The 58,677-nt window shown below is 41.9% G+C and overlaps 3 protein-coding genes across 11 annotated transcripts; 1 reads left to right on the top strand and 2 right to left on the bottom strand.

Annotated features, from left to right (window-relative positions):
* Window positions 1-6,557: 6,557 nt before the first annotated feature.
* Window positions 6,558-13,699, bottom strand: nol9 (nucleolar protein 9). 6 transcript variants are annotated; one of them, XM_046365917.1, is made up of 13 exons: window positions 13,629-13,699; window positions 11,974-12,528; window positions 11,557-11,779; window positions 11,228-11,358; window positions 10,912-11,053; window positions 9,783-9,879; window positions 9,586-9,683; window positions 9,253-9,414; window positions 8,804-9,059; window positions 8,476-8,590; window positions 8,106-8,280; window positions 7,778-7,911; window positions 6,558-7,492 (listed from the first exon to the last, which is right to left on the bottom strand). In XM_046365917.1, exons 2-13 carry the CDS (start codon window positions 12,478-12,480, stop codon window positions 7,370-7,372), a joined length of 2,163 nt encoding a protein of 720 aa, XP_046221873.1. In that variant the 5' UTR covers window positions 12,481-12,528; window positions 13,629-13,699; the 3' UTR covers window positions 6,558-7,369. The 6 variants fall into 6 exon arrangements, with proteins under 6 accessions (XP_046221873.1, XP_046221871.1, XP_046221869.1 ...); XM_046365915.1 differs by having other exon boundaries at window positions 13,284-13,636; XM_046365913.1 differs by lacking the exon at window positions 13,629-13,699 and adding an exon at window positions 13,134-13,258.
* On the top strand, window positions 13,296-20,618 carry LOC124046011 (telomere zinc finger-associated protein-like). 3 transcript variants are annotated; one of them, XM_046365912.1, is made up of 11 exons: window positions 13,296-13,676; window positions 14,095-14,907; window positions 15,586-15,836; window positions 16,029-16,146; window positions 16,361-16,453; window positions 17,297-17,383; window positions 17,525-17,679; window positions 17,833-17,969; window positions 18,234-18,398; window positions 18,606-18,694; window positions 18,834-20,618. In XM_046365912.1, exons 2-11 carry the CDS (start codon window positions 14,158-14,160, stop codon window positions 19,473-19,475), a joined length of 2,487 nt encoding a protein of 828 aa, XP_046221868.1. In that variant the 5' UTR covers window positions 13,296-13,676; window positions 14,095-14,157; the 3' UTR covers window positions 19,476-20,618. The 3 variants fall into 3 exon arrangements, with proteins under 3 accessions (XP_046221868.1, XP_046221866.1, XP_046221867.1); XM_046365910.1 differs by having other exon boundaries at window positions 13,297-13,676; window positions 15,523-15,836; XM_046365911.1 differs by having other exon boundaries at window positions 13,297-13,793; window positions 15,523-15,836.
* A 1,820-nt stretch (window positions 20,619-22,438) lies between these two features.
* Window positions 22,439-39,281, bottom strand: klhl21 (kelch-like family member 21). 2 transcript variants are annotated; one of them, XM_046365908.1, is made up of 5 exons: window positions 39,095-39,281; window positions 30,267-31,391; window positions 25,223-25,634; window positions 24,904-24,976; window positions 22,439-24,730 (listed from the first exon to the last, which is right to left on the bottom strand). In XM_046365908.1, the coding sequence occupies exons 2-5, from the start codon at window positions 31,339-31,341 to the stop codon at window positions 24,404-24,406; spliced, it is 1,887 nt and encodes a 628-aa protein (XP_046221864.1). In that variant the 5' UTR covers window positions 31,342-31,391; window positions 39,095-39,281; the 3' UTR covers window positions 22,439-24,403. The 2 variants fall into 2 exon arrangements, with proteins under 2 accessions (XP_046221864.1, XP_046221865.1); XM_046365909.1 differs by lacking the exon at window positions 39,095-39,281 and adding an exon at window positions 31,573-31,745.
* Between the last annotated feature and the right edge of the window lie 19,396 nt (window positions 39,282-58,677).

Below are 58,677 nucleotides of genomic sequence, written 5' to 3'. Positions count from 1 at the left end.
TATTGACATAACCTGAAAGGCCGCTCAGCAATGAATAAGCCACTGCTTCAAAACCACCATAAAAAAGCTAGACTACAGTTTCCAACTGTATATGGGGACAAAGATCATACTTTTGGGAGAAATGTCCTCTGTTCTGATGAAACAAAAAATATAACTGTTTGGCCATAATGACCATCATTACGTTTGGAGGAAAAGGGGGAAGCCAAAGAACAACATCCCAACCGTGAAGCACGGGGTGGCAGCATCATGTTGTGGGGCTGCTTTGCTGCAGGAGGGACTGGTACACTTCACAAAATAGATGGCAGCATGAGGAAGGAAAATTATGTGGATATATTGAAGCAACATCTCAAGACATCAGTCAGGAAGTTAAAGCTTGGTCGCAAATGGGTCTTCCAAATGGACAATGACCCCAAGCATACTTCCAAAGTTGTGGCAAAATGGCTTAAGGACAACAAAGTCAAGGTATTGGAGTGGCCATCACAAAGCCCTGACCTCAATCCTATAGAAAATTGGTGGGCAGAACTGAAAAAGCGATTGCGAGCAAGGAGGCCTACAAACCTGACTTAGTTGCACCAGCTCTGTCAGGAGTAATGGGCCAAAATTCACCAAACTTATTGTGGGAAGCTTGTGGAAGGCTTTCCAAAACATTTGACCAAAGTTAAACAGTTTAAAGGCAATGCTACCAAATACTAATTGAGTGTATGTAAAATTTTGACCCACTGGGAAAGTGATGAAAGAAATAAAAGCTGAAATGTATCATTCTCTCTACTGTTATTCTGACATTTCACACTCTTAAAATAAAGTGGTGATCCTAATTGACCTAAAACAGGGAATTTTTAACAGGAATTGTGTTTAAATTAATTGAGTTTAAATGTATTTGGCTAAGGTGTATGTAAGCTTCCAACTTCAACTGTATGTAATATATATATATATATATATATATATATATATATATATATATATATATATATATATATATATATATGACATCATGGTTAAATGTTCAAATATATATACACACATACATATGTGTGTATATATATATATATATAATGGTGTGTATAGACAGTATGGACAGTTATATGAATAGGAAAGGTGTGTACAGCAGTAGTTATGTAAGATGAGCCTTGACTAGAATATAGTATATACATATGAAGTGGGTAAAACCGTATGTAAACATTAATAAAGTGACCAGTGTTCAATGACTATGTACAGTACATAGGGCAGCAGTCTCTAGGGTTCAGGGTAGAGCAGGGTTTCCCAAAGTTGGTCCTGGGCCCCCCACCCTGGGTGCACATTTGTTTTTTGCCCTAACATTACACTGCGGATTGAAATCATCAAAGCTTAATGATGAGTCGGGGGGGGGGGCGGCGGCAGGACCGAGTTTGGGAAATGCTGGGATAGAGTACAGGGTGGTAGCCGGCTAGTAACAGTGACTAAGTTCAGGGCAAGGTACTGACTGGGCGGAGGCCGGCTAGTGGTGACTATGTAACAGTCTGATGGCCTGGAGATATAAGTTGTTTTTCAGTCTCTCGGTCCTAGCTTTGATGCACCTGTACTGTCTGCGCCTTCTGGATGGTAGCGGGGTGTCTCGGAAACATTCCATAGCTCAGGGAAATTTAACAGAGCTTCTGTGTAGGTACTGCAGGGGGTCCATGAATAAAAAAATATTAAAACAATTTATTTAGATATATATACAGTGGGGCAAAAAAGTATTTAGTCAGCCACCAATTGTGCAAGTTATCCCACTTAACAAGATGAGAGAGGCCTGTAATTTTCATCAAATGTACACTTCAACTATGACAGACAAAATGAGAAAACAAATCCAGAAAATCACATTGTATGATTTTTAATGAATTTATTAGCAAATTATGGTGGAAAAAAAGTATTTGGTCACCTACAAACAAACAAGCAAGATTTCTGGCTCTTACAGACCTGTAACTTCTTCTTTAAGAGGCTCCTCTGTCCTCCACTCGTTACCTGTATTAATGGCACCTGTTTGAACTTGTTATCAGTATAAAAGACACCTGTCCACAACCTCAAACAGTCACACTCCAAACTCCACTATGGCCAAGACCAAAGAGCTGTCAAAGGACACCAGAAACAAAATTGTAGACCTGCACCAGGCTGGGAAGACTGAATCTGCAATAGGTAAGCAGCTTGGTTTGAAGAAATCAACTGTGGGAGCAATTATTAGGAAATGGAAGACATACAAGACCACTGATAATCTCCCTCAAAATCTTGCTTGTTTGTTTGTAGGTGACCAAATACTTATTTTCCACCATAATTTGCAAATAAATTCATTCAAAATCCTACAATGTGATTTTCTGGATTTTTTTTCCCTGATTTTTTTTCTGTCATAGTTGAAGTGTACCTATGATGAAAATTACAGGCCTCTCATCTTTTTAAGTGGGAGAACTTGCACAATTGGTGGCTGAGTTAATACTTTTTTGCCCCACTGTATATGTGTGTGAAAGGAAGAAAGTGGAACTTTTCCCCCCAAAATGTTTTTGAATATTGCTAGTGTAGCGGATGTGAAATGGCTAGCTTAGTTAGCGGTGTGCGCTAAATAGCGTTTCAATCGGTTACGTCACTTGCTCTGAGACCTTGAAGTAGTAGTTCCCCTTGCTCTGCAAGGGCCGCGGCTTTTGTGGAGCGATGGGTAACGATGCTTCGTGGGTGACTGTTGTTGATGTGTGCAGAAGGTCCCTGGTTCGCGCCCGGGTATGGGCGAGGGGACGGTTTAAAATTATACTGTTACACTAGCAACAACAGAATAAATCCTTTTGAATTACATAAGAGATGAGAATATCTCCCTTCTTTCTTAGCTAATAGACTATGTTAGAGTTTACACTTCCTCTTCCAATTATAACGTGGGGAGGTCAAACTAATGACAATATATTTACCTTATCTATAGATGCTGATTACTTATCCTTTCCATTATCATTCACCTGATGATAAGACAAGACAAAATATTTTGCTAGTGTATGATGGGGGTCGCCGGTTTGCCTGAAAGGGGGTCCGTGGCAAGAAAATGTTTGAAGGCCCCTGCTTTAGCGAACAATGGATACATTTTATGCATGAAATTGTCTCTTGATTGATTGGCCTCAGAAATTACATTGAACAAAATGCCTCATTTAGTTTTAGCTAAATATTATATTTGATTCCCATGGACTCTTGTTACTTTTGGGGCAGAAGTTGCCATTGTGGGCTATGCCATCCCCCCTTTACAAACCCATTGTCTCTATGTTTATTATGCACACTTTGAAACTAACAAAAATGTCTTGTTGTGCTTGGATGTTTGTATTGAAAGCCAGTAGTTCACACAGTCACAAGCCATTCTGATTTAGGCAGATTGGTTTAGGGAAAGGTTATTCCCAAGATTGACCAATAGTTCACCAGCAAAACAAATCCTAGAAACTGCACGATCTAACCTGTAATGTCTTTACACTTCTCTTAGATGACATTCGAGACGCAATAAGCCCTTTCAGTCCTCAGCATTTTATTCATATTAGTGGTTGTACAGGGATTCCACGCAGAAGGATTGGTCAGTTGTTTCAATTATAGCAAAGGCAGTCCGTGTCCCTTTGTGGGTGGTGGGAAATGATAGAATCAGATGACAAATCTCCCAGCTTACTGTAAACCGTTGACTTCCAACAGTGCCAATCCTACCAGCATTACAAGACAAGAAGGATAAAACATACTTTGGCTGAACTGTGATGGATTGACCACTGGGCAAGAAGAACATGCCCTCATAGTAAATGCATTCCTCTATTTCTACATTAACACCAATCTCCATTGTGCATGACTCATGAAAAATGGCCCAATGGTTTAGTCTACTACAGTGTGAGCAGGGGATTTCATCAGATAAATCCTATGTGTTTATTCCCAGGCTTTAGGCTCTATTTGGACTATCTTGAGTGGGACCTCCAATTTGCGAGATTTCTCATTGGGTTGCATGGGTACTCTCAGGAAAGATGTCTGCCCTGACAAAGCTAAAAGAATTACGTTACCACAATGCAGCTCCAGTTGTTTGTATGCTCCCCTCCCCAACAAAGGGGAGGGAAATGGTAAACAAAGCCAGCTGGGAAATAGGGAGATTATATAAATGGCCCACAACAAATTAGCAAGTCTCCACAGTTGTTTGTGAATGTAGAGTATGCTCACAATGAGTCCTTGTTCTCTCTTCCAAGTCAAAACAATCAATGACCACAAAACCATATCAGACAAGAGCCTTCCTTGTAAAGAGACATGCTTGCATAAGTGTAGTGGGTGAGAGACTAATTTAGAGTCCCACCTGTCAAATCACTTGAAATGATTGGGTTCACTCAATCTGTGTGTTTGTCATTAGGCTCCTAAACTGTGTCCATATACACTCATAACACTCTCGTGTGGCTTCCCATAAAATCTACTAGGACTGTGGGTTTAAGGTTGATACATTCGAAAAATAAACCTGAACAACACTTCCCTCTTCAGGACACAAAGACAACACCTTGTAATACTTGTGTGACTTCTTATCCCCTTATACTGTATGATCCACTCTGGTACGAATGTATGAGAATGTAACCCCCCCCCCCCCCCAAATAAAAGTTTGATGAAAAAAAACATGAACCTGTAAATCACTGTCCTTTTCAGGACACAAAAAATCCTACACACCCAAGTAACAAAGAACTTAAAGGAAGTTTTACTTAGGCCTACTATGACCAACTTCTGTCAAACAAAACTCCTGATGGAACAGGAGGGATAAAAGAGAAAGAGAAACAAATTGGGGAAAAAAGAAGAGGACCGGTAACAGTTCATGCCTGTAGTTTTTCATATCGCACCATCAATGCCATAGTTAATATTTTGTCCCAAGGTCAGATGAATAAATAGATCAATCAATGTTCAGTAATCCAGTACTCTCAGAAATGCAACAGAGATGTTACTTGAAGCATTTACATCCATTACTAAGGTAATAAAAATATAAAACATGGACGGAAAACTGTAACAATTCGTAGTGAACTACTATTCAGGTACAATGTGTGTACAGGTTTCTACTTTTTTTTGTTGCTCTGGAATATTTTTGACAGGTGTTATCCAATAGCTGTATAGATGGATTGTTGAGCAAGTGACAGTTTTTTTTTTAATGGGTTTCATTGTCAGAGAAGACCCCTGCAAGCACTTTCATGTCCTACTCTATCCAGGCTTTTCATGAATATCACTTGTAGAGTGAATCTTAAGCTGTCACATGGCCCAAATGTACAACCTCTTTTTAAGACAATGTACATTCCACAGTGTGAAAAAATAGTGAAGACATTAACACTATGAAATAACACACATGGAATCATGTAGTAACCGAAAAAGTGTTCTACGTGAGATTCTTCAAAGTAGCCACCCTTTGCCTCGATGACAACTTTATCACAATCTTGGCATTCTCTCAACCAGCTTCATGAGGTGGTCACCTGGAATGCATTTCAATTAACAGGTGTGCCTTGTTAAAAGTTCATGCATGTGAGACAATCAGTTGTGTTGTGACAAGTTAGGGATGGTATACAGAAGATAGCCCTATATGGTAAAATACCAAGTTTATATTATTACAAGAACAGCTCAAAGCAAAGAGCAGTCCATCATTAATTAGACATGGAGGTCAGTCAATTCCCAAAACTTCCAAGAAGTTCGAAAGTTTCTAAGTACCGTCGCAAAAACCATCAAGCACTATGATGAAACTGGCTCTCATGAGGACCACCACAGGAAAGGAAGACCCAGAGTTACCTCTGCCGCAGAGGATAAGTTCATTAGGGTTACCAGCCTCAGAAATCAGCAGCTAACTGCACCTCAGATTGCAGCCAAATAAATGCTTTACGGAGTTCAAGTAACAGACATCTCAACATCCACTATTCATGGTCAAATTGCTGGAAAGAAACCACTACTAAAGAACACCAATAATAAGAAGAGACTTGCTTGGGCCAAGAAACACAAACAATGGACATTAGACTGGTGGAAATCTGCCCTTTGGTCTGATGAGTCCAAATTTGAGATTTTTGGTTCCAGCTGCAGTGTCTTTGTGAGACGCAGAGCAGGTGAGCAAGACAATGATCTCTGCATGTGTGGTTCCCACTGAGACGCATGGAGGTGGTGGTGTGATGGTGTTTTCCTGGTGACACCATCTGTGATTTATTTATAATTCAAGGCACACTTAACCAGCATGGCTACCTCAGCATTCTGCAGTGATACGCCATAACATCTGGTTTGCTCTTAGTGGGACTATCATTTGTATTTCAACAGGACAATGACCCAACACACCTCCAGGCTGTGTAAGGGCTATTTGACCAAGGAGAGTGATGGAATACTGCATCAGATGACTTGGCCTCCACAATCACCCGACTTCAACCCAATTGAGATGGTTTGGGATGAGTTGGACCGCAGAGGGAAGGAAAAGCAGCCATATGTAGGAACTCCTTCAAAACTGTTGGAAAAGCATTTCAGGCAAAGCTGGTTGAGAATGCAAAGAGTGCGCAAAGCTGTCATCAAGGCAAAGGGTGGCTACTTGTATTTTGATTTGTTTTAACACTTTTTTTTGGTTATGTGTGTCATTTCATAGTTTGTCTTCACTATTATTTTACAATGTAGAAAATAGTAAACAAAGATAAACCCTTGAATGAGTAGGTGTGTCCAAACTTTTGACTGGTACTGTATATTATGACATGGAACTTTGAACATTTAACCATGATATCACATCTGCTAGGGACATGTCATGATGGGCCACTTAAAAAGACCAAAGGTCAACAGATTTAGAAAGTCCTGACAGTGACAAGAAAAGCTCACATTTTCAACAACAAAAAGTATATCAATTTGTTTACAATTGATAATGTGTACAATCTTGGCTTTGGAATGTGACCCATGAGGAATAGACATCAAACCCAGAATGTGTCCCAAACGGCACCCTCTTCCTTATATAGTGCACTACTTTTGACCAGTGCCCCATGGAATACGGTGCCATTTCAGATGCAGACAGAGGTTTAACTGCATGTCTAGATATTGTCCATGTGATAGAAATACGTTCAAACATCCTAAACTATTTAATACAGCAACCCCCCCCCCCCCCAAAAAAAAAATGATCTCATGATTGTAGACCAAGGTAAACCCAATTGACGCCAACAAGAGGGAGTTGACCTCCACAGCCTGGGCCGTCTTCAGCACTGATCTGGAGTGAGAGTACGCCCTCGAGTCACTCACACCAACTCTACGGTACACCCTCTCCTGAACCTTCACTTCTGTACATTCAACGACCTTCACTCTGGCCTTGGTGTTTAGTCAATAAACAAGGCGGGGGAGAAAGAAAAAAAAAAAAAAAGGATTTCTTGCTGTGAAACCATAAAAACAAAAACAATCACTTTGCGTTTTTCATCTGGCCAGGTCTTACAAGCCCCTTGAAGACGTGAAGCTTGCCGGCCCCGGTTAGCTCAAAGCTGTAGTCCATTGTGACGTAGGGAGGATCTCCCAGAATTCCTGTCTGTAACAGAAAGAGGATATGGGCTAAGATGACGCAAGCATGAGTGACTGAACCAAAACACTTTGAAAGGTAAAAGCTTACACCGATGGAGAGGAACAGGACAACAAATCAGTCCGAAAGAAACATTTAATAGTTTGGGGCAGTTGTGATTTTTCACATTTTATTACAGCCGATATTCAAGTGTGAAAGTCAAATAAAGACATTGAACAGAGGTTTGAGGAGCAGAGAGTACATTGGTGAAGTGTTTAGAGTGCTTAGTGTGTGGGAGGTATCATCTCGTCTTACCTGGCCTGTGAGGAGGGTGTTGGGCAGTGTGACAGCCCCCAGCAGAAGACAGTTGACCTGACGGAGGATAGAGGGAGCTACAGGTGTAACAAGGAAGTACAGGCCCCGTGCCATGTCCACACCTCGAAGGACACCTGCGGAAGAGAGAAACACTACTTAATAGATTACGCTTACCACCTTGTCATCCATCCAAGAGGTAGTCATCCATGTGGAGATGCCAAACTTTGTTATTGTTCTAGGCTTGATATACATGTATTACTGTTATTACCACACATCAGAAGACTGAAAGATGATGTGTTTATGGTTAATATAGTGTATATACACGTACCAAAGCCCACACAGGGGCAGACAGGGGTTTGGGAGAGCAGTACTGGGCTTCCCCTGCCTGATACCTTCTCATTCAGACAGCACAGCCCCACCAGACTGGCATTGGCAGTGTAGAGTACATGAGTTGGTGCCACCTCGCAGTGTGTCACACCCACAGCCACTGCCGAATGGGGAACCTGCAGGGAGAGGACAAGAGATGGGCGTAGTGAAATTAGCATTTAACAATAAAAACAGACTTGAATCCTATGCTTATCATAAATAAACATGATTTGGTGCAAGCAGGCTTGGCAGAACAGGACACTTCAGAATGGGTCGCGTCAAATCTTCAGATTGTGGCAACATTCTTCTTTCAGAAAGTGGTGATTTCTTACCTGGTAGGGGGTGAAGCAGTGTAGGGGTCTGACAGGGCCTGGTTCAGGGGACTGCAGCTGGCTGAAGTAGCCCAGCAGAGCCAGGTCACGCTGCTCGTTGCTGCGCTGGTGTCTCCTTTGGAAGAATAATACACACACCGCAGAGGAGAGAGAGGTGAAGTCAGAGAAGTAGGGCAGACGAAGGCTGATACGTCAGCTTAATGGACAAGTGTTCCTGGCAAGAAGTCTGTCTTTTCTCTAAAAGTAAAGGGAAAGTATCTTCCATCAGCAAAAACAAATGTATATCCCATGGCAACCAAGAAAGCTGTTGTGTTGTTAGGACTCTTACATTTCTCCCGGGCGGCCTGCTCCTTCAAACTCTGAGTGAATACGGAATAGAGTGTAACTCCGCTGGGCAGGATGAGTTCCAGAGTTGTCCTCACCCAAAGCTGACTGGACAGGAGGGTGTGTCTGCCAGCCATGGGATGACCTCAGGAACTCAGGGGTGAGTTGGGGGCACATGACTTTATCCCCACTACTGAGCTGCACCACGTGAGAAATGGAGAAGAGGCGAATGATGTCCACCAACAACTGAAAGCCAAAACCTGAAGAAGCAGGCACATGTTAAAATGGCAGTATGAAAAACATTTGTAAATAATACAAGTATGAATTACTATGCATTACTTCTGTTCAAATGTGTGCTTGCTTTCCCCTTCTTTTTAAAGATTGGGCTATACACGAACATGGCATTTGAGACTAATTTTGCCCCCGGGTTGCTAAGAATACAGTGTTACTGACCTTTGACCCAGCCCATGGTGTTGATGACAATGGGCGTCTCTCGGTTGTACAAGCGCCACAGGGACTTGAGGGACTCCAGATAGCGGTCCAGGTCCGTTTCACAGGACGACTGGCCATAGAAGATCATGTGCTCTGGGGCCCACTGGTGTGTAAAGGGGGGACCTGGAAACAACATGAGACAGACAGACCAGGGTTAGTTTGGATTAGTTAAGACCTCCAAACATTTATAGGAAATACAGGTAGTTACAGTGTATTTGGCATGTGTAATGAAAACTCACTCACTGCACTATAATGTATTGTACACATGATAAAGGAAACAGTTACGATACATACCCAGCAGTGGCTCTCTGACAGTAGACAGGGAGAGACAACCTGAGGGAGTGAACTCTGTCTGGCCCAGGTCACACTCCAGGTATTCTACACTTGCAGTGCTGCACACACAGACACACAGGGAGGGTTATTGCTGTAAGCATTGTATCACTGAAGAACCTTCCAAACAAACAAACATAAATCAAAAACACATTACTCACTGGTTAAGTAAGGTATTGATGAGGTGACGGTTGAAGGTGGACTTTCCAACATTCTTAGCACCACATACAAGAATAACTGGACAGCCATCTAGCTCCTCTGTAGACAAAGAACAAAAACAGTCCATAGGTCATCAGGTTGAAATATCTCCATCATGTGGAATACAACAGAAACATGACATGCTTGTCTGTAGAAAAGAACCGAAGGGGACCCGTTTGCCATTTTAAAAAGAGGGGCTGAACTCACTCATGTCACCTCACTTCCCACATCCTCATTAAGAAATGCCAGCAGCAACGAGAGTTTGAAGTGGGTGTGTTACGTTCTCTACCGTTATGTGTCGAAATAACCCAAACAGCCACCGTACACGTGACGAATAGGCTTAGCAACCTGGGCCGCGTTGATGATTGCTTGGTCTACATGTCAGAGGTATGTTTTGTTCTAGACATATTTCTATTTGAACGTTCCCAAAGACTGTGTCCTGCTGAAAGCAGCCTGGTGACACAGCATGTGAAGGTGATTGGTCAAGAATACCAAGCTCAGAGGATTTCCTGTTTTCTGTACCATCACTGGTATCAGTGTCTTTGATGACAGTTGTGTTTGTGATGCTAACGTTAGCGCACAAATGTGAGGATGTTTGAGTTAGAAAAAAACCCAAGACCTTGATAAACAACAAGTCTCGTTCTTTCAACATAACATTGGCAAAGATTTATGTATTGTTGTCTCGTGTAAACAAGTCCGAGGCGCTGCATGCTAACGGGTTTACTTTAGGTCGATTGCGCTGCTATGATTGGATAGAGCGCACTTGGCGCAACCGGTTCGCCGTGCATGACAATACTCCCTAGGCATTACTATCCCATGTTCGTGGGCAAGACTGGGCGTGATTGAAATCAAAACACAACCCTCCAATATCCAAGGATTTAGGCGTGTAATAGTTTTCCCCAAGTGTCACAAATCTCCCGTTTGGAAGATACTGACTTTATAACCAAAAGTATACAATTTCCACTTTGTAGTCAATGTTGGCACTAGAAAAAGTGTTTCTAAATAACACTGCTGCCACGTAGATCTTTTTCGACGAAATAAGTCATTTTTTGGGGTTCCTCTTTGAGACAGCAGGGCTGTGTGTGTGTTTACCTGCACAGGCGTTAACCAGGCCGTTGAGAGCCTCCCTGTAGGTCTGTGACATAACCATGCCTCTGGCTGTTTTCCGCAGTGGGGTTATGCCAAGGCCAGAGAGCGGAGTGTCCAGCATAGCTGAACTCTCTCGGATGTCCCTCTATCATTCAAATAAATCAAATGTATTTATAAAGCCATTTTTACATCAGTAGTTGTCAAAACGTGCTTTACAGTAACTCTACAAAGAAGAGGTCGGTACAATCAAAGTCTGTATGAAAAGGCCAGTAGTAATATGCTGTAGATAGACAACATCGGATTATCAGAGTCAACCCACCGAACTGAGTCCAAACACCTCTTTGAGGTCTGGGAAACTGGTGAGGAACCGCGTCAGAGGGGTGTCCAGGGGCTCCAGCAGGATCACACAGGAGTCTGAATCTACTTCACTCAACAACCTTTTACGTGTCTCTAAACAGAACACAGAAAATAAAGATTAAATACTGCTCGTTTGGAAGGTTGCTTCAAACTCAAACCAACAATTTACTCCCTCAAGGGTGATCTAACTCGGCCTATAACTGGAAACAAATCACAAAAAGAAGGCAGCTGAGGATAGTGTCATGCAAATTATTTAAAGGGTGGACGGTCTCATTCAAAGGCTCTCCTTACCTGTAGAGAGGTACTTGCGGACAATGGCTTTGGCCTCTAGACGGCCTGCTTTCTTGGTCTTGCTGGGGTTAGGGGAATCCCCCAGTGCTGTGACGGTGAGGGGGCAATGTGAGGAAGGGGAAAAAAGTGGGTAGGACTGCTGACCCTCCTCAAGGGTGAAACCATGCACCTCCACCCGACCGTACAGACATGACAGAAGGCACTTCCCCCTAAAACACAGGGTCTGCAGGAAAAAGAGATTAGGGTGACTTAGAATAACTTTAATCCACACAGCATGGACAAAATTAATAATACAATTTATAAGAGACAAAACACTAGCAGGAGGCATTAGTGAAAGCACACAGGAAGTAGCTTATAGCAGGGAGTGTAGTTGCGACTGAAAAGTAAAAAGTGTAGCTGAAAATACTGCGTAAGTACCTGACCCTGTTGCATGACCAGCACTGTGCGATTATGGATGTAGTCTCGCTCTGCACAGTGAACAAAAGCCTCCTCCTCTATCCTGCCAGGCGCAGCTTTGGCTGAGACACAATTCTCCTGGCCCTCCATACTCTCTCCACCACCATTTTGATGTAAAACAGACTTGGCAAAGGAGCTCCAGTCCTGGGACTCGTCTGAGTCACTGCCCTGCTCTGGTCCACCTGCTCCACCGTTGGTCAGGGGACGAGAGGGGGTCCTCTCCAAGGCAGCCGGAGTCTTGACCGGTCTGAAGGACACAGCCTTGGCGCCTTTCTTCAGTCTCTTCAGGTTAGGCTTGTCCTTTCTAAGGTTAGATGCGCGGTGCTCTAGCTTGGCCATGGCTGTGCTTGGGCTGAGGTTTGAAGAGTCTGAGTTTTTGGCAATTCTGTTGGACTTGAACCACTTGTCATTACATTGTTGCCTCTTGGACGTCTGCTTGGTTTTGGGGAGAGATTTCTGCACTTTCATGGTTTCTTATGGCTTTCCCTTTGCAAGTAAGATGTAAGGTGGGGAACCCTGGAGAGAGAATAGTACAAAATGAACACAACTAATGCAATGGGCAAGCATCGATTTAGCTATCTGTACATACTATACTAGCAGGCAAGTTAAGATCGATTGTTGTTAGCTAGCTAGCTAACGTTGGTGTAAATAGATAACACGTTAGGTAAATTATATGTAGCTAACTATCTAACTCAGCTCACCTAACTACTAGTAGTAACAAATTGAACGTATGAACACAGTTGCTGCCCAATACTACAGTGATGTCAATGAATCTATGGTTAGCTAGCTAAGATAGCTTTTGTTACATTAGTTAGCTAGCCAACAAACGTTACTGGTGTTCTATTGGAGAGCATATACCACGATCGGCAAGACGAAGGTTGGATACCAAGCAGTACCTCTCCGTAGCTTCTCAAAAATATGCTTGGAGGACCTTTATAGCGAACGAATAATAATCGAGTTGGCACATTGCTACAGTATAACGTTACTGTTAGCTAGATAGCGTAGTGGTTTCACCATGTGAGCCAGACAGACGCCATTCTGAGTAATAATTGGCCAACCAGTATCCCACAGCGACGGTTACAGCGTTTAGCAGTTAGCAAGCTCGTTTTGCAGTTACCTACCTTATATTAGTTACATATACCTAAAATAAGCATTTATTAAATTAACGCAACCTGGATACAAAATATTAACTATAGGTCAGGCTAGACTGCCCAATTATTTTGGGTGGGGGGGGGTAGGGTTATCGATAAAATAGGATGGACAGTAAATACCTTCACGGGGTTCACGCATGCTCAGTTGTTCGCGTAACTAGCTGATAGCGTAGACAGCTAACCATGCATCCACCAAAGAGAACATCAGCTCGAAATATCATTAGTTAGTCGATCCCCAAATAATGCAATTATATAACTACACGATCGTGTAATTTGAACGTGATGTTAACATGCTACCCATCATTCAATTGCAAAGCGTGTATTTACGGTTAGCTAGCTCGCTTGCAATATGCTAGCCTAACCGTCACATCCGGTCCCTACCGCCTGGACGAGACATAACGCAATACATGTTCCTGATACGTTAGTCAAAATTACTGTTTATAAATTATATTAAATGCAACGCACCATTCCAACAACCGATAGCAGTGACACGATTGTCAGCATCCTGCAAAGGTAAATCGCGTCTCTGTTGTTTCTACTGGACAGATGAAAGCTTAGGGAGCGTCTGTATAATGTCGAAAACGTCGAGGTGCGTAGCTAGTTAGGGGCCTACCTACTAATCATTTCTGGGTAATACATTTGTCTAATCTTAAACAAATTCTATTTATTTCAGTTTTATTATCTCATATGTGTTGGCATATTTAGTACTACTCAACCCATTGTGCAAATGTCCCATACCAGGTTTAAGTGAATATCTAGCTAATAATGCATCTGAAGTCTGGACTATGCATGACAAATGACTGATGATGGTGTAGTTAAGACTTAGGATTGCAAGAATACTAATAGCCTAATGATATTAATAGAAGTTACAGACAGTAGCCCATTTTCTATTAATTTCTTCAATTGTCATCTGTTTTCTGACTCTTTCAAGCAACTCCATGACACTGAATCCAGTGTACCTTGAGAAGCAGCAATCTACTGTCAAGGGTGAGAGATGCTTACACAGGTGAGCAGCACCCATGCCCAACGGGTGTTGTCTTTTCTGAATGAGCAGAGGGGTCTTGGCTGGTTCTGTGATGCCAAGCTGACTGTAGGAGGAGATGGGAGGGCATACAATGCCCATCGCAACATCCTGGCCTGTTTTAGTAAGATTTTCCAGGAATCTGAGCCAACCACTACCATGGTTAAGAAGGTCTCCCTCCCAAAGGAGTGCCCCACTGATGGCCTGGAACTACTTCTAGACTTTTTCTACACAGGGAATTTGAAGCTTGACTCTCTGAATCTGGACAATGTGCAACAGGCTGCAGACAGCCTATGTGTACCAGATGCGCTCGCCCTCTGTCAGCAGTTCACCACAGAAGGGACCATCTCTCCAGAAGAACCTCCGTCTGCAGATCTTCTGGGTGAAGATGATGGCCTAATCCCACATGTAACGTCTACGGAAACCAAGGTCCCCCTAAAAAGGGGGAGGCCACCCCAAAAAAGAGGGAGGCCCAAAAAATCCCAAACCCCTAGTAGCGGCTCAAGTAAGAAGGATTCTCCAGAAGCAACCGCCACCACAACTCGCTCTGGGCGTAAGGTGAAGATCTCCAGAAGGCTGCTTGGAGAGGGCTCCAGGCCACAGCTCCTGCCCCAGGGAACCACCAGCAGGGGAACACCACAACTAGTTATCAGCCTAATGGATAGAAGTGATGGGGCTGAGGACGAGGGACAAAGCCTCCATCAGCCTACAGATACAACAGAGGTAGGCAAGAATACATAACCTTATCCTAAAGTGTTAACGTAAGAATAGATTAGGAGGGTATGTTCCTACAGATTTGTAGATTTTATACTAGAACTATAAAGTAGGCCAGGGATAGGCCTACTTTGTCAGAGCAAATGGTCGAGGGGCCGGAACATATTTATAAGAATTTGTACACTGCAAATTGGCCACAACTATGCCCAAAAAGAGATTGTATTTGAAAATAATTTCATACCTTATTTCTGTTAAGACACGATCACGTCTCTTTTTTATTTATTCGTGGGAATACTTGGGAACAGATTTCCTAAATTAGATATTGCTGAACTCCTGGTGTTTTCCCCCCAAAACCTTTTTAGAATAATAATTTACAAAAAACTTTGGGGGGGCCAAAGAAAATCACTCATGAGCCGGTTTTGGCCCGCGTGCTGCCTGTTGCCGACCCCTGCAGTAGGCCTATACCTGCCAGTGCTTAGACTATAACTACCCGTGCTTAGGCTATAACTACAATATGATGGATAATGCATGAAATATTGTGTCTCCCAGTTACAGGTGGATGGGCCAGAAGATGTGATGAATGACAATAGAGATGATGATTCATTATGTTTGTTTATTTCGCAGGTAACAGACATGGTCACTGGCAATGTACCAGATGTTAGCTATAAAGCAAATTCTCATTTGCAGCCTCACGATGATGATGATGACGATGATGATGGTTTGATGGAGGGGGTGGATGAGGACACTGATGAAGAGTATGTGCCCCATGCCCTACCAACTACCACCTCCAGCCCCAAAGGCAGACGTAAAGGACCAGGCAAAGCTGTCAATAAAGAGAACAGTGAGGAGGCGGCCAAGGGCTCCAAAAAGGGCTCTGTTCAGTGCCCCACCTGCAATAAGACCTTCCTCAGCAAATACTATCTCAAAGTACACAACAGGTATGCAACTCATTGCTATCACATTGCATTGACTTTGCATTGATTCTGTCTTTATTATACAATCTTTGTTTTTAAAGGTTGGTCCTGTTGAGATAAAAATATCTGGCAAGAGAGACCTGAATAATGACAAAGACTGCTATTATCGAGTGACTAGTGTTGGTGTGTTAGTTATGTTCTTCCACTGTTCACCAGGCGTCATACGGGTGAGAAGCCCTTTGCATGCTCTAAGTGTGGGAAGAGGTACTACAGGAAGGAGAATCTGATGGACCACCAGGCCCGGAACTGCAAATGTGGTGAAAAAGTAAAAGCGGTGAGTGATCAGCAGGACTAAAGTCATGTCCGCTTAGTCATCAAAAGGAAGAAAAGTGAGCATAAAGGGGAGGGATTACCATGACTTGTCCAATAAGAAATGCTTATTTTTGTTTTCGTTTGTAAAACATTTTGACACTTGTGTGCCCTAAATTATGCAATACCTTACATTTTCCCTCATGCACTGTATGTGTGTATTCTTGTTGTTACTACAGGTGCACAACTGTCTTCAATGCCCCATGTCATTTGACAGAGTGGTGGATCTACGTCTGCACACTGTCTCCCATACAGGGGAAATGCCCAATAAGGTCCAGCACCTACCAGCTCACACCCTTTGAACACGCCCACAGGACAGTGAACATCAGGGTTGGGGTCAAGTCTGAATTGAGTTGCGAATTGCTCTTTAACTCCAACCCAATTCTTGAATTTGAATTGGCCACACACCACAGGAAGCATCATTTGAATTGAATTTGAATTAAAGGAAGTATAATTTTATTCAATGAAATTCTAATGATTTATTCTAGACGTCACCATAGTAATGATTATTTTGACATCATGTACTGTATGTTTACCAAAACCATGTAGCATAAGGTTGAAACATTTCCATTTGTAAAACTCATTCTCCTAAAACAATTGGAAATCATAACAGTGATTTGGAAATATTCTAAGATCAGGTTGTCTATAATAATTCATGAATTTGTTTTTCAATATATGAACAAAAATACATTTCCCAGATTACGTTAGATCAAATACTACAATATGGAAGGGAACAATCTAACAACTCATGCCAAAGAAAAATAATCAAACTAATATTTTAAATGGTAGGTGTATTCTTTGCATTAATTAAGTGGCATATCCTTTTGATAAAACATTTCTCAAATTAATTAGACTCATTTTTCACATCTCAGTTGAATTAGTTTGAATTGCTTTGTATAAAATTAGACTTCCCCCAATTCAAATTCAATTCAAATTGCACTTCCTTTGAGGTGTGGCCAGCTTAAAATGAATTGTTTGAATTGAATTAATATATTCCAAATTGACCCCAACCCTGGTGAACACGTCATTAATTTACATTTTAGACTTCTCTCTCTGGTGTGCTTTGTATCAAACTCATATTGACATATTATCGCTTGATCTTGTATCTATTTCAGTGTACGTCATGCTCGGAACAGTTTATGCGTAAAAAAGATTTGAGAAACCACGAAATCAAAATCCACGGCGCACCCAAACCACATGCAGTAAGTCTTGTCTCTTTACTTTGTGTTAATTGGTCGGCCTTTTCCTGTATTCAAACCTTTTTTTGCTTCTGAATTATTGTCAAGATGTATGACTGCTTGCTTGCTGATCACCAACTAACCTGTGATGAATATTTCCCACAGTGCTCTCTGTGCAGCAAAGCCTACCTGTCTAAAACGGAGGTGCGTCTGCATGAGGCGTCCAAGCATCGAGGCGAGAAGCTCTTTGTGTGTGAAGAGTGTGGCCATCGAGCCTCCAGCCGAAACGGCCTGCAGATGCACATCAAAGCCATTCACAGGTGGGGCTGCGTCTGGGCATGGTAGTGGGTGAGGAGTTTGTTACCGTGGGGGAGCTAGACTGTTTGACTGAACCGATATAGCCTACTGTCGTATAATGTGACGTAATGTATCAAATAATGTGATGTCCCTGTTTGTTTGTCTCACTTTCTCAGAAACGAGCGTCCATTTGTCTGCGAGTACTGCAACCATGCGTTTACCCAGAAGGCCAACCTCAACATGCACCTGCGCGTTCACACTGGAGAGAAGCCCTATCAGTGCCACCTCTGTGGGAAGACTTTCCGGACACAGGGTAAGAACCGCCATCCTCTCTCTAGGTCCTGCAGATACCATAGCAGGACACACTCATTACTAACAATGAACATAGTTGCACAGGTCCTACAGTATGATTTAGTCTCATAGTTATCATTAAGCTAGACTAAAACACACTCTCTGTCTCTCAGACTAACGCATACACTCTCACATGAACATCCAGTGAGCTCTCACACGGCCTATTCCGACGCTTAAACATTGTGCTTGTGCCGATGCTTATGTGTGTGTTTGTATGTCATTCCAGCCAGTCTTGACAAGCACCATCGCACCCACACGGGAGAGCGGCCTTACAGCTGTGAGTTCTGTCACCAGCGCTTCACAGAAAAGGGCCCGATGCTCCGCCATGTCGCCAGCAAGCACCAGGACGACCGCCCTCACTGCTGTAAGATATGTGGCAAGACCTTCAAGGGTGAGAGAGGAACTGTCATGGTTGACAAGAGATTGTGGCATCACTGTTGATACTACCTTTTCTGTTGAAATAATATTTTCTGTCATGTTTTAATCTAATCAGTAGATTTCGTCCTGAAAAGATTAAATCCCGACTTTAGTTGAACAAAATGCAGAAAAGCACGTTGACTGTATGTTTTCTTATGGCCTTGTTTGTTAAATCCTCCAGCCATCGAGCAGCTCCGTGTCCATGTGCGTCGCCATCAGGGCATGAGGAAGTTTGAGTGTGAAAAGTGTGGCTACAAGTTCACCAGACAGGTAAGCCATGCATTTCCAATGTGCTAGCTTGGTTCCTCAAATGTCCATGCATGTTTAATGCTCACCCAGCCACTGAGGGGATAAATGAAGCTGTATAAAATTTGAACTGAATACTGAAGTCTCTCCTCTTTTCCTCCAGGCCCACTTACGACGTCATATTCAGGTCCACAACCGCACCGAGAACTACAACCCGCGGGAGAGGAAGCTACGGAACCTGATAGTAAAGGATGAGGGGTCGCAGGAGGAGGATGAGACTAGCCCCTCACCAACACCACCCACTGAGAAGGGGACACCCGAGGGGCTGGCACCTGTCTCTGGACCCAGTGTCCCTCTTCCTGTCTTTGGACCTGGACTCAGTGTGTCTGGACCTGGAACTGTACCAGGAGCCAGTGACATCCTCAGGGTGGTTATCCAGCCCCTGGTGGAGGAGGTGGTGTCAAGCCAAGGGCAGGTGGTGGTGGGCTTTAACCAGGCTGTGTTGGGGCATGGGCCTGGCCAGTTGGAGGTAGGCTTAACCCAGAGCCAAGGTGTGGTAGGCCAAGGCCAGGTAGAGGTGGGCCTTACTCATGGCCAGGTCGGCTTTCCCCAGGTTGGGGTGGGACAGGGACATGGCCAGGTGGAGGTGCTCTCCTCCCAGGGTTTGGGTGTGGTGGGGCATGGTTTCATTGTGACAGATGTGATGGACCAGACTCTCCTGGTGGCAGGAGACTACCCAATCCCTGAGACCACGGTGGATCTGAAGGACATACGGGAGGATCTTCCTGCTAAGAGCAAGGCCTGAGGACGGGACAAGCAACGTATTGTGATGTGGAATCTACTTGGAAAAATACATGGGATTTGAAAAAAAGTAATTAACTGTTGTTTTGAGGGTGACATTTCAACCACAGGATTATGTCATCATAATAACCCAATTTCAACATAGACAAACCCTTGTATAAAATATGTTGAATTTGTACCTTTAAAACAATGTCAGATCTTCAACGTTCTGTTCACTATCAGGAAAAAGAACACAACAGGCTGGGGCAGCACCTAGTGGAGAATCTATCTACAGCAGAGCTGACTGGGGCTTGTTTTTTTGTTGTTGTGTGGAATTTATTTATTTATTTTTTACGAAGTCAGTCGGGGTCTCAACCTACTGTTTAGAGATAGCATAGTAGAATACAAAATGTGCAATTTCAATAGTTTTCCTCTTGTTATGTCAGTCACTGACAGTCAATCAATTAGCCCATGTCAGCTAACATTTTATAGATTGCTAGGTAAGTTAGTCTAGCCAGCTATCTAAATCTTATTGTAATCATGGCCGAGTTACTGACCGGACACCCAAGGCACGTGCCCTGACCTCCAAGGGACCCCCCATTGATCTTGTTAGTCATTCTCACACAGATATCATAAGAACATGCAGGGAATTCACATAAAATGGCTACATTTTCTCTCCTTCCCATGGCAAAATGAGTAGAATTCCATTCAATTAGTTTTGCATTCAATTCCTTTTAAAACTGCAAACTGTTCTTTCTGCCCCATGGAAAATGTGTAGAATTGCAGAAAGTCTGATTTAAAACTGCAACATTTTCTCCACGCCCCAAGGAAAATGTGTCGAATTGCAGGACATTAACTTTAAAGTAGCACATTTTTCTCTCTGCCCACCAAGAGGGGGGCCACTAAAATGTTTTGCCTTTTGAGATGGGTAAAAATATTTCTTGGGGCCCCCAAAATGCTAGGGCCCTGCACATTTGCAAGTTATTAGCGTTATGAACATAGAAAGTAATACATCTGGCAAACAATGCTGGCAATCAGAATGTGTTGTTTGGTGTCAAGTTATATGGCTACAATTTGGTTAATGTTTGAAATGTATTTATATGATTACAAAAAAACGATTGTTTAAATTGTTATATTTTTAAATAAATGCCTATTTGTTCAGCCCACAGCCCACCATTCACAGCCCAGATTATACTTTGGCACACCAAGCCCAAAAGTTTGAGGACCCCTGAACTACAGCTACCCTTTAGTCTCCCATCCAGGGTTTTAACCAAGCCTAGTGCTGCTAAGCTATGATATGTCACTGTCTATTACCAATGCGCTATCCAGAGAATGATTGTTGAGAGATCGAAATAGATTCACTGTTGCTATCGAAGTCATTCATTCATTTGTAGACAAACTGGAATTAAAGCCAGACTAATTCAGCACAGATGGAACTATCCAAGCAGAAGACACGTCTCCTTCAAATGTTGACATTTTGTTGCGTTTTCAACCAAACACAATTCAATATTACTTTTCTCATACAGTAAATAGCCTAAAGTTAAGGCCATTTTACAAACTAATGTAACATTCAAATTAGTAACACATCCATGGCCACATTTTGAGGTTACTGTAACTTTACATGACTTCTTATGTAATCATATAAAGCATGCATTTTCAAGATACAGATAACTGCCAAACTAATGGAAACACTTGAGTAAATGAAGGTGCGTGTGTTTCCTGAGTTAAGCACTTAACATGTCATCATGCTTAGAGTCATGTATCAAAATGCTGGGCAGGTTATTATTTTGGCTCCCATGGCTACGCCCCCACAGCATGACAAGGGCACCATCCACAGGACGCGAGTGGTCACTGAACGGTTTGATGTAACCATGTACCATGAGGTGTCTCAGTCACCAGATCTCAACCCAATTGAACAATTTTGGGTGATTCTGAATTGGCGCCTGAGAAAGTGTTTTCCACCACCATGAACAAAACACCAAATTACGGAATTTTCATGGAAGAATGGTGTCGCTTCCCTCCAATAGAGTTCCAGACACTTGACGAATCTCTGCCAAGGTGCATTGAAGCCGTTCTGGCTCGTGTAGGCCCAACGCCCCATTAAGACACTTTGTTGGTGTTTATTTTGGCAGTTACCAGTAGCATGCTTAGGCCAGTCACAGGTCTGTGGGGATCACTTGCGCCATGTACTTTTAATGTAATCTCAACCACAATCTAGGTCATTTGGTTCTGCTATTCGATGAGAACCCAATCTGTTGTATAAATAAACAGAACATCTGACATGTGCTTTTAAATGGTCGAAAGCGTAGTGATGGACATTTGGGTGACAACTAAACCAAAAATCAGACATTGTTTTTCCATTGGAATTTGGTGGTGCTTGTAGATGGTTGAAAGCATAGTAATAACACGTTGGAAATTCCAATAAAACTTTTCCACCAGTCTTTTAGACTGGGTGAATATAGGTTGTAATGTCATCGATCAACGTTATCAACCAATTATACAATTATCTGCGTTGAAATGACGTGGTGTGCCCGGCCCGGTGGGTATTGCAGTAGCCATGTTTGTCTAAATGAATGGCACACTTGGAGAGTTGCGCTGTGCAGAAGAACCTCACCCAGTGGAAGCCCCTACTCAGCCCAGTAGACTATGAAACCCCTCAAGACATTTCCCTACTCCATGGACTTCATATTCATTTTGCCTGTGCATTGGGGTCTGACAATGAGCTTCAACTTGTCTTAAGCTGCTTCCAGTCGTCACTGGCCAGGACATCATTGTAAATTAGAATTTGTTCTGGTCCTCACCTTGATAAATAAAAGGTTACATGTAATACTTAAAATACATAACCTTAAATGACTTAAGGTTATTAAGTTTGCGTTTTTACACTGTACATCACTGATGAGACAAATCGAGCCAATAGGTCAGTTTGTGAGAAGTGAATGTAAATGAATGCGATTGTCTTGCATCAATCAAGTCAAACAGTAAACAGAATTAAGTAACAGTCCTGCCTGCAGTTTTATTGTGATAACACTCACTGTAAGGACATCACCACAACACAAAAATGTTTGAACACAAACAACTTGTATGAAAACTAAGAAAACACAATAAACATAATAGCATTAATGTAAGTACACAATACTAAAAATGACTTTGTTTGACTAATGTTACAGAAATAAGCTGAGAATGTGTTATTACTTCCAGTTGACAGTGGTTGTTTTACCACAATCTATTTTCATATGTACCTGTGCCTCCTGTTGCAATGGAAAAAATAACATTATCAGAAATAACACTATAAAAACATGTACATTTTCATAAATAAAATTCAACCATTCTAACAAAATAAAGCATCTATAATGAAGGCAATCTTCAAAGAAAATATATGACCAGTAATTCATGCAGGCTAGATTGGTAATCATGCCAACAAAGTCTGAAACACATGAGCGAGAGGAAAATGGTGATCAGCATCTGATAGAATATTGTCATTAGCCCCATTTATACCTGAATCCTTTGTCCTAATCTTGTCCACATTCTGATTGTGACCACATTTTTAGACAGGTGTAGATAATTAAAAAGACACATTGTGATCTGATCATCCTGCCCACTTCCAGATGTAAGGTATCCAGACACAATGCGCATCTGACTAGAAGTCTAGACAGATCTGGACAGAGAAACCATTTATATAATAATTATTCTGCCCTCTAAAATAATTGACAGGTGGGACCATTAACTGATTAGATCAACATGTCTTACAATAAATCTATATTATTTTGAAAGAATAGCTATGAAATCATTTGTATAAATTGGAAGGGACCAGGAAATCTGGTCACAATGCCGACAGTGGGGAAGGGGACACCTAGACATTCACACAACTGAATGAATTCAACCGAGATGTGTCGTACGCATTTATCTGAATCAGAGAGGTGTGGGGGGCTGCCTTAACGTTCAAGGTGCCAGGGGAGCAGTTGTTATTGTTGGTGCCTTGCTCAAGGGCAGAAAAGCAGATTTTCCCACTTTGCCAGCTCAGGGATTTGAAAAAGTGACCTTTCAGTTACTGGCCCAATACTCTTAACCTCTAGGCTACCTGCTGCCCTGGACAAATAACAGACATTTTAAAACCATGTGTAGACACGTTTCTTGAAATGTTTGCACAATCAGAATGTAGACAAGATTAGGACAAAGGACCCATGTTAGCACCAGGTATAAAACAGGGATATAGAAATAGAATGAGAACTCATCTAGGGAATCGAACAGCCCAGTCCCAGTTGCATCATATGCAACCATGTTCTGATTCCACCCTATGGTTCCATAACAGGTTCCTAGCAGTATAGCTCTGGACAAATCTCCAGATACATCTCTCAACGATGATCAAATCTGGTTTAGTGCTCAAAAACCTTTTTGTGGTGGTGTTGGCTTTTGGAATGTATGGGCTCATGCCATTGATTCTGAAGGATGATGTTGGCTCTCACTCTAAACAACCGAAAAGTGGAAAACAGCTCCATAGTTACTTGATTATGTAAAAAATAAAAATGACACAAGCATAATCAAGACGAAACACTACTACTGCCTGCCCATGTATGGGCAGCTTGTGCTTTCCCCAACATGAGACCTTCATACCCAGCCAGTCTATTAGTCCAGTCAATAATAGGCAAACTGATCGTGAGCTATGACAGAGTGGCAGGCAAGTAAATAACAAGGGGATGACACAACTGCACACAAGCTCTGTCACAGAAGTGACACAGTGTAATGTAATGACAGTCCTATAGTGATCTCATCCATGCAGGACAATTTGATCATTATAAGCAGTTAATCACTATAAGCAGAGTGCACTATAACATTTTTCTACTGTCTATCTGTAGTATCATAATGAGGTGTATGTTTTCACAGTAAACCTAAAATGGCACTAATGGCTGAAACAGTCAGGATGATATCCCCTGAACCATTAGTCCATGTAGTGTGTTACACTGGGTTGACGTCGTGGTTCTGGTTGAGATTGAGGTTGTGGTTGTGCAGGGCCTGGTTGCGGTGGTGTCGGTGCAGGTGGATGGAGTTGGCCTCAGGCAGGTCAATGGGTTCGAAAGTGTTGGATACGGCGGGCATGAACTGGCGGAAGATACTGACACTGCCATGCCAGAAGGTGGGCTGGGGCAGGCGTCCCGTGGGGGTCCAGGTACGGGTTGAGGGGTCATAAGCCTCCACCACATCAGACAGCTCAAACGTGTTGTCATAGCCACCAGACACAAAGAGACGACCGCCCAGGGCTGCCACACTGCCTCCTACATGGACCTGAAGGAAAAAATGTGATTATCAGTTGAGATTATCATCTTAAAACTAAACTTGTGTCGTCTGCAATTACAGATATACATGCATTACATTTTTTGATAAGAAATACTATTGTCAAGGCTGATGGAAAAAGTGTGTCAAGCCATAAGACTTAACACCTTGGGTGTGTCACATACCTGTGTCATGGGGCTAATCTTGTCCCATCCATTCTTCTGAGGGTTATAGACGTCGACCTCTGCCGAGTCATCCCTAGAACGCAAGAATCTATAGTGAGAAATGTCACGCCTATCCAAAATCATATAGCATTCATCCTCCTTTTGTCTGTTTGCTGATGGGCAGTTTTTTAAACATTAGAACAGAATAATTGACCTGTATGTAATACCACATTATGTAGAGTTATTTAAAAAAATCTCATCCAACTGTTATAAAGTTGATCCCATTGAGATTAAAAATGTTTTTTATAAAGTTGCACATTCCTGTCCATATTCTCCTCACCTGACAAAGTATATGAGCCCATTGAGAGTGACCGTTTTGGGAGCGAAGGACCACGGCGGCAGCTCGCCACAGTTGACTAGGGTCCATCGATTGGCTTCCGAATCATAGCACTGGATGGCCATGTTATCCTCCCCAGTGGTGGTCATGGAGCCAATGGCGTAAAGGCGCCCCCTGCAGGTGGTGGTGGAACAGTTGTCCATGGCGTGCAGCATGGGGGGCAGGGCCTCCCAGCAGTCCAGCGCATGGTCGTAGCGCTCCGTGCTGTCTGGCGCCACCACATACAGCTGGCCCTTGAGGACACAGGAACTGTGGTACTCCCGGGCTTTCAGCATGGGCGACACCTCGGTCCACTCATTCACGCTGGAGTTGTAGCGCCACACGCCGTCGTAGAGTCGCGAACCGTCAGATCCTCCTAAGGACAGGAGAGAAAGGTGTCAGAGATGGAAGAGATCCACAAAAATACAAGTAGCTACAGTGCATTTGGAAAGTAATAAGACCCATTCATTTTTTCCATATTTTGTACAGCCTTGTGCTAAAATTAATTAAATAAAACATCTACACACAATACCACATGTCTTTAAGTCTTTAGAAAGTCTTGCAAAAATTAATTAATTAATAACTTATTTACATAAGTATTCAGACACTTTGCTATGAGACTCGAAATTGAGCTCAGGTGCATCCAGTTTCGATTGATCATCCTTGAGATGTTTCTACAACTAGGAGTCCACCTGTGGTAAATTGAATTGATTGGACATGATTTGGAAAGGCAGACACCTGTATATATAAAGAAGGTCCAACAGTTGACAGTGCATGTCAGAACAAAAACTAAGCCATGAGGTCGACGGAATTGTCCGTAGAGCTCATAGACAGGATAGTGTCTGGGTCTGGGGAAGGGTACAAAAATAATTCTGCAGCATTGAAGGTTCCCAAGAACACAGTGGCATCCATCATTCTTAAATGGAAGAAGTTTGGAACCATCAAGACTTTTCCTAGAGTCAGGGAGGTGAACAAGTCAGGGAGGTGAACAAGAACCCGATAGACACTGACAGACACTGACAGAGCTCCAGAGTTCCTCTGTGGAGATGAGAGAACCTTCCAGAAGGACAACCATCTCTGCAGCACTCTATCAGTCAGGCCTTTATGGAAGCCACTCCATAGTAAAAAGGCACATGACAGCCCGCTTGGAGTTTGCCAAAAGGCACCTAAAGACTCTCAGACTATGAGAAACAAGATTCTCTGGTCTGATGAAACCAAGATTGACCCTGTGGCCTGAATGCCAAACGTCATATCACTACGTGACACCATCACTACAGTGAAGCATGGTGGTGGTAGCATCATGCTGTGTGGATGTTTTTCAGCGGTAGGGACTGGGAGACTAGGGGAAAGATGAACGGAGCAAAGTACAGAGAGAGATCCTTGAAGAAAACCTGCTCTAGTGCACTCAGGACCTCAGACTGGGGCGAAGGTTCACCTTCCAACAGGACAATGACCCTAAGCACACAGCCAAGACAACACATGAATGGCTTCGGGACAAGTCTCTGAATGTCCTTGAGTGGCCCAGCCAGAGCCCGGACTTGAACCCGATCAAACATCTCTGGAGAGACCTGAAAATAGCTGTGCAGCGACGCTCCCCATCCAACCTGACAAAGTTGAGAGAATCCGCAGAGAAGAATTTGAGAAACTCCCCAAATACAGGTATGCCAAGCTTGTAGCATCATACCCAAAAAGACTTGTAATTGCTGCCAAAGGCACTTTAACAAAATACTGAGTAGAGGGTCTGCAAAAATGTCAAGTCTGTTTTTGCATCGTCATTATGGAGTAGTGTGTGTAGATTGATGAGAAAAACAATTTCATCAATTTTAGAACAAGGTTGTAACGTAACAAAATGTGGAAAAAGTAGTGGGGCCGGAATACTTTCCAAATGCACTGTGGTGCTTATTGAAAACCCTTTGCTGTTCGTGCAGAAATTCCCAAGAGGTCAACCTGACATGAGATCTGGGTATCTGTCACGATCGTGTGTAGACGGACCAAGGCGCAGTGTGATTGGAGTTCCACACCTTTATTATGCGAAACTTTAAAAAAGAAACCAACAACGACCGTGCAGTACTGAGGTGCAACATGCACCGACTCAAAACAAGATCCCACAAAACACAGTGGGGAAATGGCTGCCTAAATATGATCCCTAATCAGATACAATGAGAAACAGCTGCCTCTGATTGGGAACCATACCAGGCCAACATAGAAATAAACAAACTAAATTTACCCACCTTAGTCACACCCTGACCTAACCAAAATAGAGAATAAAAAGGCTCTCTATGGTCAGGGCGTGACAGTATCAGCTTTATGTGGAAGTGGCCCTCCACAATATTTGCAGTTTTTTTTACATGATGATTAACTTGGAAACTGATGCTATGAGTCCACCAGACATCCCACCAGGGGTCTTTTCACAAATCCAGAACAAATTCAAAAAGCGTGCAGTATTATACAGAGCCATTATTGCATGAAACTCCGTTCCATCTCATATTTTTCAAATGACAGCAAACCTGGTTTCAAAAAACAGATAAAGCAACGCCTCATGGCACAACAATTCGACCATGATGTATACACACTACATGTACGTATTGATATATAGGCTACATGTGACTTACTAAAAATGTATGTAGTTCTGTCCTTGAGCTGTTCTTGTCTATTAAAGTTCTGTATTATGTCATGTTTCATGTTTTGTGTGAACCCCAGGAAGAGCAGCTGCTGCTTTCGCAACAGCTAAATGGGGATATGCAATTTCAATAGTTTAATCAAATGCAATATCTTCTTTCAGTTTCCTGGCCATGTGCTCTACTCACATTCTGTGTCCTTATGTAGTTTCACCTTGTAGATGTAATGACAATATTGCCACAAGGGCATTGAATCAAAGGTACCCTACTAAATCAACCTGAAGACACCTTTCATAAAACCAGCCTATTTCCCAACCATGTGTTCTGTGCTACAGCCATTTGCTCCTTCTGATCCTGCTGCCAGCGATGTTACGTATGAGACCACTGCTAATGATTTATGACCCCTATCACTGACCAGCATTACAGGCAGCGTTAGAGGGCTTGGGATGTTTTCTCAGTGGAAACACAGTCTTTTCCTGAACCTGAAGGCCACTCGGTAATGATGATTGCCCCTCATTTAGACCTGGGTTCAAGTAGCCTACTATTTAAAATCACTTCCAATATGTTATCTGTGCTTGATTGAGCTTGTCTGGCTTAACAAAACAATAGTCCCAAAATAGCAAACCCTGCATGTCTAGCACTACAGGCAGCTTCAAATACATACTCAAAGTATAATACAGATTTCAAATACCGTGTACATCAAACTACCGTGTACATCATAAAATAACATCAAATTGATCAGAAATACAGTGTAGACATTGTTAATGTTGTAAATGACTATTGTAGCAGGACACAGCTGATTTTTAAATGGAATATCTACATAGGCGTACATAGGCCCATTATCAGAAACCATCACTCCTGTGTTCCAAATGGCACGTTGTGTTAGCTAATCCAAGCTCATAATTTAAAAAACACTAATTGATCATTAGAAAACACTTTTGCAATTATTTTAGCACAGCTGAAAACTGTTGTCCTGATTTAAAGCAATATAACTGGCCTTCTTAGACTAGTTGAGTATCTGGAACATCAGCATTCGTGGGTTCGATTACAGGCTCAAAAAATGGCCAGAAACAAAGAACTTTCTTCTGAAACTCGTCAGTCTATTCTTGTTCTGATGAATGAAGGCTATTCCATGCGAGAAATTGCCAAGAAACAGAAGACCTTTTACAACACTGTGTACTACTCCCTTCACAGAACAGAGCAAACTGGCTCTAACTAGAATAGAAAGAGGAGTGGGAGGCCCCAGTGCCCACTGAGCAAGAGGACAAGAGTGTCTAGTTTGAAAAACAGACTCCTCTCACAAGTCCTCAACTGCCAGCTTCATTAAATAGTACCCGCAAAACACCAGTCTCAACGTCAAAAGTGAAGAAGCGACACCAGGATGCTGTGTTATTTTGCCCATCTTATTTATATTGGCCAGTCTGAGATATTGCTTTTTCTTTGCAACTCTGCCTAGAAGGCCAGCATCCTGGAGTCACCTCTTCACTGTTGACGTTGAGACTGGTGTTTTGCAGAGGAGTATTTCTGTCTAATAAAGCTCTTTTGTGGGGAAAAAAACTAATTCCAATAGGCTGGGCCTGGCTCCCCACTTGAGAGCCAGGTATACCCATGGCTGCACCCCTGCCCAGTCATGTGAAATCCATAGACTATGGCCTAATGTATTTATTTCAATTAACGGTTTTCCTTTTATTGAAAATGTTGCATGTTGCGTTTATATTTCAGTTCAGTATAATTTCAAATCTATGCATTAAGGTAATAATAGTATAAATGTGGAAAAACAAATGTAGACATTAATAACTGCATTTCTATATCTTCCAAAATACTTTTTACAATAGTGGGGGAGTGCCAAGATGGAGGAACAGTGGCTCTAAAGAGTGTCAGTCATGTTGTGTATATATAAATATTTGATGTGAATCCAGGTCTGTCTATCAGTGATGAGCCCATGGACCACTGCTGCAGGCTTAGCAGGACACAATACCCCTCCCGCCTAGCTAACTCACCTTAACTCTCTTCTCTCTCAAATATAGCAAGAGTAGCCGGCTGCTGTGTTTTATTTATACTCACACTGCCTGCCTGCTATTTCATAAGATGCAAAATGGCTGGAAAGCTGCAGAGCATTCTGGTAACAGAGTGAGTAAGACACCACACAGCAACTATAACCACTTATGTACACTGCAGTCCATTGTAAAGTTAAACTCAATGTAGATTATAGCTGGATACAATAATGTGTTTGAACATATAGCCTGTGTTAAATCTTAAAAGAAAGATGTTATGCTGCTATATCCAGTAAAATCAATACCTTTTATACTTTCTCACATGTAAAACTACTTATTACCTTTCATAAATCCATTATAAAGTATACCTGAATGATCAGGGCATTGTCAACTTACCTGTGACATACATATCGTTGCCCAGGGCAGCTATACTGTAGCCCCCTCCCAGGTGATCAGGGAACTCAGCCAGATAGCGCCACTGTCCAGTCTGAGGGTTGTAACAGTCCACAGTGACCAGCTCATCGCAGTCCTGGTCACAGCCTCCCACCACAACCAGGATCTCAGCCAGTCCGGTTGAGGGCCGTGGCCGCATGCGCTGGCAGGGTCTGTCGTGGCGGTCGTACTCACACGACTGGAAGCTCCGGGCCTCACTCACCATTCTCAGGCAGGAGGGGGAGAGGTAGACCAGTGGGTCACTCTCCACGTGGGCGAGTAGATAAAACCGGCGCACGAAGGGTAGTCTCACCTGCTGCAGCAGCTCGGGCCAGTAGTGGAGCCGCCTCTGTAGGTCTGCTTTGATCCAGCGCACCGCAATCTGATAGGCAGTCTCCTCCTTGTCCACACACAGCGCGTCGTCCGACACAAACTCCAGCAAACGTTTCCAGGGCAACCGCTCAAAGTCCTTGCCTTTGGCCAGATCCACAATGTTCTTGAGGACAAAGCGGCGTGCGCTGACGGCTAGATCGCGACAAGCGTAGGCCTCGGCAAAGTCCTGGATCTCCAGGCAGTTGGAGACGTCTAACCTCTGCTCAAGGAAGGCACAGCAGGCCTCTTTGACCGAGGGGAACTGGAACAGGTCGGCAGTCTTCAGCAGAAGGTCTACATTATCCTGGGTGACTGTGACTCGGCCTGTATAACAGAAGTCCACCAGCAGGCCCAGCAGTTCAGCAGACACCTCGTGAAGGACCACACGGTCCATGGCGCTCTCTCTCAATGTCCCGGCGAACATGGCCCTGAAGTAGGTGCTGGCTGCGGCCAACACGGTGCGGTGGCAGTGGAACTCCTGGCCCTCGGCGCACAGAGTGATGTCGAAGAACTTGCGCTCGGCACGGAGCTCGTGGATCCCCCGGAGAAGGTTGAAGGCGTGGGCCGTGTCGAAGAAGGGCAGCGTGGACGGCTGCGTCTGGATCACTGGCTTCTCAGATATCACTCCTCCCTCTAACCCCCCTCTGTTCATCACTCCTCCCTCCATCTCTTTGTTTGGATATCTCAAAGAGTTTGTACTCAGAAGATTAACCCAATCTGAAAAACAGAAACAGCATTAGCATTTCTCTTACAATCACTTCTAAACGGGTTCAGATTCACAGATTCACTCACTGTACCATACTCTTAATATATATCCTACAAACCAAAAACACACTAAATAAATAATCAACACTGTAAAAATTCAACAGAGTTAGTGTTAGCAAGGCAAGCTACTTACAGAAGCCGGTGGTATTTAACACAAATAAGAACCAGCTAAATTACAGTAAATTAAATTATGATGAGCCCCTGCCTGATGAGACCTACTGGGCAAATTAAAACAGGAAAACAACACTGTGAAAAAAGCAGTTGCCTGTGTTCTAGAAGGTACCACTGCAATTTGGACAGCTCCAGTGACTATGAGCAGCTCCCTGTCCGTGTTTAAGAAAGAGAGCTCTGGGTCTATAAATACACCAACAGGCAGTGTCCATTTCCACTGTGTGGGGAGGGGTGTGCGTGTGTGTGTGTGTGTGAGTACACCTAATACGTTGTGGATTACCTCAACTCCCATATCTCTGTCTGCCTAACGTACATCCTCCTATCAGCCCCCCCCGAAGTTAGTTGTCAAACTAGAGCCAGCCAGCCCGCCACTAGCTTGCTGACAGTCACCCTCAGACTCAAACATTGCACTTCCTGTCATAATACCCACAAATCAGCTTGTTAAAAAACACAGGACAGACTAAAGCCAGGCCAAACACAAGAAATGCCTACTTGACAAAAAATAAAGTCTCACAGTTCTCTGAAAACTGTTGTAAAACTATTAAATCACCTAGCGTGCCACAGCATAAGGAGAGCTCCCTGGTTTCGCACTGAAAAGTTATAACAAGTTTGCTCTAATAAGGAGAACATCCATGACAAGGAGGGAGTCTCAAAAGAAAATGTTACAACGTTTTAGGAGCTGGTTTAAAACTGTGAGTCACTGTGTCGGTAGTGTCACACGATTCACACATCTAAATAGAAGCCCCTGGTTTCTTACTGGAAGGTTATTTCTCGCTAATGTTGCCTTTAAATCTGTAATCTTCTAGACGTAGCCTATTTGTAAGACGATTATCAGGTCAAATTGTATAATTCATATTGAACATCGATACGGAAGTCGACTCGCCATCAAATGCTATTCTACATGTTATGTCATTGGGGAGCTTCAACAGCAACCAGTCATCTGAAGGCTCAGTAAAAACTTTGGGATGGATTCATGGTTATTAGTATCCAACATGATTCCAGGTGGGATTACAGGAAAACCATTGCCTACTTAAATAAAATACACAGGTCTTTACAGAGATGAGCTTCATAAAGGCCTTCCGTGGCCAGAAAAAAAAGAAGACGCAGTGCGTAGACCCTCAGCGAAGCACACAGCTCACATTCCACACCAGGATTCAACAATGCAGCCAGCAGCCCCCCCCCCCCCCACCAAGGACAGAGTGGGCCCCCTAAAGGTTAGCCTACTCTACAGAGGTCTGAAACCTGCTCTAAACCTGCTCTCTTCCTAGCTCTGCTCTTTAAAACTTCTGGGTAAGTGATTGTTTCAGGTTGAAAGGGATAATTGCATTTCCTTGTACTGTGCGAGGGTCTGGTTCACCAATTCCACATACGTCTATGAAGTCAATGTGTTAGGCTATAACTCCTATAGTACAGCATTATACAAGCCAGCTACTGCCTTTCTGGTCATATATTAAATTGGATATTATAGTACATTCAATTGGACAATATAAATCCACACTACTATTCCTTCTCGCCCCCATCTTGGTGTGCAAGTAAGTATGATAGCCTACCCAGCTAGCACATTTGGTTCCTTGGAAGATGTGGGAACATACATTTTTGGTTTCCTATTGGTTCTGGGAACGAAGCCATACGTTTCCAGACCGGTAAAACTATTTTTTTTGTATATTCTGAGAACAGAAGTAAACATTTTGCTAGTTCTGAGAACGTACATTTTTAGTTTGCAGGGAGGTTCTGAGAACATTTTACTGGAAGATTTTTGAATATTCTAAGAACAGAAATTATAGGTTATTTGAAGGTAATTCAATAATGTTCTGAGAACATGTTTCAATAAGACTTTTAATAACACTGCTAGCTAAGTTTGGGTTCACTGTTTTGAACTCCAAACACAGATACTGTAGGACACATGGAAATGAATTTGCTTAGACAATCATGTGAATAGTTTTTTTGTGATTGTGACACGGTATCAGTGAGATTTAAACCTATGATTTTCTGTTCTCTATCCCTGGAATTAGTCTGGTAAAGTAATGAAATGTCAAGAAAATAAAGTTGTTTTGTTTACGTTCTTAAAATGTGCTGAGAATGTTCAAAAGTCAAGCAACTATCCTGCACCATTCCCAGAAAGTTGAGGGAAGGTTGAATGCAAAATAAACATAGGACAACCACGCTCTCACCAAGCTCTAAGAAAGATATGGTTCTCAGAACATTATGTGCTAGCTGGGCACTCTGCAAATGTTCATGAACAACACTGTTTTTTGACAAACATACATGTTAGAACTATATCTGTGGGACACAGAGAGTAAGGTTAAGTGATTTCCAAAGTCCCGAGAGGGGTATTAAGCAATTTACGAGTAGTGTTTACCAACCTAGAATAGCAGAGTGAAAGCGATAGCCTTCACTCAGACCGAGGGAGAGAGCAGAGGTGGGTGGAAGGAAAGAGCAGAGGTCGGTGGACTAACTGGCTGGTATGTCAGGACCAGGAGAGGAATACAGAGAAAGTATTGTGACCAACAGGCACCATGTGACTAGAACCTACCCACCAACCCACACAGGAAGCATTTTATGTTTATTGGCAAACGTGGAGGATACATGCCACCACCCTCACCACGTTTCATAACAGTAGTGGCCTGTGTGGCCAGGAACTAGGAACTTGAATCATGCTCTATAGTTAGGAAGTATGACCTCCTTGGTGAAACCCCCTAAGATAGAGTCAACACAGTCAGTCATAGTTCTCAATAAAAAGCCAGTCGTCATCTAATAAGTTGCTGGACTATTTTTCTTGGGTGGAAATGGGGAATGGCTGATGAGCTAAGCTTGGTAATATAGTGGTAATAGATGAATCTATAGGTGTCATTTTCTTCTAAATACACTTGTTCACACCAATGACTGTAGGGTTGACAGTTCAAAATACCAAGAGGTAAATGTCAGACCACATGGTCACAAACATTAGAAGAACAAGGCCTCAGTTTCAGCCTGAAAGTCTTCTTTGTGTTATTTTTCTAGAAACATAATATGGCACACATCCTGAAGCCACAGAGTGAAACCGTAAACAAAATGTTTTTTTAAAAAAATCCTCCCCAGTGATCCTGGAATGAAGTACATTGATCACCATGAATGTGTGCCTACAGCCAAAAGAGTCATTATGTTATGAAGTGTGGTTTCAGAAAGTCTTCGAATCCAGCTATGAAATGTTTATTTGGAAGCTTGGCCTATTCTGTGTACACGGTTGGGGTAAATCAAAACCAGACTTATCAGTTTTCCTTCCAGTGGGTCCGACTTTACTATGCAGCCAATACAACAACATATTCTGTTGGCCCCCTGCTGGTAGGCCCTGGTAAACACCAAAGAAGCAAAATCCAAAACCTAATTACTCTCAGTTCAAAACCAAAAAGAAAGAACAGTGATTAGAAACCCAGGATACATTTGAAAAAGTACTAGCCACCAGCAGGCCAATATAAGCCTGGTCGCAGATCTGTTAGTACTCTCTACGTCATATGGTTTGGCAAGACGGCACTAACTAAGCTGGGACCAGGCTAATATTGCACCTGGTAGGTAAATGTCCATGACAACACAGATGCTGCAGGGTAGTAAAAAGTATAACTAATAACAAAATATAATTAATTTTAAAAAAACACATGAAATAAGAGAGAAGCTACAGTATATACAGGGTCTGTGCCAGAACCAAATGTACAATGTGCAGGGATACTAGAGTATTGAGGTAGATATAGGCAGGAATTAGGAGACTGGTAGCAGGAGAAATAATAATACATAGTATGGCCCATAGGCGGCAGAGGCACATGCCCAATCAGATTTGTCATGTTAAAGAAAATAAACTTAATAAAAATTTCTTTATTATGACTTTTTCTCTCTATGAAATACAAGCTCCTAGTCACTTAGCAATTTTATGAAGTTGGCTTTAGCTAGCCCAGATAGGTTCCCAATCTCCCAATCTCATGACTAGCTACCAAGAAGCCATTTCAGGCTATCAATCAGGTTAGAGTAGCTAGCTTGTTAGCCTCTTTTAGAATTTGAGAGTGAAATACTTACACACTTGTCTCTAACATGTAGGCTCAACATTCATGAACAGTCCCATTACAAGTCAATGTTGAACAAACTTCATTTAAACTAACTTTACCCGTTGTCCGATGATTTTGACTCTATCACGGAGGTAATCTGATACAAAATATCTACATGGAAGTGTTATCAGCCCAACCGTCAGTATGCTGGTCTGTATATCGGTCTGTATTTACGGTTTTTATTTTCAATATTGATGCAATTCGCACATGACAAACACTTGCACAACATCTATTTGAATAAATCCATGGAATATACACCGTCACAAGGAAATACATTTTTGATTCGTTTTAGGCAGGTCCTAAGAAACATTATAACATTATATTTATTTTCAAAATAAAATAATGGGATATTTTGAAATGAATTATGTTACTGGTCTGTGGCCCAAGCACATGAAATCATAAGTTATTTTGTTCTTTAAACAGACAAGACACACTCAGGCTAACCTGATCACAGTCACACACACAGCATTTAATAGTAGGCTATATTATATAATGAAATATAACAGAGTAAAATACAAATATTTTTCCCAAACAATTTGCGTCATGGCAACGTGTGGAACCGCTGTCATATAAAAAGTGATATTTGGAAATAGAGCCCAAGGCAAGCCCATGTTCTTTGAGCCACGTTTCATCACTTTCCTACTCTCTTAAGGACGGCAGGTAGCCTAGTGGTTCAAGTGCTGGGCTAGTAACCGAAAGGTTGCTGGATCAAATCCTTGAGCTGACAAGATAAAAATCTGTCATTCTGCCTCTGAAGATGGCAGTTAGCCTACCAGGGAATAGTGGGTTGTCATTATAAATAAGAATTTGTTCTTAACTGACTTGCCTAGTTAAATAAAGGTTAAATACATTTTAAATTATACTCTCACTCCGCTTTGTTAGGGAGCAAGCATAGGGTGTTACATTGATAGTACCTTCATCATGATACCGAAATAAAATATAAATCTATATTTTCAAAAGCATGCGAGTCTGGTATTCATATTTCACAACCTCTGCAGGCTTTTGGAGTTGCCTTTACGCGATCAAGTAAAATAACAGGCCTTCACTTGATTTAGACTATGTTATTCCATGGTAAATGTTTCTGATCAGTGATAGATGAGCAAACAAAAGACTAGCAATACCACCTCTCCTTATTTGCCCACTCAGAGAATTAACCAAATATACAGACAGCGTTTCAGTTAAAATCACATTGGATTGCTTAAAACAAGTCACAGGCTTTTGGTCGGGAGAAGGCCTAGGCTACTAAACTACTGCAAGTGAAAAGCAAAATAATCCACTTGTTAAGCTACATAACATGCTGGCAAAATGTTCTGATCAGTGATAATAAATGAGCCAACTAGACAAGATGATCATGAGCAGCACTCACTTCAACTTAGGCTACAATTAGGCTATAGAAATGCTAGCTAACAAATATTCAAACAGAGAATCAGTGAAAATACAAATCTGACATTGATCGATCAAGAAGAGTCCCCATGCTTGTCTCAAAGCAGCGTGAAACGGTGCTGGAATAGTTGACCACGCGCAGGTAGGCTATTGCTTCAAATGTACTATAGCAATTGGATGACTTTGGGAGTTTCAGTAAACAACAATTTGATGCCTTCAATTGCTATAGCCTACTTCATTCCAATATTTTCATAATTCTGTGAAATTTATTCCACACAGTAATTATTTATGGATCCATCCAGTTGTGGTTAAGAAAACAGTGCTTGGGGTGGGCTATGTGAAGAGATTGATGAAGGTACATGCCTAGCAACCATTCAGAGCTTAAGAACGTAGTACATACCAATTAAGCATTAAGGCTGCATTTCATACTAAAACGTAGGCAGAACTTTACCGCAATAATGACTAGATCGGTTGGCAGAAATAAAAGTAAAGGCTTTGTCTCCGGCAATACCTTTAATTTATAAAGAAAAGTTGACAAAAAGATGGCGGGATGCTACAGTTGGCGGAAAAACGTATTGGTTTGAAAAGTGTAGGTGCAATGCATCAAGAGATTGAAAATACAAGCGACAGAACCTACCGGCGTCGCAAAAAGTGGGGTAAACACTTTCCTGTGGATACCCTATCTCCACCTCCTATCGCCAATAATAATAATACATGTTATTCAACATTCTGCCTTATAGAGACTATAGCATCTTTTGTGAGGCGACTTGAGTTAGACTGAAAATCCACAGAGTAACCACGGTAACAGTCTGAACTTTAGGCAACTAGCTTGTCTAACTATCTCAGCTGGCATGCCTGCTAGCAAGGTTGGTATAGACTTTAGAAAGGCAAGCAATAACTAAACGCAGGGGTCGTGTTAAAAGTTCAGAAATCTGCATTTTCAAAACTCAGACCTTCAAAAAAACAAATGGTGTTTTAAACCATTTCTCCTGTGTTCTATATTGAAAGTCAAAAGTAAAAAATGTTTGCTTCAATAGTGATCATGGGCGTTCAACTATAGTTTTCATCACAGATAATACATTAGTAGAACACAGTCGGCTGAAAATAGCTTAATTTTCATCAGATGACAACAGATGTGCAACGCTGTTGGCTACAGCCACACATGAGTTTACAATGAAAAGGCAGGGTATCTTTTGCAAAAAACGATGCACATTTTTTAATGTGCATCCTAGAAGAAATGTAGCCAGCTACATTTCCTAGTATTTTGGTTGAAATCAATCTTGCATTTTACCAAAGAAATGCAGGCTACACTGACAGAAAAGTAGCTACACATCAATCAGAGCTCTGTCTGCTGATAGAATGCCTGTTGGTGAATTCTCAGAGTGGAGAAGTGTAACTGAAACACAAAATGAGTCTGATGCCGAGCAGAAATTACAATAAGAAGAATATTGTATAAGATATTGTGTGTTTTATATTTTGTGAGTGAAAAACGCAGAATTGTTTTAACGCGAACCCTGCTAAATGTAACGTTACTGAAAAACACTAAAATTCCTTTAAATATTTTACCCAATTTTTAGCAGAGATGCAGATATGCATATTTAGTTTCTTAAAAAAAACAGGATACAGGCATAGAATTGGGCATAATGATTATTGCTCTACATTGCAAGAAAAAAGCTGTTTCAAGTGTTTGAATGAAAAATTATCAAATTTATGGATGGGGGCTACCACAGGCATTCACTCTGTGCCCCCTCCGATTTTGGGGGTGCATGTCACTCCTGAGTAGGCCTAATCCGCATTAGATTCTGTTCATTATAAACAAGGAAAACTATTAAAGATGGACAGGTATCCTACGAGTTACCCGTGTCTTTGTTTATGCGATATAACAGCATATACCACCTCCTATATCATGTAGAACTCCATTATTATTTAATGTCAGTGTACAGTCCAATCACGACGGTCTCCTTTCCATCGAGGAAAAACCTTCTTCGCAGACATACAATATATAAAACATTATGTAAATACACTTACCAAATGTAACGTATTCTGGTCAACGTATGGCTTATAGTTTTAAAAGCTTTACATTTGTTTACATTTCCTATCTGAAAATAAACTTTTGGTGTTGCTTCTCTTTTCCAGTTATCTGCGCCATGATTCCGCGTCGTGTGGAGAATTGGGACAGTCACAGTTTATCCATTGTATTTCCCAGATACTCTAGTGGCCGCTCTAACCATGAAAATAAATGTATTCAAAAATGGAAGGCAGGAGGCGAGATCAGGTGGGATCCTTCTAGCCAATGAGAGGGCAGAAGCATATGAACAACAGGTACAACTGTTTCCACTTGTAACCAAAGCCACATAGTGAAAATTGGCTATATCGTAAAGATGAATAAAATAAAATAAATGTACTTTTTCGTCTTCATTTAAAGTTAGGGTTAGGCATAAGGTCAGCAGCGTGATAAATGTTGGGAAGATGACTTTGTGGCTATGGTAACTAGTGACGACCAGGCACAACTCCCAAATAAAATGTCACCTCTCCTACTTATATCAGTACACTCGTAACAACCTAATCATTACGAAACGTATATTTGGTCAAATAAGCCACACGTAGCAAATAAGCCATTACATGTGTTGTTCACCAAATTCGACACACATTGACCACACAAAAACTCCTCGCTTGGTGAGTGAAAATAACGAAAAACCGCCACCTGCTGGAGATGATACATTTTGGCCCCAGTTATCCCTCTCGCTTCGACTCTTCCTCTCTGGTACAGCCTCCAAACGTTCTTCTTCTTCTTCTTCTTATTCGGTATAGTGATGGTCCACACAAACAAACGTTAGGGTGCATGCTGCCACCTACTGTGCCAAAGGCCTGTGCTATCCAGGATCCTTTGAAAGTCCCTACCCCATTGAAGCTAACATTTAAAAGGATTAAGGTAAGGGTTAGGATTAGGTAATGGTTACTTTTAGGGTCAGGGTAGGAGTTAGGGTTACGTTTTAGGGTATGGACGTCCCAAGTATCAAATATTGCACTCACCCTGTGCTCCTCATTTGATACAGTAGTTGGCACAATGTGACATTCACAACTTGTGGTTACATACAATGTAGCTAAAACCTAAAACTACTGGATAGGGAGGGGGCGAGAAATAGCCAAGAAACTGAATCTCGTACAACACTGTGTACTACTCCCTTCACAGAACAGTGCAAACTGGCCCTAACCAGAATAGAATGAGGAGTGGGAGGCCCCGGTGCACAACTGAGCAAGAGGACAAGTACATTAGAGTGTCTAGTTTGAGAAACAGACACCTCACAAGTCCTCAACTGGCAGCTTCATTAAATAGTACCTGCAAAACACCATGCTCAACGTGAACAATGAAGAGGCGACTCTGGGATTCTGGCCTTCTAGGCAGATTTGCAAAGAAAAAGCCATATCTCAGACTGGCCAATAAAAATAAAAGATTAAAATGGGCAAAATAACACAGACACTGGACAGAGGAAATCTGCCAGCATCCCAGAGTCGCTTCTTCACTGTTGAGACTGGTGTTTTGCAAACCCACAAATACTTAAAAACCTCTTGGTACTAGGGGGCAGTATTTTCATTTTTGGAAAATAAAACGTTCCCGTTTCAAACGGGATATTTTGTCAAGAAAAGATGCTAGAATATGCAAATAATTGACAGCTTTGGATAGAAAACACTCAAACGTTTCCAAAACTGTAAAGATATTGTCTGTGAGTATAACAGAACTGATGTTGCAGGCTAAAGCCTGAGAAAAATCCAATCCGGAAGTGCCCCAGGTTTTGAAAGCGTTGCGTTCCAATGACTCCCTATTCAGCTGTGAATGTACCATCAATGAGCTTACGCTTTCTACGTATTCCCCAAGGTGTCTACAGCATTGTGACGTAGTTTTACGCATTTCTGTTGAAGAATAGCCGTAGGCGGCCACATTGCGGCCCTGAGAGAGATTCTCGCGTAAAATACAGAGGTAGCCATTACTCCAATCGGTCCTCCTGAAAAACGAATTGTCCCGACGGATATATTATCAAATAGATATTAGAAAAAGGATTGATTATAAACAACGTTTGACATGTTTCTGTCGATATTATGGAACTAATTTGGAATATTTTTCGGGGGTTGTGACGAAAGCAATTTCCGGGCGATTTCTCAGCCAAACATGAAGAACAAATGGAGCTATTTCACATACAAAAATAATCTTTTGGGAAAAAATGAACTTTGGCTGTCTACCTGGGAGTCTCGTGAGTGAAAACATCCGATGTTCATCAAAGGTAAACGATTTAATTTGATTGCTTTTCTGATTTCCGTAACAAGGTTGCCTGCTGCTAGCAAGGCATAATGCTATGCTATCGATAAACTTACACAAATGCTTGTCTAGCGTTGGCTGTAAAGAATATTTTGAAAATCTGAGATGGCAGGGTGATTAACAAAAGGCTAAGCTGTGTCTCAATATATTTCATTTGTGATTTTCATGAATAGGAATATTTTCTAGGGATATCTATGTCCGTTGTGTTATGCTAATTCGTTTCAGGCAATAATTACGCTCCCGCATGCGGGTTTGGGAGTCACAAAATATATCATATATATATATATATATATATATATATATATATATATATATATATATATATTATTAAGATACTCAACTCGTCTAAAGGCCAGTTTTATTGCTTCTTTAATCAGGACAACAGTTTTCAGCTGTGCTAACAATTGCAAAAGTGTTTTTCTAATGATCAATTAGCCTTTTAAAATTATAAACTTGGATTAGCTAACACAACGTGCCATTGGAACACAGGAGTCATGGTTGCTGATAATGGGCCTCTGTACGCCTATTTAGATATTCCTTTAAAAAGCTGCTGTTTCCAGATGAATAGTCATTTACAACATTAACAATGTCTACACTGCATTTCTGATCAATCTGATGCTATTTCAATTGACAAAATATTGCCTTTCTTTAAAAAACAAGGACATTTGTGACCCCAAACTTTTGAACGGTATATAAAACACAGGCAATGTATAAAACACAGGCAAATCATGTTTTTGACTGCAGTGAGCCTTTAAGAATTATTTCATCAAGATGGTGTATTGTCTCATCTTCTGAATGTATACAGTGAATCATTCCAGCCTCCTCCATCATGTCTTTGGGTGGGTGGTCGAAGTCTCACATTGTCTAATGAATGCCTGGCTTGCAACCAAACCAGGCCTCATTATCACAGGCTTTCTCCTAGCCAGGGCCCAGCTTGGAAATACATATTTATTTAGATAAAGTCTCTGCCTCAAGGCTTGTCAAACCTTATCTTGATGTCGGTAGAACATGTGTGCATATATTCATGCCCACTTCCCACTGTTAATCCACTTAAAAGCTTCTGATGCGTGAGGCGTCTATTTTTAGATAGTGGTATGGCATTTAATGATGTGCCTTGCTGTTTGATTTGTCTTTTTATTTGTCTTGGAATATGCTGGCTGTCTTGATCCAAAGAACGACTGGTTTTGAGTGGACAGAGTAGTATCCATACAGCCATTTGTGTTACCATATCCTCAATACATAATAACAAAATCAAATAAAAAATGTTTGATTTTTTTCCTTCACATTACATTGAATTGAATGTCTCAGTACGCAGGAAATGCAGCTTGTAAAGGCATCACTAGTCACTCAATAACCATTTTGAAGCATATGAAGGAAAACAATGGTACACATGACCTTCATGCTTAATTTACAGAACTGCTTATAATTCAGACCATTCTTTGTACCACTTGTTCGTAAGTGAACAATAATAAGATAATGAGCAAAGAAAAGGGAGTCTTGAATGTAAAATAAGGGTTAAATTACCCCTTGTAGTGCAATTAAAACTGGCCTCTCCATTAACTTTCTCTGGGCTCACTTGAGGTTCCCTCAGGCTGTTTAGGCCAGGGAAATGCTGACAGCACAGTACAGGCTCTACTTATAGAAGGAACATTGATAGCACTATCACTGCAGTTCTCAATACATTACTTATGAATCTGAGGATACAGGCAATAGATTGGAGTTGATAACTTTATTATCTTTGTTTATTGCTATTGTTCAATTTGTAGGATTCTTCATCAAATTCCTAGTTTAGATTTGCCCTTGAAAAATATTATCCAAATCCTATTTGTTAAAAGCTTTTGTGTAATTCTTATTTCTGTATAACTTACCTCAATATATGTCTATTATCATGTATCATTGTCACACCAGGATCTGTTTCACATGTCTTTGTGATTGTCTCCACCCCTCTCCAGGTGTCGCCCATCTTCCCCCATTATCCCCTGTGTATTTATACCTGTGTTCTCTGTTGGTCTGTTGCCAGTTCGTCTTGTTTGTCTAGTCAACCAGCGGTTTGTCTCAGCTCCTGCCTTTCCCCCAGTCGCTCAGTTTCTAATCCTCCTGGTTTTGACCCTGTCCTGCGTCTGAACCCGCCTGCCTGCCCACTCTGCCTGAGCCTGCCCGCTGTCCTGTACCTTTGCCCCACTACTCTGGATTATTGAACCCTGCCTACCTTGACCTGTCGTTTGCCTGCCCCTGTTGCTGTATTAAACATGGTTACTTCAACAGTCTGCATCTGGGTCTTACCTTCATACCTGATAGTACGAACTGGCCATGACTGACCCAGCAGACCCGGGCCAGCGGTGCAACGCCATCTCCTCCCAAGGAGCCTCCATTGGTAGGCACAAGTAATTACTTTGTGTTCTTATGGAGGGGGTCCAAATGTTGGCTGAGCGCCATGACCGGTACAGGACGGCAGGACGACTTGTATAATGACTGACAAACTGCCCAGAGAATATATGAAACAAAACAGAATAATAGTAAATGTACGGTCGGTAGCATATTGCTGCCACTCAGAAAAATACTTTTTGATGTCATTATTCCGAGATGAGATCACGCTACTAAGAAATAATTGAATAACTCATTATAACGAGAAAGAAAACGTTATAACAAGAAAGATGTCATTATTATAAAATAATCCAGTTGCACATTATTACTTCCTCTCCTGCACAGGTTGACCTTATGGCTGGTTTGCTTGAGTCGATCAACTTTTATTTGCTCCTCGGTTTGAAGCATTTGGATATATTGGTGTCATTGAGCAATATAGATGGTGTTGTCATTAGTTTATGTATATTGTGGAGAATTCTGTGTTCTCTAAGGCTCTACAGGCATAACAAAAACATTCAGACCTGCTTGACATAGGGTTATTCCTTATTGATCAGCAGATGCAGCTGTAGGAGTGGTGGTGGCCACTGGAGGGCAACTTTAACACTGGAGCATATGTAGGAGCTCATCGTCATGAAGTTCATCTATTATACTGTTAAAAAGTCACCACTAGCCCAGTACCCTGCCCTAAACCTTAGTCACGTTTCTAGCCAGCTACCAACCTGTACCCTACCCTGCACTCGAGACTGCTGCACTATGTACATAGTCATTGAACACTGGTCACGTCTGCTTCTGTCACGTCTGCTCAAATATTGTTATGTTACAGGCGTATACTTAAACGGATTAAATCGTTTTCTTCCCCTCATCAAGCTACACACCAATATCCAATAATGACGAAGCAAATACAAACTTTAAGAAATATTAGCACATTTTAAACACATAAAACAATGGAGATATCACATTTACAGAGGGGCAAAAAAAGTATTTAGTCAAGCCACCAATTGTGCAAGTTCTCCCACCTAAAAAAGATGAGAGGCCTGTAATTTTCAACTATGACAGACAAAATGAGAAAGAAAAAAATCCAGAAAATCAAATTGTAGGAGTTTTAATGAATTTATTTGCAAATTATGGTGGAAAATAAGTATTTGGTCAATAACAAAAGTTTCTCAATAAGTTCTAATATATCCTTTGTTGGCAATGACAGAGGTCAAACGTTTTCTGTAAGTCTTCACAAGGTTTTCACACACTGTTGCTGGTATCTTGGCCCATTCCTCCATGCAGATCTCCTCTAGAGCAGTGATGTTTTGGGGCTGTTGCTGGGAAACACGGACTTTCAACTCCCTCCAAAGATTTTCTATGGGGTTGAGATCTGGACACTGGCTAGGCCACTCCAGGACCTTGAAATGCTTCTTACGAAGCCACTCCTTCGTTGCCCGGGCGGTGTGTCTGGGATCATTGTCACGCTGAAAGACCCAGCCACGTTTCATCTTCAATGCCCTTGCTGATGGAAGGAGGTTTTCACTCAAAATCTCACGATACATGGCCCCATTCATTCTTTCCTTTACACGGATCAGTCGTCCTGGTCCCTTTGCAGAAAAACAGCCCCAAAGCATGATGTTTCCACCCCCATGCTTCACAGTAGGTATGGTGTTCTTTGGATGCAACTCAGCATTCTTTGTACTCCAAACACGACGAGTTGAGTTTTTACCAAAAAGTTATATTTTGGTTTCATTTGACCATATCACATTCTCCCAATCGTCTTCTGGATCATCCAAATGCTCTCTAGCAAACTTCAGATGGGCCTGGACATGTACTGGCTTAAGCAGGGGGACACGTCTGGCACTGCAGGATTTGAGTTCCTGGCGGCGTAGTGTGTCACTGATTGTAGGCTTTGTTACTTTGGTCCCAGCTCTCTGCAGGTCATTCACTAGGTCCCCCCGTGTGGTTCTGGGATTTTTGCTCACCGTTCTTGTGATCATTTTGACCCCACGGGGTGAGATATTGCGTGGAGCCCCAGATCGAGGGAGATTATCAGTGGTCTTGTATGTCTTCCATTTCCTAATAATTGCTCCCACAGTTGATTTCTTCAAACCAAGCTGCTTACCTATTGCAGATTCAGTCTTCCCAGCCTGGTGCAGGTCTACAATTTTGTTTCTGGTGTCCTTTGACAGCTCTTTGGTCTTGGCCATAGTGGAGTTTGGAGTGTGACTGTTTGAGGTTGTGGACAGGTGTCTTTTATACTGATAACAAGTTCAAACAGGTGCCATTAATACAGGTAACGAGTGGAGGACAGAGGAGCCTCTTAAAGAAGAAGTTACAGGTCTGTGAGAGCCAGAAATCTTGCTTGTTTGTAGGTGACCAATTACTTATTTTCCACCATGATTTGCAAATAAATTCATAAAAAAATCCTACAATGTGATTTTCTGGATTTTTTTCTCCCTCATTTTGTCTGTCATAGTTGAAGTGTACCTATGATGAAAATTACAGGCCTCTCTCGTCTTTTTAAGTGGGAGAACTTGCACAATTGGTGGCTGACTAAATACTTTTTTTCCCCACTGTACATTACAATTCAGACCCTTTACTCAGTACTTTTGTAACGGTTTTCTTCCGTTGAAGGAGAGGAGGACCAAAATGAAGTGTGGTTAGTGTTCAACATATTTAATAGCGACGATAAACAAGAACACTACAAAACAACAAAAGTGAAAACCGAAACAGTCCTATCTTGTGCAATGACACAAAGACGGAAGACAATCACCCACAAAATACCAAGGAACATGGCTGCCTAAATATGGTTCCCAATTAGAGACAACGACAGACAGCTGCCTCTAATTGAGAACCAATCTAGGCAACCATAGACACACAAAACTACCTAGAAAGGAAACAGCCCCATAAACATACAAAACCCCTAGACCAGACAAACACATAAATCCCCCATGTCACACCCTGACCTAACCAAAATAATAAAGAAAACAAAGATAACTAAGGCAACAATGTTCGGCTAAAATTACATACCCATATCTAACTGCCTGTAGCTCAGGACCTGAAGCAAGGATATGCATATTCTTGATACCATTTGCAAAGAAACATTTTGAAGTTTGTGGAAATGTGACACGAATATAGGATAATATAACACATTAGATCTGGTAAAAGATAATACATAGAAAAAAAGTGTTTTTTTGTACCATCTTTGAAATGCAAAAGAAAGGCCATAATGTATTATTCCAGCCCAAGTGTAATTTTTATTTTGGACACTAGATGGCAGCAGTGGATGTGCACAGTTTTAGACTGATCCAATGAACCATTGCATTTCTGTTCAACATTTTGTATCAAGACTGCCCAAATGTGCCTAATTGGTTTATTAATAATTTTTCATAACTGTGCACTCTCCTCAAACAATAGCATGATATTATTTCACTGTAATAGGTACTGTAGATTGGACATTGCCGTTAGATGAACAAGCATTTAAGCTTTCTGCCAATATTAGATATGTTTATGTCCGGTGAAATGTTCTTGTTTCTTACAACGTCATGCTAATAAAACTAGCGCACATTAGCTCAACCTTCCCGAGGGTGGGACACCAATCTGTAGAGATCCTTGAGAGTTTAAAAGCATGCCTGTCTGGACCTAAGCCTGTGTTCCTGGCCTTAACCCAAGCATCATCTCTTTTATGAATTACTTTGATAATTCCAGAGTGTACCAGGCATTCCATCTACCTTTAACCTTTCATTTTTTGAAGAGAATATGATTATTGTCACGGATCCCGGTACTGCTGCTCATTCTGTTCACCTACTGCTGCTCATTCCGTCGGACTGTCTTGTCTCATTGCGCACACTTGGTTCCTATATTCCCCCTGATTAGTATGTGTATATATGTGCCCTCTGTTCCCCATTGTCCTTGTCGATTATTGTCCCATGTCCGTTGACCTGTACTCTGTTGTATCGGCTTTCGTGCTACTGTGCACTTGTTATTACGGATCTCGTCATGTGTTATTTATAGGTTTACACCTCGCTCTTTTGTTTGGGTTACATCCCTGTGTTATTTATATATATACATATACACACACATGTGTTTGTTTTGGGCTTCGTCCCTGTTGTTTTCATTATGTACTTTATTTTGGGTGGAGAAATATAAAAAACTATTACGCATTCCTGCTCCTGTCTCCTATCATTATACAGCATGGCAATTATCCACAATAGTGTTGAAGAATTCTGCCAATAGGCTCAAAGCTAAATCAGTTTCAGGGATAGATGAAATACAATCAAGGTCATTAAAATAAAGATAATGTAAAAAAAAGAGAGCCTGTTCACTCAAGGGATTAAAGTTCCTCTTTGTGGTGGCACGAGGCTCAGATGTTTGTATTCTCTCATCTCCACCACAAACAACTTTTCTTTGGGGAAGAAAACAGCAGAAAAATACAGTACCAGTCAAAGGTTTGGATACAGCTACTCATTCCATGGGTTTTTCTTTATTTTTACTATTTTCTACATTGTAGAATAATAGTGAAGACATCAAAACCATTAAATAACACATATGGAATCATGTAGTAACCAAAAAAGTGTTATTTGAGATTCTTCAAAGTAGCCACCCTTTGCCTTGATGACAGCTTTCCACACATTTGGCATTTTCTCAACCAGCGTCATGAGGTATTCACCAGGAATGCATTTAAATTAACAGGTATGCCTTGTTAATTTGTGGAATTTCTTTCCTTAACGCGTTTGAGCCAATCAGTTGTGTTGTGACAAGGTAAGAGTGGTAAACAGAAGATAGCCATATTTGGTAAAAGACCAAGTCCATATTATGGCAAGAACAGCTCAAATAAGCAAAGAGAAATGACAGTCCATCACTACTTTAAGACATGAAGGTCAGTTAATCCACAAAATTTCAAGAACTTTGAAAGTTTCTTCAAATTCAGTCGCAAAACCATCAAGCGCTTTGATGAAACTGGCTCTCATGAGGACCACCACAGGAAAGGAAGACCCAGAGTTACTTCTGCTGCAGAGGATATGTTAGAGTTAACTGCACCCCAGATTGCAGCCCAAATAAATGCTTCACAGAGATCAAGTAACAGACACATCTCAACTGTTCAGATGAGACTGTGTGAATCAGGCCTTCATGGTCAAATTGCTGCAAAGAAACCACTACCAAAGGTCACTAATAATAAGAAGAGACTTGCTTGGGCCATAAAACACAAGCAATGGACACTAGACTGGTGGAAATCTGTCCTTTGGTCTGATTATTATTATATATTTTTTTGGTTCCAACCCCTGTGTCTTTGTGAGACGCAGAGCACGTGAACAGATGATCTCCGCATGTGTGGTTCCCACCATGAAGCATGGAAGAGGAGGTGTGATGGTGTGGAGGAGCCTCCAGTGACAGAGCCTTCAGCAGGGGTTCTCAGTACGGAGCCTCCGGCGACGATCCACAGTCCAGAGCCTCCGGTGACGACCCACTGTCTGGTGCCTCTAGCGACGACCCACTATCCGGAGATTCCAGCGATGATCCCCGCACCAGAGCCGCCATGGAGGAAGACGTATCTGCGAGCGTAGTGGGTACTTCCCCCTGCACTGGGGTCGGTACTGTCACGCCCTGACCATAGTAAGCTGTTTATTCTCTGTGTTGGTTGGGGCGTGATAGTGACTTGGGTGGGTCATCTAGGTGATATTGTATTTCTATGGTGGCCTGATGTGGTTCCCAATCAGAGGCAGCTGTTTTTCGTTGACTCTGATTGGGGATCATATTTAGGTAGCCATTTCCGCATTTGTGTTTGTGGGATCTTGTCTACATTTAGTTGCCTGAGTGCACACCAGTAGTTTCACCTTTCATTTGTGATTTATTGTTTTGTTTTTGAGTTTCAGTTTATTAAAATATGTGGAACTCTACTCCCGCTGCGCCTTGGTCTACTCCTTTCAACGAACGTGACAGGCAGTAGCTTCTGATTAAATTACATTTTCACAGGACCGCTTGTCGCAATTTTGATGAGGCTCTCTTGTTCAGATATCGGTAAGTGGACTGGAGGCAGGGCATGAAAGGGATAACGAATCCAGTTGTTTGTGTCACCCGTTTCAGGAAAGTACCTGCGTAACCTTCCCAAGTTCTCTCACGTCACCCCGCTCCTCCGTTCTCTCCACTGGCTTCCAGTTGAAGCTCGCATCCGCTACAAGACCATGGTGCTTGCCTACGGAGCTGTGAGGGGAACGGCACCTCAGTACCTCCAGGCTCTGATCAGGCCCTACACCCAAACAAGGGCACTGCGTTCATCCACCTCTGGCCTGCTCGCCTCCCTACCACTGAGGAAGTACAGCTCCCGCTCAGCCCAGTCAAAACTGTTCGCTGCCCTGGCCCCCCCAATGGTGGAACAAACTCCCTCACGACGCCAGGACAGCGGAGTCAATCACCACCTTCCGGAGACACCTGAAACCCCACCTCTTTAAGGAATACCTAGGATAGGTTAAGTAATCCCTCTCACCCCACCCCCCCCCTAAGTTTTAGATGCACTATTGTTAAGTGACTGTCCCACTGGATGTCATAAGGTGAATGCACCAATTTGTAAGTCGCTCTGGATAAGAGCGTCTGCTAAATGACTTAAATGTAATGTAAATGTAATTGCACACACAACTCACTCAGGTGCTTCACTATATCACATTGGACATTGTCTGTAAGCTTGAGTTCATTTGCACACAAATAATCATACAATGATGTGTACTTGTGTGTTGTCCTTGTAAATGCAGACAGAGAATAGCTCCAACTTCTTAATCATATCCTCAGTTTTATCCCACATATTGAATATAGTTGCGTTGAGTCCCTGTAATCCTAGATTCAGAACATTCAGGTGAGAAAAAACATCACCCAGATAGGCCAGGCATGTGAGAAACTTGCCATCATGCAAGAGGTCAGGCAAATTCAGAAAATTCTGGTCAGTAAAGAGAACTTTAACTCATTTCTCAATTTAAAAAAAATGTGTCAGTACTTTGCCCCTTGATAACCAGCGCACTTCTGTATGTTGCAAAAGCGTTTAATGGTCGCTGCTCATATCATTGCATAGTGCAGAAAATACACGAGAGTTCAGTGGCCTTGCTTCAACAAAGTGAACCATTTTCACTGTAGTGTCCAAAATGTCTTTCAAGCAGTCAGGCATTCCTTTGGCAGCATGAGCCTCTCGGTGGATGCTGCAGTGTACTCAAATGGCGTCGGGAGCAACTGCTTGTACATGCGTTACAACTTCACTATGTCTTCCTGTCATGGCTTTTGCTCCAAAAGTACAGATACCAACACATCTTGACCACCAAAGTCCATTTGATGTCACAAAGCTGTCCAGTACTTAAAAGAAAATCCTCTCCTGTTGTCCTGATTTCCAGTGGTTCGCAGAAGAGAATGGCTTCCTTAATTGACCCACCCATAAACGTAACGGACATATACCAGGAGCTGTGCCAGGCCCGGCATGTCTGTTGACTTATCCAGCTGTAATGCATAGAATTCACTGGCTTGTATGTGAAGCGGTAATTGTTTAAAAACATCTCCTGCCATGTCACTGATGCGTCGTGAAACAGTGTTGTTTGATGAAGTCATTGTCTGTTTGATGAAGTCATTGTCTGTATAGTCCCCCCCCCCCCCAGCATTGTCCCAGCCATATCCGCGGCAGCAGGAATAATTAAGTCCTCCACAATAGTATGGGGCTTCTCTGTCCTAGCCAATCGGAGATCACCATATAAGCCGCTTCTAGCCCCTTCTTATTAATGGTTTCTGTTGCTTTTATTACTCGAAAGTCATCTTAATTATCACTCAAAAAACTCCCATTGTAACGGTTTTCTAGGTGTGGTGAAGAGTCGGACCAAAATGTGGCGTGTAGATTACGATTCATGTTTAATGAAAAACACACTAAACACGAACATTACAAAAACCGTAACGAAAACCGAAACAGCCTATACTTGTATAAACTAACACAGAACAAGGACATCAGGACATTCACCCACCACAAACTCAAAGAATATGGCTGCCTAAATATGGTTCCCAATCAGAGACAACGATAAACACCTGCCTCTGATTGAGAACCACTCCAGACAGCCATAGACTTTGCTAGATTACCCCACTAGCTACAATCCCAATATATACACACCAAAACCCCAAGACAAAACACACCACAATACAAAAACCCCATGCCACACCCTGGCCTGACCCAATACATAAAGATAAACACAAAATACTTCGACCAGGGCGTGACACCCATGGCTTGTTTTACAAATTGGCATGTTTTGTTGCCAAATGTCTGCGCAAGATTGAAAGTTTCATCAAGCCGTGAGATAGTACTTTTGCACATATAACACACTGTGGTTGAGGAAGGGCACTACTCACAATACGTTAACCCCAAATCATAGTAGTTCTCATCATATTTGCGCCTCTTCGATGGTCCAACGTCCCTGTCTGCTGTTCGGTGCTCTCCCGGGTAAGGGGGAAGTAGCTCTTTGGCTGCTTCAGATTCACAACTGCCGGTGTATGCTGGGCTAACAACAAATGTAGAATTACTGATGATAGCATTGGATGTGCTCTTGGAAGCAGAACCGGTGCATGTGTAGTACTGCTGGTAGTAGCAGTACTACCAGTAGAGCTGGTATGTGTCTCTATGGATGTGGGCCTTACTTTTTTTAACCATTTATCAATTTTCGAGCAAACTGATTGAGCAGCAGCTATGTTTGGCTAGATACAGACCGTTAGTTGTATTCCTGCGAGAGAGTAACAGTTAATGTGATTGGATGTTAATTATTTGACTAGGCTACCTGTATTTGACGTTGTATTATTATTTCGCTGAACACTTGATGGTTTAATTTTATTTTTGGCAGTGAAACGAGGCTACTCAGGCGAGAAAATATAAAATATAAATTGACCGTTTGAAAATGTAAAGAATAAACTATGCTGAAAAAAAGTATATACATATTTTAAAAAATAAAGGTAAATCATTTTTATATGGCGTACCCCCGATGGCATTGTGCGTACCCCTGGGGGGTACAACGTAATTGGGGAGAAAAAGGGGGGGAAATAAAGATTTCAGACAAGGATATTTTCTGGTCAATTGTCACTGCCAGGCCGGCTGGGACTGGACGATACTATAGCTATGGTACATAGCATAATCATCAGAGTGCTCATAGTATGTGTCATAAGAGTGGGAGGCTCTTGTGGACAGTACATCAGAATCATCCGATTCAACATCTATGCTCTGTTCAGAGGTAGGGGTTGGATTTGGTACTGGAAGGGGAAGCCTAGCCAGAATGTTCTTGAGGGCAGAGTCAATGGTTGCCATACGACTGTACAGTGACATATCTTTGCATATCTCAGTACATTGAGATTTGTGCCCAGGTGAAGATGAGCGATGACATGGGTGGAACGACATCCTGTGTACAGCATTGAATCAGTGTGCAAAGAATGGATTTTCACATAAGAGAAGTGTGTCCATGAAAAAATTAACAAAAAATAGCTTTTTGTTTCAATGTGTCACGGTCAGTGGTGTAAAGTACTTAATTAAGTAAAAATGCTTTAAAGTACTACTTAAGTATTTTTTTTGAGTATCTCTACTTTACTATTCATATTTTTGACAACTTTTACTTTTACTTCACTATGTTCCTAAAGAAAATACTGTACTTTGTACTCCATACATTTTCCGTGGCACCTAAAAGTGCTCGTTACATTTTGAATGCTTAGCAGCACAGGAAAGTGGTCCAATTTACACACTTATCAAGAAAATATCCCTTGTCATCCCTACTGCCTCTGATCTGGCGGACTCACTAATGTTTTATTTGTAAATAAAACTGAGTGTTGCAGTGGGCCCCTGGCTATCCATAAAATTAAAAAACAAGACAATTGTGCCGTCTGGTTGGCTTAATATAAGGAATAAGAAATTATTTTACTTTTACTTGCACTTTTGATACTTAAGTACATTTTAGCAATTACATTTACTTTTTATGCTTAAATATATTTAAAACCAAATACATTTAGACTTTTACTCAAGTAGTATTCTTTTTTGATTTTCTTTTGTTGAATTTCTACCCCCTGTTCGCCCCAATTTCGTGCTATCCAATTGGTAGTAGTTACTATCTTGTCTCATCACTACAACTCCTGTACAGGCTCGGGAGAGACGAAGGTCGAAAGCCGAAACACAACCCAACCAAGCTACACTGCTTCCTAACACAGCGCGCATCCAACCCGGAAGCTACCCTCACCAATGTGTCGGAGGAAACACTGTGCACCTGGCGACCTGGTTAGCGTGCACTCCGCCCGGCCCGCCACAGGAGTCGCTAGTGGGCGATGAGACAAGGATATCCCTACCGGCCAAACCCTCCCTAACCCGGACGACGCTAGGCCAATATTGCGTTGCCCCACGTACCTCCCGAACGCGGCCGGCTGCCACAGAACCTGGGAGCGAACCCAGAGTCTCTGACTGCGCAGCTGGCGCTGCGATCTGCGATCCCGGCGTTTGTTGTTTCTCTAAAATCTGCAATCCTGACACATGGCGCTGATTGATTTACAACTGCCCTGTTGACGGGACGCCTATCCCTAAGAAGTTTTTAAGCATCTCCATCGCGTGAAGGGGAAAGATTTCCATTAGGGCGTTTGGCGACCCCGTTACAAAATGAATGACAACTCAAAAATCTCTGCAATGTAGACAAACTAATGACAACACCATCTATATTGCTCAATGAAACCCATATCTCCCAATGTCACAAACCGAGGAGCAAATCAAATTTAATCAACTCAAGCGAACCACCAATAGGTCAACCTGTGCATGAGAGGGAGCCAAGCTTGCAGAGTAGCCTATGCTAGTGTTTCAGTATAATAAAGGCTATTTATCATAATAATGTGCAACTGATTATTTCGTAATAATGTAATCTTATCTCATAATAATTAAATCAACAACAAAAAAATCGTGGTGGCAGCAATACACCTAAAACTTATGAAAATGAGCATATTATTTTTTCTGGATTTTTCATGTAAAATGTTCCTCCTTTGAGACAGTAGATGGAGATATTCTTCACTTTTAGTTTTTTAGCACCCTCGTCTCTCTTGACTGCTCAAGATTGAATCAAGAGCTGTAGGAGAAGCATTGGAAGGTAAAATGATTTATTTCCAGCAGAAATTACATAAGGCTGTGTTCAGTGAGCAAAAACAATTCCCAGGCAGATCTTTTGCTTGCCTCTTTAAAATGGCTCATATTGTAGTGGAATATTTTGTAGCCAGTGTCCAAAACTCACAAGCCCCAAGATCACACATTTACATTTCTCTTTCAAACGTATGGCTTCTAAGTGCACTGCCAATGATATTAATTGTATCTGTGAAAAAAGATATATTCTTAGCTTGCATTCATCACATTCTACATAGAGTAGATGATAATAATTTATTCTGGCAGCAGGATATTACCAGAGGTAAAAAGCCCATCGTTAAGAACTTTGACTGATGGCCTCCTGACATAACTAGACACACTGCAATACGTCTCTGCTTGATGGAAATGTACGAGAATACCTAACAACAATTAAAGGGCATGTCATGAAAATAGATTATTCCCTATTCAGTTAACATTTTGTCAAATGTAAAAAAATAATAAAAAGACTGCGCATTTTTGGGGTGCTTTATGTGTGGTGTTGTCATTGACATATAATTATGCATTTATAAAGATGCACATTAGACTGTGGTCGTGAATCAGCCGAATGGACGCGGCGTCAAAAGGGTGATTACACACACACACACACACACACACACACACACACACACACACACACACACACACACACACACACACACACACACACACACACACACACACACACACACACACACACACACACACACACACACACACACACACACACACACACACACTGTAAACCACACATAATTCCAGTTGGTAGTGGGATGGTACAGCAGGACTAATTAATGTAAGGCTTGCTAGACATCAGTCCTAATGACGTTGTTCCCATGACGTTGACTCCAGACATTTAAGAATTCAGCACAGTCGAATTGTTAATTATTATTAATATGACATTGCAAGTGCGGGATTGAATATCAATACACACCTCTGGAGGGAGAGGTGGTAGAGAGAGAGAGGGGGGGGGGTGAAAGAGAAAAAGATGGACAGAGAGAGAGGGAGGGACTAGGAAAAACCCAGTATGGGGTAGGAACAGATAATCATAACCTGCTGAGCTAGTACACTTTAATTTCAGACAATAGTAATCATCTCCCCGTGCTCTGATGTGCTTTGCTTAATTAAATGCCATGCTAATTGTTTCATAGTATTGCTCTTCCATGGGGTGGAAGCTTTAGGGAGTTTGTAATAACACACCTTGGCTTTCCTCTATCAGGCAGACAAAAAGTGTGAATTCCTGTGAATCTCCAAGGAAATACTTGTTATGTATGAGCTCATGTGGGGTGGATTTTATGGCTGCCAACTGGAATGTAGGTGGTTTCTTCTATGAGCTCCCCATCCAAGTGGAGCACCAAGGGAGCATTTTCACTATTCATCAAGGCCGAACAACACCTTGTTGATTTCGTCATTTTAAACGTGCCATTGTAGATGCACTTGATGTCTTCGTTCAATAAAGAGGGATAAGCAGTATGTGAATTTACACCACACTGCTTCAGCACCCTCTGCAAACCAGACCCGAGTTTAAATACGTGTATATGAATATTTGTTATTAAAATAAAACATTCTGTGTATTTGAGTATTTTAAAATACACAGCCCAAAACAAGTACTTTTATTGGAAAGGTTATTTGGTTTAAAAAATTAATAATACTTGTATTTGAAAGTATTTTAAAATACATATTTCAAATACTATAATCATAAATACCTGGGTTAAATGCATGGGAGTGTATTTAAGTATTTTCAAATACTTTCCAAGTGTATATCCAAATACATTCCAATATTATACTGAAATAGTATTTCAATCCAGGTCTGCTATAAACACATTGACATAATCTGGGTAGACATGCCGGAGAGAATGTACATAGGGTGGAAGACCAAACATACAGTATAATAGTGTTGTCTGACATGGAAACACCGCTTTCACTAAACAGTGGTTCCTTCTTTTATGCATACAGTGTCATCTGAGCAAATCTGTTATCTGTTACGTAATTCCCTTCAAGGCATATTATATCTCGCCAGCGCAGGTCAGGAACAAAAAAAGAAAGAGACAATGAATTTAAGACCCTTTGTAACATCTGAGTTGTTGACCAATAGTATTACTGCAAAGTTAACCTCTAATCAGATATCCAACCTACAGTCCTGTAAAGACACCGAACCCATGCTTCTCAGAGGTCTGACATTTGGGGTTTGGCAAGAGCAACACAGAGAATGCTGAATTCCTAACACAATACAGTTGATAAGATTCCCTTCGGGGGCTGGGCCGCCCTACATAATTTTAGGGTCAGGTGGGTGACCCGTGTGCTCACTTGGTGGTTTGTTGTTCCATGCAGCCTGAGCCCATACAGTTAGTTCTTTGTCAACCATGTCATAAAAGGATGTTTTTCATTTAGAGGACAAAACAACTGCTTTGTTTCCTGATGCCTCATTGGATGGCAATCAGAAGCCAACGATCTGTACCCTTGTGGTCGATTGCTGTCGGTCAGCCCTTGTTTTAAAGACTTGGTACTCATTATCACCTACGTCAACAAAACAAAGGAGATGATCATGGACTTCAGGAAACAGCAGAGGGAGCACCCCCCTATCCACATCGACGGGACTGTAGTGGAGAGGGTAGAAAGTTTTAAGTTCCTCGGCATACACATCACGGACAAACTGAATTGGTCCACCCACACAGACAGCGTGGTGAAGAAGGTGCAGCTACACCTCTTTAACCTCAGGAGGCTGAAGAAATTTGGCTTGTCACCAAAAGCACTCACAAACTTTTAGAGATGCACAATCGAGAGCATCCTGTCGGGCTGTTTCACCGCCTGGTACGGCAACTGCTCCGCCCACAACCATAAGGCTCTCAGGTCTGCACAACGTATCACCGGGGGCAAATTACCTGCCCTCCAGGACACGTACACCACCCAATGTCACAGGAAGGCCATAAAGATCATCAAGGACAACAACCACCCGAGCCACTGCCTGTTCACCCCGTTATCATCCAGAAGGCGAGGTCAGTACAGGTGCATCAAAGCAGGGACCGAGAGACTGAAAAACAGCTTCTATCTCAAGGCCGTCAGACTGTTAAACAGCCACCACTAACATTGAGTACATGTAAAATGTAATACATGTATCACTAGCCACATTAATCAATGCCACTTAATATAATGTTTACATACCCTACATTACTCATCTCATATGTATATACTGTACTCTGTACCACCTACTGCATCTTGCCATTTTTATGTAATACATGTATCACTAACCACTTTTAACAATGCCACTTAATATAATGTTTACATACCCTACATTACTCATCTCATATGTATATGTATATACTGTACTCTATATCATCTACTGCATCTTTATGTAATACATGTATCACTAGCCACTTTAAACTATGCCACTTTGTTTACATACCCTACATTACTCATCTCATATGTATATACTGTACTCGATACCATCTACTGCATCTTGCCTATGCCGTTCTGTACCATCACTCATTCATCTATCTTTATGTACATATTCTTCATCCCTTTACACTTGTGTGTATAAGGTAGCTGTTGTGAAATTGTTAGGTTAGGTTACTCGCATTGTCGGAACTAGAAGCACAAGCATTTCGCTACACTCGCATTAACATCTGCTAACCATGTGTATGTGACAAATCAAATTCGATTTGATTTAACGCCCCTTATTCCCATATGCAATACATGTTTAAATCCAAATTACACACACACACGGGATGGTATTCTTCCTCTCAATACAACCATTCAACGCTTGCCTGAACAGTCTAGTCTCATGTAGTTTGTTATGAAAAAAAGCACACAAGT

This window comes from Oncorhynchus gorbuscha, linkage group LG10 (assembly GCF_021184085.1).
Source record: "Oncorhynchus gorbuscha isolate QuinsamMale2020 ecotype Even-year linkage group LG10, OgorEven_v1.0, whole genome shotgun sequence".
Lineage (NCBI taxonomy): Eukaryota > Metazoa > Chordata > Actinopteri > Salmoniformes > Salmonidae > Oncorhynchus > Oncorhynchus gorbuscha.
This window is presented reverse-complemented; position numbering and strand designations above follow the sequence as displayed.

Excerpts from the sequence above, each read along its gene's own strand:
- nol9 (XM_046365917.1), bottom strand. The coding sequence starts at position 12,480 with ATGAAAGTGCAGAAATCTCTCCCCAAAACCAAGCAGACGTCCAAGAGG. Across the intron at positions 11,054-11,227 it reads AGGTGTTTGGACTCAGTTCG|AGGGACATCCGAGAGAGTTC; the intron begins GTGGGTTGACTC and ends TTTGAATGATAG. Across the intron at positions 9,684-9,782 it reads ATCAATACCTTACTTAACCA|CACTGCAAGTGTAGAATACC; the intron begins GTGAGTAATGTG and ends CTGTGTGTGCAG.
- LOC124046011 (XM_046365910.1), top strand. The coding sequence starts at position 14,158 with ATGCTTACACAGGTGAGCAGCACCCATGCCCAACGGGTGTTGTCTTTT. Across the intron at positions 16,147-16,360 it reads GTGGTGAAAAAGTAAAAGCG|GTGCACAACTGTCTTCAATG; the intron begins GTGAGTGATCAG and ends TTGTTACTACAG. Across the intron at positions 18,695-18,833 it reads GCTACAAGTTCACCAGACAG|GCCCACTTACGACGTCATAT; the intron begins GTAAGCCATGCA and ends CTTTTCCTCCAG.
- klhl21 (XM_046365908.1), bottom strand. The coding sequence starts at position 31,341 with ATGGAGGGAGGAGTGATGAACAGAGGGGGGTTAGAGGGAGGAGTGATA. Across the intron at positions 25,635-30,266 it reads CAACGATATGTATGTCACAG|GAGGATCTGACGGTTCGCGA; the intron begins GTAAGTTGACAA and ends TCCTGTCCTTAG. Across the intron at positions 24,731-24,903 it reads AGATTAGCCCCATGACACAG|GTCCATGTAGGAGGCAGTGT; the intron begins GTATGTGACACA and ends TTTTTCCTTCAG.